The 72,089-nt window shown below is 35.4% G+C and overlaps 1 protein-coding gene across 1 annotated transcript; it reads left to right on the plus strand.

Annotated features, from left to right (window-relative positions):
• Positions 1 to 13,590: 13,590 nt before the first annotated feature.
• LOC109700567 (aldehyde dehydrogenase 1A1-like) lies at positions 13,591 to 52,741 on the plus strand. Its single transcript, XM_020185792.2, has 13 exons — positions 13,591 to 13,748; positions 17,258 to 17,362; positions 22,106 to 22,246; positions 22,967 to 23,096; positions 24,614 to 24,675; positions 26,646 to 26,774; positions 27,187 to 27,300; positions 31,911 to 32,013; positions 33,862 to 34,046; positions 44,455 to 44,619; positions 47,481 to 47,638; positions 50,348 to 50,422; positions 52,167 to 52,741. Exons 1-13 carry the CDS (start codon positions 13,683 to 13,685, stop codon positions 52,237 to 52,239), a joined length of 1,506 nt encoding a protein of 501 aa, XP_020041381.1. The 5' UTR covers positions 13,591 to 13,682; the 3' UTR covers positions 52,240 to 52,741.
• The last annotated feature ends 19,348 nt before the right edge of the window (positions 52,742 to 72,089 follow it).

A 72,089-nucleotide genomic window follows, 5' to 3' on the forward strand; every position in this document is an offset into this window, starting at 1 on the left:
GTTATGTCCATTAACAATCAGTGTTAGTATTGAAAAGTATCCTGTCATTTAGTTCTTTAAGGGTTTGAATGTGTGCAGCTAAATCAATGTTACTCTCTGATTCCTTGTCTTTTCTTCTCCTCTGGTTTGGTACTGCCTGTCTTCTCAGGTTTTGTTTACATTCATTTTCTGTGTGCAGAATTCCTTAAAGAATCTTTTGTAGTGGTGGCTTGGGGGACATATATTGTTTTAGTTTCTGCTTATCATGGAAGACTTTTATTGATCCATCTATTCTGAATGATAATTTTGCAGGGTAGAATATCTCAGTTTTGAAGTTATTTTCATTCAGTGCCCGGAATACCTCATTCCATTCCTTTAATGCTTTTAAGGCTTCCATTGAGAATTCTGCTGTGATTTTGATGGGTTTACTTTTGTATCTTACTTGTTTGTCCCTTACTGCCTTCAGTATTCTTTCTCTATTCTCTGTGCTTGTTGTTTTAGTGATCATATGTCGTAGGGTAGTTCTAGTTTGGTCACATCTGTTGTTGTCCTGGAGGTTTCCTGTATCTGAATGGGCATAACTTTCTCTAGATTTGGGAAATTTTCTGTTATTATTTTGTTGAATATATTTTGAGTCCCTTTGGCTTGCACTTCTCCTTCTTTAATGCCCATGATTCTCAGGTTTGGTCTTTTGATGGAGTTGGTGAGTTCTTGCATATTCCTTTTGCAGGTCTTGAGTTGTTTGACTAATAGCTCTTCAGTTTTTCCTTTAACTTCCATTTTATGTTCAAGTTCTGAGGTTCTGTCTTCCACTTGTTCTCGTTTGCTGGAGTGGCCTTCCGTTATGTTTTGTATTTCTATTTCATTCTTTTTTCTGAGGTTTTCCATATCATGGGTCACTTTAATATTGTCAATTTTCATCTTTAATTCATTCATATCTCCATTTACAGTGTTTCACTTTGGTGTTTATTTAAGGCTCTTATAAGTTCATTTATTTATTTCTGTATCTTCTTGTATTCTTTATTTTTGGTTTCTTGGAATTTCTTGAGTGCCTCTTGTATGTTTTTGTTGACTGTATGTAGTAACATCTCCATGAAATTCTCAGTATTTACTTGCAGGATTTCTTCTTTAAGATTCTTGTGGGCATCATTGGGTTCCTTGGCTTCATTTATCTTCTTTTTGTTGGAGTCTGGATCTGGGTGTCCATTTTCTTCATTTCTCTCTGAATCCTGTATTAAATTATTTTGGGGGAAGAATGATTTCCATCCCTTTTTCATCTTCCCATAGTTCTATATGGTACTATGTAAGTATGTTCTTGATAGGCTATTGGTGGTTTCAGTCACCTGTTTTCTTTCCCTTATTTTAATTTTGTTTTGTGGGTGTGTTGGGTTTTAGCTTTCTAAAAGAGCACTGGGTGTGCTCTTTCTCTCCCTGGTTTTGTAGTAATTTAGTATTAACTAACTCACAATAGTAAAACTAACAATACAATACAAAACAAACAAACAAACAAACATAAAAACCCAAAGAAATCAACCAGGAGAGATGAACAAACACAAACAAATAAGAAACAAAACAAACAAACAAACACACACAAAAAATTCCAGGTTTAGGAACAATAGAATTTAAGTCTTAGTAGTTCTGGTGTTATTCCTTCAACAGCCAGTCCTGGTTTTGGTATTTAAGTAGAGGCTCTGTTTTAGTCTTGCCAGGTGGTTGGGGAGACTCACTAGTTTTTCTTCTGTATTTCAGTGACAGCTGCTTAGTCAGCTCCTCCGTCAGTGAGGTGTGGCTTGTCCTCAGGTTCCAGAGATCAGCTCTGTAACTCACCAGCTGTCCTGCTTTGGAGTTGGGTTTTCATTGTGTTGGTTTACTGGGGGCTTGTTTCCTTACCTCACTCTTTTTCTCTGGGGCAAGGTTAGTGATCCATGAGCCAGCCCCCTGTTATCAGCATGTTATGATAGTTTCCTGATTGTTTTTCAATTTTACAGTGTTGTTTGACTTTGGATGTTGCTCACTAGCTCCAGAGATGAGCTTTATGGATTGCTACCTGCCCTATTTCAGGCAGCATCTTCTCATCGGCCCACTTTTGGCCCTTCTGCCTTTCTAGCCTTTGTTTACTGAAAGTTTGCCTGGATATCAGCAACTTGCCCCCTCCCCTTTTCTGGTGTGTTTGCAGCATCCTAACTCCTCTGCTGTGTGTTTGTTTTCAGTTCCTTGTTTATAGTTCAGTTTTTTTTTTTTTTTTTTTGCAGAATTAGGGGTAAGTCTGCCCTGGGAGCTATGCTGGTTTATCCCAGGAGTAGCTGGGGGAATACCATGTGATGCTTGGTGCTCACCTGTTGGTCTGTTTAGTGTCTCCCAAGAAGGTTTGGGGCTGGTGTCTGTCAGCACGGGAGCCCTCCTGTTTTGTCAGTGTAATATGTCATGAAGAAGCTTTCTACTGGCTAGGGGTTCAGGGTGTTGAAGTTTTGATTCTTTTTGCTGCTCTATTTCTGCCAAGTGTGGCTCCACCATCTCAGCAAGATTTTTGATTTATGAAGCTCATGCTGCATATTATGAGAAACAATGATGAAAACCATGTGATCATCTCAATAGACACAGCACAAGCTTTGATAAAATTCAGCATCTTTTAATGAAAAAATCTCTGATGAAAACAGGAATAGGAGGAATCCACCTCAACATAGCAAAAGATATATATGACAAGGTTATAGCCAGCAAAACACTAAATAGGGAAAAACTGTCCCTATTTAGAAGCTGTCTGCTTCTGTGCCCTAGATGCCATCTTGGATCCCTCTCCCTTCAATTTCTTTCTTCAATAGTTTACAGCATTTTTGTAGAGGTCTTTTATATCCTTTGTTAAGTTCATTCCTAGGTATTTAATTTTTTGGAGGCTGCTGTAAATGGAATTGTTTTCCTGGATTCTTTCTCAGTCAGTTCATTGTTGGTGTATACAAAGGGTACTGATTTTTGTAAATTGATTTTGTGTCCTGTTGCTTCGTTGAAGCTGTTTATGGTGTCTACAAGGTTTTTTTTTGTCTATTAGGTATAAGATCATGTCTTCTGCAAATAGGATAGTTTGACTACTTCGTTTATAATTTATATCTTTTTTATTTTTTCTTCCTGTCTTGTTGCTCTGGTTAGGAATTCCAAGACTATAATGAATTAGAGTGGAGAGAATGGACACCCTTGTCTTGTTTCTGACTTTAGAGGAAGTAGTTTCAGTTTTTCCCTATTTAGTGTTTTACTGGCTATAACCTTGTCATATATATCTTTTGTTATGTTGAGGTGGATTCCTCCCATTCCTGTTTTCATCAGGGATTTTTATCATTAAAAGATGCTGAATTTTATCAAAGCTTGTGCTGTATCTATTGAGATGATCACGTGGTTTTCATCATTGTTTCTCATAATATGCTGTATTACGTTTAATGATTTGTATATGTTGAACCATCTCTGAATCTCTAGGATGAAATCAATTGGATCATGGTTTACGATCTTTTTGATGTGTTTTGAATTAAATTTGTCAATATTTCATTTAGGATTTTTGCATCTGTGTTCATTGAGGAATTAGCCTAAAATTCTCTCTCTCTCTCTCTCTCTCTCTCTCTCTCACTTCCTCTCTCTCTTTTTTGTTGTGTCCTTGTCTGGATTTGTTATCAGTGTAATATTGGCTTCACAGAATGAGTTATGTAGTGTTTTTCCTTTTTATTTTGTGGAAGAGTTTAAGCAGTGTTGGACTTAGTTCTTCTTCAAATGTTTGGTAGAATTCAGTGAAGAATATGTCAGCCCCAGACTTTTCTTTTTTGAGAGATTCCATATTGCTTCTTCAATTTCAGGTGTGTTATAGATCTAGTTAGGTCTATAACCGGACCTACCAATCTGGCTCAATTATGGATGGTCATAGGAATCTAGAAATACGTCCATTTCTTTTAGACTTTCCAATTTATTTGAATGTAGGTTTTCAAAGTAGTCCCTAATGATTCTCTGGATTTCCTTGGTGTTTTTTGTTATCATCCCATTTTCACTTCTAATTTTATTAATTTGCATCTTTGCCCTCCTTATTTTAGTTTGATTTTTCCAGGGGTCTGTTCATTTTGTTTAATATTTCAAAAAACCAGCTTTTTTTTTCATTGATTCTTTGTATGGCTTTTTTGGTGTGAATTGAATTGATTCCTGCCCTTATTTTTATTATTTCTCTCCTTCTGCTTGACGTGGATATAGCTTGCTCACTTTTTTATAGGAGCTTGAGATGAAGTTTCAGTCATTTTTTTGTGATCTTGCTGTGTATTTAATATATACAGTCATAGCTATAAATTTTCCTCTTAAGACTGCCTTTGCTGTGTCCCATAGGTTCTGATAGATCATGTTTCATTTTAATTAAATTCCAGAAATTTTGAAAATTTTATTTTATTATTCATATGTGCATACAAGGCTTGGGTCATTTCTCCCCCCTGCCCCCACCCCCTCCATTACCACCCACTCCACCCCCTCCCTCTCCCCCCCACCCCCTCAATACCCAGCAGAAACTATTTTGTCCTTATTTCTAATTTTGTATTAGAGAGAGTATAAGCCATAATAGGAAGGAACAAGGGTTTTTGCTGGTTGAGATAAGGATAGCTATACAGGGAGTTGACTCACATTAATTTCCTGTGTGTGTGTGTTACCTTCTAGGTTAATTCTTTTTGATCTAACATTTTCTCTAGTTCCTGGTCCCCTTTTCCTATTGGCCTCAGTTGCTTTTAAGGTATCTGCTTTAGTTTCTCTGCATTAAGGGCAACAAATGCTAGCTAATTTTTTAGGTGTCTTACCTATCCTCACCCCTCCCTTGTGTGCTCTCGCTTATATCATGTGCTCAAAGTCCAATCCAATTTTTGTGTTTGCCCTTGATCTAGTGTCCACATATGAGGGAGAACATACAATTTTTGGTCTTTTGGGTCAGGTTAACATCACTCAGAATGATGTTCTCCAATACCATCCATTTACCAGTGAATGATAACATTTCGTTCTTCTTCATAGCTGCATAAAATTCCATTGTGTATAGACACCACATTTTCTTAATCCATTCGTTGGTGGTGGGGCATCTTGGCTGTTTCCATAACTTGGCTATTGTGAATAGTGCCGCAATAAACATGGGTGTGCAGATGCCTCTGGAGTAACCTGTGTCACAGTCTTTTGGGTATATCCCCAAGAGTGGTATTGCTGGATGAAATGGTAGATCAATGTTTAGTGTTTCAAGTAGCCTCCAAATTATTTTCCAGAGTGGTTGTACTAGTTTCCATTCCTACCAACAGTGTAAGAGGGTTCCTTTTTCCCCCGCATCCTCACCAACACCTGTTGTTGGTGGTGTTGCTAATGATGGCTATTCTAACAGGGGTGAGGTAGAATCTTAGTGTGGTTTTAATTTGCATTTCTTTATTGCTAGAGATGGTGAGCATTTTTTCATGTGTTTTTTGAGCATTTGAATTTCTTCTTTTGAGAAAATTCTGTTTAGTTCACTTGCCCATTTCTTTATTGGTTCATTAGTTTTGGGAGAATTTAGTTTTTTAAGTTCCCTATACATTCTGGTTATCAGTCTTTTGTCTGATGTGTAGCTGGCAAATATTTTTTCCCACTCTGTGGTGTTCTCTTCAGTTTAGAGACCATTTCTTTTGATAAACAGAAGCTTTTTAGTTTTATGAAGTCCCATTTATCTATGCTACCTCTTAGTTGCTGTGCTACTGGGATTTCGTTGAGAAAGTTCTTACCTATACCTACTAACTCCAGAGTAGTTCCTACTCTTTCCTGTATCAACTTTAGAGTTTGGGGTCTGATATTAAGATCCTTGATCCATTTTGAGTTAATCTTGGTATAGGGTGATATACATGGATCTCGTTTCAATTTTTTGCAGACTGCTAACCAGTTTTCCCAGCAGTTTTTGTTGAAGAGGCTGCTATTTCTCCATCGTATATTTTTAGGGCCTTTGTCAAAGACAAGTTGGTTATAGTTGTCTGGCTTCATATCTGGGTCCTCTATTCTGTTCCACTGGTCTTCATGTCTGTTTTTGTGCCAGTACCATGCTGTTTTTATTGTTATTGCTTTGTAATATAGTTTGAAGTCAGGTATTGTGATACCTCTAGCATTGTTCTTTTGACTGAGTATTGCCTTGGCTATTCATGGCCTCTTGTGTTTCCATATAAATTTAACAGTAGATTTTTCAATCTCTTTAATGAATGTCATTGTGATTTTGATGGGAATTGCATTAAACATGTAGATTACTTTTGGGAGTATAGACATTTTTACTATGTTGATTCTACCAATCCATGAGCATGGGAGATCTCTCCACTTTCTATAGTCTTCCTCAATCTCTTTCTTCAGAAGTTTATAGTTTTCCTTGTAGAGGTCATTCACATCTTTTGTTAGGTTTACACCTAGGTATTTGATTTTTTTTGAGGCTATTGTAAATGGAATTGTTTTCTTACATTCTTTTTCCATTTGCTCATTGTTACTGTATAAAAATGCCAATGATTTTTCTATGTTGTTTTTATATCCTGCTACCTTGCTATAGCTATTGCTGATGTCTACAAGCTTCTGAGTAGAGTTTTTTGGGTCTTTATGGTATAGGATTATGTCATCTGCAAATAGGGATATTTTGACAGTTTCTTTACCCATTTGTATTCCTTTTATTCCTTCTTCTTGCCTAATTGCTCTGGCTAGGAATTCCAGTAATATGTTGAATAAGCGTGGAGATTGTGGGCATCCTTGTCTGGTTCCTGATTTTAGAGGGAATGGTTTCAGTTTTTCTCTGTTAAGTATAATGCTTAACCTATCTGATTTTAGAGGGAATGGTTTCAGTTTTTCTCTGTTAAGTATAATGCTTAACCTATCTGTTCTTGATAAAGGAGTATTGACTCTTCCACCACCAGTATGTTGGTGTCCATCAGTGTTTTTGAGTCCAGTAGTATATTTCTAAGTAGTTTGGTGCACCAACATTGGATGCATAGAAGTTAACAACTGTTATTTCCTCTTAATGTATTGCTTCTTTTATTAGTATGATGTGATGTTCTTTTCCCTTCTGACCAATTTAGGTTTGAAGTCTATTTTACATGATTGAACCAGGAGCATGTTCAATCTTCTTACACTCTTTCCCCCTAAGGCAATGTTTGTTACTGTCAATAAGGTATGTTTCTTGTAAACAATAGATTGTAGAGGTCTCCTTTTTAATTCAGTTTGCCAATTGGTGTCTTTTGATAGGGAAGATGAGGCAATTAGCATTCAGTGTTAATATTGAGAGGTATGTGATTCCTGCCATTTAGTTGTTTTTGTTGGTTAAGGATTTGTGTGTGTATAGCTAATTCTATTCTACTCTCTGATTACTTGTCTGTTCTCTCTTGGGGGTTAATATTTCCCATTCTTTCATGGTTATGTTTGTTTTCATATTCTGTGTGTAGGTAGGATTCCTTTCAGAATCTTCTGTAGTAGTAGTTGGTGGTCATATATTGTTTTAGTCCCTGTTTATAATAGAAGACTTTTATTCTTACATAAATTTTGAATGATAGCTTTGATAGGTGGAGTATCTTAGGACTTAAAGTGGTTTTTTTTTTTTGTGCTCAAAATACCTCATTCCATGTCTTTCTTTTTTTCTGGATTCTGTTGAGAAATACGATTTTTTGATGGATTTATCTTTACCTGTCATTTGGTTTTTCTCTCTTAAAGCCTTCAATATTCTTTCCTTGTTCTCTGTGCTACTTGTTTTAATTATAATATTTCATTAAAAGGTTCATGTCTGTTTGCTGCCCTAGAGGGTTCCTATGCCTGAATGGACACCTCTTTCTCTAGATTTGGGAAGTTTTCTGCTATTATTTTGTTGAATATATTATGTGTTCCTTTGACTTGCACCTCTTCTCTTTCTCAAGACTCATAATTCACAGATTTGGTCTTTTGATGGAATTGCAGAGTTCTTTTGTATTCCTTTTGCAGCTCTTGAGTCTTTTGTCTATGAATTCTTCTGTTTTTTCTTTAATATCTAGTTTGTCCTTGAGCCCTGAAATTCTGTCTTCCACTTGTTCTAGTGTGCCAAATTGGCTTTCAACTGTATTTTTTATTTGATTTAAGGAGCCTTTTATTTCCAGGATTTCTGTTTGATCCTTTTTTTTTTTGGAGACTTTTCACACTGTTGCTAAACTCCTTTTCTTATATTGTGCTGTTTTCTTTGTTTTGTATATCTCTTTTTAAAAATAATGTTAAACATTTGAGTTCTTTGAAATCCTGTCTGAGTTCATTTAGTTGGTTTTTTGTCTTCTTGAGTTTTTTTATCTTGTTCTCTTTTCTTTTAGTTGTTTTTTATTCCTCTGTAACATCTTCTTTAAGCTCATTGAATTTTCAAATCATCATTGAGCTGAGGTCAGCAAATGGGGATGTATTTCCTTCATTTTCTATCAAATCCTATATTGAGTTATTGTTAGTCTTTTGAGGAGTCACAGTGCCTTGCCTTCTTTTTCTATCCATATTTCTATTTTGTGTTTTACTCCTCTACTTTTGATTAGCTAGTTGGGGGTCACTATCATCTGTTTTCTTAGAAGTAGCAATAGAAGATGTGGGAAAGAGAACAGAGGCCTTTAATTTTTTTTATATTAACTCTGTTCACTGTAGCAATAATAAAGTTAGAAAGTGTGTTGAATTGATTAAAAAAGAAAATATTATAAACAAACTTGTAGCTGCTGCTGAAGACATGCTTAGATGAAAACTTAGAGTTTTAAGTGAAAAGAAGGCATCTGGAAATTTAATGAAAAGGATGAGTGAAAAAACTCCAAGAAAAAAAATTGAAACAGAAATTGATGAAAACAAACTATTTTGATAAAGCCAAGATGTTCTCTAAAAATTTATTAAAATTGACATCTTCTGAAGTCATTCATTGATCAAGAGTTTGAACTTGTAACACATTCTCAAAGAGGGAAATTCAATGTAGAAGGGAGGACTGAGGGCAAATATTAAACAATAGGCACAGAAGTTTCATAACAATTAAGTATAGTAATATAGAAATCAACTGAATAAAATAATAATGATATGATTTGTGACTAATTTGGGGACATTAATCAAGATGGAACAAAATTTTATAATGGACAATTACTACATGCAGAGCAGGACTAGAATCCAGGCTGAAGAGCTAAAATGTTCTTGAATTCTTCTTAAGAAAAAAATGATAGTAACTGTGTTAAAAAATGAGAACAATAAGCAAAGACATACAATATTTCTTCCACATAACAAGAGGTGACAAAGGAGGAATAAAGATGTTGTAATCAATGCAAAAGGAGATAGGCAAGAGGAAGAAGGGACCAGGACAGAAACTGCTCGCTTCTTTCCCACCCTCCCTCATATAACAGCTACTGAATGTACATATGAGTCCAAATATTTAGAAAAGTTTTAAAATCTTTATTTTCCCTTATCAGTAAGTGCAGCTTTGTTACTGTACTCTGTTGAAGCAGTTATACTTTTCGGAGAAGAACTTCTGAAAATGTAATGGGAACTAGTTCTTTGCCATATTTCTTCCCCTTTCTCCACTCTGAATCCTGGAATTTGAGTGTGAGGGTGGAAATGTAGCATTCTTTTCTCATCAAGAGGCCAAGAGTCATTGAAGCAGTGAGCTAGAAGGAGCCTCTGTGTGACACTCTTCCTGCCCTGGATGACCTACTTAAAATCCCTGTTTATTTGAGAAAGAAATCCATTTCCAAATGGAATATTTGTTTTGGGTTTTCCATCATGGACAGCAAAACCTACTCCTATATGTCATGAGGAAAAACACAAAGCACAAAGTCACTCAGTAAACACAATAGGCATAAATAGACATAAAGGATGAAATCTGCATATATGTTAAGTACATATTAAGTATAAATACTTATTAAAAGCAGAACTTTTTAGATTGGATTCAAAAGCATTTTAGTTTTATAATCTTCAATCCCAAATCAAAAATACAAGGACAATGGAAGGTTGAAAGCAAATGCTGTTTTATTAAACAAAGTAATTAGTTTTACAGAGAAAAAAATGTCAGTGCAAGTTTGGTTGGTACTGTTTAGTCATAATCAGAAACAGGAAATTCAAGGTAAAGATTTATTTAAGGGAGATGATAATGAACTCAGATAGTCTTAAAATATAAACTAAAGGTCAGAAGAGGTAGGAAATTTGAATGAAAACAAGTAGAATAAATAACAGAGTTAGGTAGGGGTCTGTGTGGTAGTACAGTGGTCAAACAATACCACAGGTGGCTGAGCCACACACAGAGTTTCTAGTCCAGTAGATTGCATGAAAAATCACTTCAGTTTTATATTCTTTAAAACTCAGACCTAAAATATTGGGATATTGCAAGGCTGAAAGTCATTATTTCATTAAATATTAATTTATAGGAAAAGCAGCAAAAAATTGCCAGTGCCTCAAGTTTAGTTGTTGTTTTATATCATAATCAGAAGCTGTAACACTTAACGTAGCACACTAAAGCTGTAACACTGTAACAAACACTTTAAGCTTGGTGGTCTAAACTATACATAATTATTCTCATAATTTTATCTTTTTCCTCTCATAATTTTAGAGCCGGTTTCAATGGGTGTATCACCCATAATGTTTAACAAGAACATGTTAAACAAAACCACTTGTCCTATAGAGACTTAAATGTACCATTTCTTTTAGCAACCACACTTAATAGTGAGTGTATTGATTGTACTAGGTGAGAAAGACATCGACTAAATTTCAAAAACAAGAGATTATGATGACATATGTGAAGAGCAGGAGGAATCAGTAGGCCAAGAAATTTTGGTTAGTTGAAGAAAAATAGCAGATGAACTGAAATTAGCCAGCAAAACCCACACACTCAAATTACACTTCTGTTTTACAAATCAGCTTACCATAAAACACACATTACCTTGCCACAAATGAGGTGAGATATTCCAAAGGTCATACTTTGGAAACACATTTGCAAAGTATTAAAATTACATAGTTAATTTTAAAACCTGAACATGAATAAGAATGATATGGTATCTGATAAAAGCATAGTCATCAGATATGTAGAGATATGTACAATGCTGGATTAAGCAACAGGCAGATTTATCATTTACGCTTAAGGCAATAGAGGAGGTTCCTGGATGTGTCCCATGACTAAGCAAGAATTTTAGCTCAATGAATTGTCTAAGACTTGGAAATCAGAAAATAGGAGAAAAGGGCTGGAAGAAAGCACATTTAAGAGATGAATATTATGATTATTATTTCTGTCTCTTACTCTGTAAGTTTATGTGTGTGTGTATGTGTGTATTTGTTTAATTTGGCTTGCCCCTAAGTAGGAAAAGAAGATGAAATAGCCCTTGTCAAGAGTCCCAAGTTGAAGTACCAGCTCCAGCCCTCCCCTGCTGCAGAAGCCTTACATGCAATTAAAATCACACAAACCCATGTCATGAAGTGTGCTTCCTTTGTTCTCACCAGAGCCATGTATCCTACTGCAAGACAAGTGAAGGAAAAAATCTCTTACCCATGCAGCTATCCTAACAGCCTACTTTTCTACAAAATAAACTCTGGGATCAGCTGATGCCTCTGAAATATACATCTTGTGCATTGTGGTTTCTGAGCAGAAAAGATCTGTCCTTCAAGTGAATTCAAGGCTGAATAATGACTGATGTATAATGATACTTAGTAAATATTTGTTGGAATGATATGAGAAAGTATGGATACCTGCTTGAACGTTGTTTCCTTTATATTCAGTAATTCCTGGTTTAAAGAAGCCTTTCTTACATAATTATTCAACAAATCCAATCAAGCATGGGTTCATCCAAAGAATGAGACAACATGGCCAAGTATCTATGAAGCCTTGTGCTTTCACTTCCAGGATATCAACTAAACCGGTGTTTGAATCCATAAAAGCTGTGGATCTGGGAGAAGAGGAGAGCAACTAAACCACTGTTTATGCAAACATGTTAAGTAACAGCTATCATGCAATCGTGCATTTAACTTAAGCACATTTATGAAATAGAAACAACCTGATTTTCCAAACAGAAAGAAATTGAGAGAAAGAGAAATGTTCAAAGAGCACAGGACTTTGTATCTGCTCTTCAAACAAGAAGTGTGGTATAGCCAAGGACTTTGGAACGATAGTGTCTTATAATCTAGAGGACTGGCTCAGGTACCAAAACTGATCTGTCTCCTTTTATTGCAAATGAAATTTTATTGAAAACCACATCCACTCATTAATTTACCTACTGTCTAGAGTTTCTTTAATCAGAGTTTTAACAGAAACCATCTGACCCAGAAAGACGAAAAATATTTATTATCTGTCCTCTACAGAACAAATTTGCCAATCCCTTCTTAAAATGAATGAAAGGTTAAGCACAAATGTCTGCCTGGGTCACTATTGACTTGGAGAACTAGAGCGGCTGATTCTGAACCTATCTGGGAACTCTCTTATGGAGAAGAGGGCAGAGAGAAAAAAGAAGACAAGCCCTGGTTTTGGAGCAGGACTGGCCTGAAATGAGAGTTTTGGCCTTTTACTTATTAGCACTTGATGGTAAGCAAGTTGTTTACCCTCTCCCTGTCTCTAAAATGGGAATACCAGGTAAGGGTGGAAAGAGAAAGTGAGGTTCCAATACCAGACACTTCTAAGTCCTTGCCCCATCTAAGTCCCATACTTAGGGAGCTGGCGATTTCATTAGGAAGGAGTTGTTACTGTTAATGAGAGTATCCAAAGAATTTTATTGTGTTTCCTTTGCAGCTTTTGCTGTAGTTTCAATGCAATAAAGCATTGTATATTCTCATGGGAGTCCTACAGCTTAAAATTGTCCTTTATGAAATTTCCCAGTTGGAAACACTAAGAATTTAAGTTGTTTAATTCTTTCTTTGTGCATTTGTCTATAGTGATGACTGATAAATATGGCCATCTTCCAAATCTAGAAGTTACTTTCATTTTAGGTGAATTTTCCCAAATGACTGCCATACAGCTAGTTGTGGTGGCTGTGTATGACAGTGTACTCTGAGTTACCAAAAAATTTTGCTGACTTATCTGCTGTCTTATAGAAAACAAAGAGTGTTAGATCTCCTGAACTCATGCTAGGTCTACTTACACAGCACTGAATATACACTGGCTTGATTGAATTTTTACAAGCTGGCCCTCCCCGCTGCAGCACCCTGAGAGACTAATTGATTTGCTGACAGCTCTGTCCTGAGGACAACTGGCTAGGATCCTCTACTCCCTAGTTCCTACTGAAGAAAAATGCCCTTTTTGACCTTTTTCAGTTCTCAAATTCTCTGATTCCAAGTCTGTCAGAGAACTGAAAGTTACGTAATAGTATGACAAGTCAAAAACAAAACAAAACAAAACAAAAAACATAAAACAAAAACCCCTCCAAGAGCCAAACCAAAAAATCTGGCTTTAGTGGTCAGAGCAACTGCACCAAATATCCTTAACACAGGTTTCAGCTTTGTAAATTAATTCATACATAAATAGTGCACTAGCTCCAGATACAACTTCAGTGCTTGAGTGCTGGATTCTTAAGGATTTAAGTTTAAAGGCAAAAGCCTCCTGTCTTGGGTGTTACAAAGAAGATGTGTCTGTTCTGCCCTAAGTCTGTTCATCCAATCATATTCAAATATGCAAATAAACCTCAACCTCATGTAGATAAAAGGAACAAACAAACCAAGTGCTCTATCAGAATCAAATTGCTGAGCCTGTCGCTTGTGTTCCCAGAACCGAATCAGAAATGCAGTCTGGTGGAAAGTCAGACTTACCTACGCCCCTCGCCAATTTGAAGATTCAGTATACTAAGGTTAGTATAACTTTTATGTGCTGTTTTCCTCAGGTTTGTAAAGAGTACATCTATTAAAGCATAAAATGCCAATTTAACTCATCTCTGTCAGGAACCCTTTGTAAATGCAAAAACAAAATGTTTGTAAAATTCAAGTCTGGGTTTAGTGTACTGAACAAATAGTGAATTCTAAATCATATCTGGTCAAACAACTTTTCATAAATTTATTTTTTAAAATAACTCCAAGTGAAAGGAGTTCTGTTCTGTGTGAAACTTTCATGTACCAGAAGTCAGTGGACTTTAGTAAGCTGTTCTACTAACTTCAGTACATCCAGCCTGTGTGAAAAGTGAGGCAAACAATCACTGGAAGAACTTACTAGAATGAATCAAACAAGTGGAATTTCTTTAAAGGAAAAGCAGACCATACTGTAATAATATAACGTCCCTATATTTTTAATAAAATATATGTTAGTAACATACGATTTAAGTATGATAATTGGATGAAGCTATTTCATAAAACTTCAAAGACTTGTATTATTTTGCATATTTTGGGAAAGAAACCATGCATATTTATTCCTCCAGCCAAATTGTTGCTGTCAGAGCACATGTGTAATTGCTAACAGGTAAGAACTTAGAGAAACAAGAGCAAGAGCCCGATTTAGACTTCAGAATTTTTAGCTTTAGAGAAGTAGGAAATGTTGTTCTGAGAGTTTCTCTGAATTTTGGCCTATTTCACATATAAGTGCCTGTTTTCCTCACACATTCCAACTCTCCAAAGTGAAAATTGAGACAACAAAAACAGTCTAACCTGCATCTTCTCTCAATTCTGGACCAGCACTGCAGTTCATTTGAACTCTTTAACATGCACAGAATGATGGTGTTTTTGTCTGAGTAATTGTATTGGTGTGAACAGGCAAACAAGGAGGTTTGTCCTCTATCCATTTTTTTTACCAAATACCTAACATCATATTGTACTCATGTCCAGCATGTATAATCCTGATTGCTGTCATTGGAGATATTTAACTTTAAATATCAAGAAAGGAAGAATTGTCTGAATGTTAAAACAGGTTACAACAAAGGCACCTGAATGCCATATTTATTGTAGCACTATTCACAATAGCTAAGTTATAGAAACAGACAAGATGCCCCACTACTGATGAATGGATTAAGAAAATGTGATATTTATATACAATGGAATTTTACTTAGCCACAAAGAAGAATGGAATTTTGCCATTTGTAGGTAAATGGATAGAAGTGGAGAACATCATCTTAAGTGAAGTTAGCCGGGCTCAGAAGGCCATAAGCTGCATGTCCTCTCTCACATGTGGAATACAGACCTAATACAAATACAGCAATATTATAAAAAACTAATCACGTTGGGGGGAGGGCATCACATACAAGAAGGGTAGGGTAAAAGAAGGAAACAAAGAAGATGAATATGATTGATATACTCTCTACAGTAGAATGAATGTAGAATTCAGAAACTACCATAAGAAAGAAACTAAGGAAGAATGAAAAAAAAAAAACAGAGGTGAACCAGTTGTGATTATAATACATATATACATGGAAATATCACAAGGAATCTCCCTGTGTAACTAGCTTTATTTAAAACAGGCAAATTGTCTTTTTTTTTCTTTTTTCTTCTACAAAATCAGTGAACAAGAGAGTAGAATAAGTCCTGCCAGGGTGAAGGATTGGTACCAGTGGGAGGGGGAATGTGGCAGGAAAACATGGTAGAAGGATCAATAAGGTCCAAAAATGTGTCTACATGTATGTAAAAGAAAAAATGATACCTGTTGAAGCTATTCCAGGAATTGGCAGGGATAAATGACAGCAGTAGAAGGAGTGAATACAAGAATGATTTTTTTAATGCATTGTAAAAACTTTTGTAAGTGCCACAATGTACCCCAACCTAGCACAACAGTAAAAACAATCCAGAAAAAAAGCACTAAACTTCATATATTCTAATATAAAAACATATTTTAGTTATGTACAAAACACATAGGAAATTAAAAAAAAGCTCAGTCCATACGTCTTCTTTAAAAGCCTTCTTTAAAACTACATACGTTGGCCCTGTGTGGTGTCCCATACCTGTAATTCTAATTACTCAGGAGACAGAGATCAGGGGATTATAGTTTGGCTCAAGTTTGCACAAAATGTTAGTGAGACCCTCATCTAACCAATAGCTGGGCATGGTGGCATTGCTTATCATTTCTGCTAAATAGAAAGCACAAATGAGAGGAGTGTTGTCCAGGTCAGCCCAGGCAAAACCAGAAGATCCTATCCCAAAAATAACTACAGCAAACTAGGATGGGAGTGTGGCTCAAGTGGTAGATTGTCTCCCTAGCAGGCACAACGCCTTGAGTTCTCTGAATACCAAACCAAACAAAAAAATAACTAAAAAAGTATATATCAGCTACCTATGATTTGAAATTAAACAAATTACTTCCTATTATCATAAACCTAAAAAATTTATAATATAACAAATAGTAAATTAAGGGATGTAAAGAGAAAAGAAATCTTGCATTTGACCAAAACACAACATATCTTTATTCATCATACAGGAACTATTTCATTTTTTTCCTTAAAAACAAGAAATAACTTAAGATTTAAAAAGCCATTGGTTTAAAAAAAAAGTAAAAAAAGAATCAGATTTCATCCTTCCATTCAACTGATGTTCATACATATATCAATTAAAAGTCACACTTACTAATTTGTTTTTGTCAAATATTTTTCTCTGGTAAATTTCAAACCTTTTCTTAATGAAATGCAAATTCAAGACTGCAAAGGTTGAAACTCAGACTTTTTAAATGACACATCATGCTTTTCTCACATTTCTGATCCTTTATAGTGCACACAGAACAAAATTCCAAAATTTCTGGATCTCTCTGGTTTCTTTCACTAAGAAAGGTTCACTAAGAAATCTAGTACCTATTTTATCTGAACATAAACTATATAAACTATGAGATACTCTTTCCAAAAGAAGAATAAAACCCCTATAACTTTAAAATGTCAATGAAAAATATACCATGAATCACTTTTTCTTAGCAAGCTTCTTTCAAAATTCCACCCTAAAGCCGCTTTAAGCAGTAAAATAAAGCATCAGAAAATAATCAACTGTGTCACCTGATCACCACTAGCTGCAAATGAAAGTGTTCAGATTAGTGGTGGAAAATGTGAGCAATGATTTATAAAGATTATGAGGTTTCTGCTCGTGCCCCAAATTCTCAGCTATTTAAGGGAGAAAACAACTGCTTTCTTCAGTTTACATTTTCTAAGTGTCGAAATGACTTCATGCCTTCATGAAACTGAAACATACTGTTTTATTTTAGTGTGCTATGCACTTGTACTTGTGTGTACAGGTGTGAGTTTATAGATAAAATATCAAGACACAACCAAAAAATTTGAGAGGATAAGGATATGCAAAATTTAGGCAGTTGTGTAATTCTATATTATAAGTTTGTAGAAACTTCCAAAATTTGCTGCATAGTTAAATGCTTTTATTATCTACCTTCTCTACATTCCTACAGATCTTCATAAACAATGAATGGCACAATTCAGTGAGTGGCAAGAAGTTCCCTGTCCTCAATCCTGCAACTGAGGAGGAAATCTGCCAGGTAGAAGAAGGGGATAAGGTGAGTTTCTAAACACTGCTGTGTCATGCCAAGGTTTCTTGTCTCACCACTGTGAGCTCCAAAGTTCCACTGCAAGTTCAAAAAGACATGTCATGGACATATGGCTCCTTGAGAAATCCAGACAAATTTTCTAAGTTATCCTTGGTCATGGAAACCAATATCCATGGAATGACGAGACGCTGTGCTCTGGGTGTTGTGGTTATCTTTTTAATAGAACTTTTCTTCATTGTTTTCCAACTGAAATAGAATACAAAGAGAAATATTATATAAACAGACTAAGAAGGAATTGACCACAAAGTTAAAAAGGAGATGAATCCTTTACTTATATAAAATTTTTTATGTGACTAAAGTAATTAAAAGGTAATATAAGAATTTAAAACAATGTAATATAAAGTTATTTCACTAAAATCATTGAATTAACAACAATAAATGCCTTTAAAGTTGAATTTTAAAATGACTTAAATTGAATATTGAATTAAAAGATGATAAACTGTCGCTAATAATAATAACAAAAATGAAAAATTTGTATAATTCACATTTTTAAATTCTAATTGCTCTTTTAATTCAGTACTTCAGACAACTGTATGAAGATGATACTATTTTTCATTGCATTTACAAATGATAATAAACTGGAAAGATAGAAAGTTGAGTAATTTACTCCAACTTATGTTGCTAATAAGACATGAAATCAGCATTGAAATGTCATCTTCCTAACCCCAGGCAGAGCCTGAGACTGGCAGGGTTATTCCTTTACCTAGTGATTATTGTAAAAGTAAGACAGGGTGATATTTAATAGCTGAAGGGGTGAGGAGAACAAAATGCTTCAAAACTTCGATCTGAAGTATATGCAAAAATGTGTTCATGGGTTTCTCTTTTCCATTTATTCATACATGAGTGCAATATTTCTGCCATTTCTCCTTCCTTCTCCTCACCCCTCTCTCTGCCCCCTGCATGTTCATGTTTCTTATTAATTTTGAAATAATTTTTCTGCTGTTTAGTTGCACAGAATACCAAGCTTTAAATCTCTGTATTATAAAACACAAAGACATAAAAAAATTTGTCTTCATGAAAAAGACTATTGGAGTTAAGTCAACAACATTCAGAGACAATGCCATTTATGAGACAATGTTTCAGTTGATTGTAGCAATCACACGTTCCTGTCCAGGTTCCATTCCTTCATTACTTCAGCCTCAACCATGAGATCACAAATCTCAAGGTACTGACTAAACTGGACAGTTCTAATCCAAGACAGCAATAGAGCTGGGGAACTTTCTGGATTTGGGAGAGGCACTGAATTCAACTTGCAGTATTATCAGAACAAAGTGAGACTCAAAGTTGAAAGGACAGGAGTATGGAGTTTAAGTTCTGGAGTCAACAATTTGAGAAGTAGAAACAGAATCAAATAGATATGTATCACTCACTTTCAGATTTCACTTTCTGTGTATCTTGAAGAGTTCATTTATGCATAAATTCTTCATTGCCCAGACCAAGGTCTTAAAGAATTTCCCTCTTTTCTTTTAGCAGTTTCATATTTTCTAGTCAGTTTTGGGTGAATGATCCATTTGAGTTGACTTTTGTGTAAAGTGGTAGAGTTCTAGATTTATTTTTTCCTCATGTAGATGCCCAGTTTTCTCTGCATCATTTATTGAAGAGGCTCCCTTTCAATAAATTTTCCCTTTGTTGAAAATCAGTTGTCTGTAGATGTGTGAAGAGGTGCATGATTTTGATAGCTAAATAGTTTATGACTGGAAGCTGTTGTGACAATCACTTTTTACCTTCATGAATTGCAGGAAGGCCAAACTTGAGCAGAAAAATACTGATCATTCCTTGGAAAGGGCTATAGGGATCAGAAGCCTGTATCCTAGGAAGTATTCCCAGAAATAAGAGAAAAATATGCTCTTACATTTAAAAAAAGAGGAATGAATACCTTTTATTAGGGACTTCTGTAGACTCATATGTTATTATTTTACCTCAAATATCCCTCTACTTACTTGAGTGACTGTAGCAAAGCTGAGGAGTTGAAATTTAAAAAATGCTTATGCAAGCACAAGCACACACACACACACACACACACACACACACACACAGGTGTACACACATCAAAGGAGTAGCTGGGAAGCCTGGGGTAGTTAGAGGAGAAAAATTGTGAACATAAAGTCTGGGAAGGTGAGATGTGGCCCAGTACAGGGGTTTGCCCCTGGGAGTGTTGATGAAATGAAGCAGATGAAAACATTGAAAGGGAAATTGATAAGATGCAACTCGATGAGGAAGATTAGCCTGTTAGCAATTGGAGAAGAAGAGCACGAACTTGGAAACCTGTTGATACTATGAAATAATAAGAGCCTAGAATAGTAGAAGGCTGTGAAAACTGAAAGGAAATGTAAAAATACAGAATTGCTGAGAGTAAATTTAATATAGTTTTGTCTTTTAGGACAGCAAAATTGTCTCATCTAATGAGCACTTAACCTGATGTCTCTCACATTGAAATTGTGTGTCAAGGGTTATTGTATGTTGTCCTTAATACAACCCTGTGATTCAATTTACGCTGATTTTAAAGGAAACTGAACTTTAGAGAAATTGTGGCCCAGCATACATATTTCACTTTAGAATACATGGGCCCTCTCTACTCATAAACTCTTCATCTGTGGACTTCACTACAAAGATCAAAAATGTTTGGCTCTTACTGACATAGACTAAATAATTGGTATACCATGGTTGTGTTGATACTGAATATGTAGATATTTTTTCTTATTTCTCTAAACAATACAACAACTGTTTACTTAATGTTTACACAGTATTAGGTATTATAAGTAATCTAGGGATGAGTCATAGCATTTGGAAGGCTGTGCATAGGTAAATACTGCATCAATTTATAGGAAAGTCTTGGACATTCTTAAGATTAGGCTATCTACAAGGGAATCCTGAAACTAATGTCCTATTAGATAGTGAGGACTGCCTGTGATTTTAGTTATAATATAATGGAGTGATGATAGTATGATTTAGTTTATGTTGTACCTGTTTGATTGAATATTTCATTACTCTATAACTAGCAGACTGATGATAAGAGAATGCTAAGAATGGAGTGTGTATGAAATCTTAGATCAATGAATGGATGGTTGGATGCTTCAAACCTTACACAGCTAACAAAGAGGAATATGAATTCAAATCTAAAGCTATAAATTTATTATCATTGCTCTATTTCTGCTCCTGCAATATTAAACATAAGATGTAGGAAAAGAAGAGGATCAAAAACGCATAACTATAAGACCATCTTTGTTTATAGCAACATTTTCACGGGATGTATTTACATGGTAGAATTATTTATCTTGAAACCAATTTCACCACATCCCTTTGGGAGGTCAGGATGCCTATGTTAATCCATATTTGGCTAAGGCCAAAACAGAACAGTTAGCAGAAGGACCCAAATGAAAGCTATGTCATGCATATCTGTTTAAACACAGAGCTGCATTTATTCCATGAGCCATGGAATCCACAGATCATGCTGGCAATCTCAGATTCTTGTGGTTTGCCTTTTTTCTCAAAAAATGGTCTCTAAATTTAGTTTGGAAAAGGTTACAATTTGTAGCATAAAACAGTGTCCAAATATAAGCAATACGTATGATTAAGTGAACATCTAAAATATATGTATTTCTCACCAAAGCAAGAAATAGATGCATATTCTTATTGCATACACTCATCATTCTCCCAAAAGTTTGGCAGTGAGATAATCAGTGATATATTATATGAGTCTTGCTTGTAGTCAGTATAATTATTGCTAAATCAGACCAGATTATTCCTCTAAGTTACCCTTCTTGTATGAAACTAATTCATAACAGTTCGATGATAAATACAGATAATCCCAGATGTACTACTGTATTTGAAAGTGTGGTTTTCCAACTTTAATAAGAGGCAATAGTGATACACTTTCAGTAGAAGCTGTGCTTTGTCCTTTGATCTTTTCCCAAGTTTGCATAGGCCATACTATATTCTTTCAAGATGCAGGGCAAGGCTTCCTACCAGACACACAATCACAAAGCTAAAAATCAATACCCTGTACAGTGTACTGCATTCAAGAAATTAAATGGGATAGTCAAAACTTTATTACAAAATAGGTGTTCAATGTTCTGTGCACGTGAAAATAAGGCAAGGCTAAGCTATAACACTTGATGAGTCTGGAGTATTAAGTGCATTTTCAATTTATAGCATTTTATACTTATCAAGATCTGCCAGAATGTAATCCTATCACAAATCAAGGACCATCCATATTAAAAAATAGTTTATTAGCATTTTAATTTGCAAATTTGTGAGTATGAGCCTACTTAGCCTTGGACCAATCTTCTCACTTTCTTTTTTCAGTTTATTTATGTATAAAATGAGGAAACATATTTGTTCCATAAATTATTCATAACTGATTGAGCTAATAAGTGTAAAGTTGTTAGAATATTAATTGAATTAAAGTTAACATTCAAACTATCCTGTTGAAATAGGATACAGTAGCAACTATTAAAATATGGTAACAGTTATATTCTAGGAAATCAAATATTTGATAATTGTGTTGAGTTTATCTAAAGATTACTCAAGAGTCATTCCAACATGCTGTAGTGGAGTGTATAGAATGTGCTAGTCTTTGGGCTAATGGAGTCTGTTTATGAGGAGCCCTGGCCTATTTTACAGGGTTATTGCCTTTGTATTTGCCAATCCAATGGGTTAGCCCTACTGAATTGACTGCTGTGTCATTTACAGGCAGATGTTGACAAGGCAGTGAAGGCTGCAAGACAGGCTTTCCAGATTGGCTCTCCATGGCGTACTATGGATGCTTCACAGAGGGGACGCCTGCTCTTCAAGCTGGCTGACTTAATTGAAAGAGATCGTCTGCTGCTAGCAGTGAGTATTGGTAATTTGGTTTAGTGAGCACGATAAGGACGAATTTCCTTCCTCTACTCCAGGTCTCCTACAATGATGTATTGGGTTACACAAATTTACTGGGCCCTGTATTCTATTGGTGGAATCTCTCATCACTTTTATTAGAAGTTCTTAAATGATAACTATGTTAATAGTGCTCAAACCAGGAGGTTCCTAGTTGAAAATTCTAAAGGCGAAAATTTGCGGATGAAAGATCCAGGTGTTAAATTGGTGTTATGTAGATTGGTTGTACCCAGGTGGAAAATGAAAATTTAAAATGATTATTGAAGCATGATTATTGTCACTAACACTCAATTATTACAATAGATTACAAGTGAAATCTTGTTGGAACTCTGATCTGACCATAGAAAGTAGGTGCCATTTTTACCAGCTAGCTATATTTCCAATTGTCAGCAACTCCTAGAACATTGGTTAACTGGAGGATACTCAGCTATAGTGATATAAGGGACACCAGGGTTTATAAACTGGGATCTCAGCACCCGTTTCACTAGGATCTTTCCCGGTGACCATAAACAAATTATTATAACACTTATTTTTTTGGAAAACAGATTTAGATGTGATGATTCAAGATTCCATCTAGTTCTAAAATTATCTAGCACATGTTTGTTGAAAATATTAAGTATACATTTTTAAACTAAAATTATTGTGGAATTTATATATGAGAATTGATCTGTTTTTCAGACAATGGAGTCAATAAATGGTGGAAAACTATTTCCTCCAACGTACCTGATGGAGTTAGGAATGTGTATCCAAGTAGTACAGTACTGTGCAGGGTGGGCCGACAAGGTCCATGGCTACACCATACCGAGTGGTAAGTAGATTGAGGAAGCCACAATTGTGAGTTTAGGGGTGAGAAGATAACAAAGCTGAATATTTTCAAACTCTTCCTTTTAAAGATGCAAATCAAATTAGGCAGAATTATTTTCCCCTCAACTTTAAACCAACACAGTTATGATTGTGGAAATCTTGTTAAGGTTCAATAAATGCTTGTTTAAGTTGTTTCTGCATAATCATGCAGAAGGCAACATGGGATATGTTAGAAAATATTACAGTAAGAGCATTCTTACAACTACTATCACTGATTTGAAGTAATTTTCTGTCAAGTCCCAAACATTTAAAAGTTGGTCCCTGAAATTGTTTATTTGGGTTTTATTCCATAGTGACATTTATACCCTTTCCATAATGTAATTATTTAAGTATTTTGCATGTTCTAGGATGAATCTGTTATGCTCATCTGTGTGCATTCAAACTCAGTATAGGACAGACTATTTAAATTAATTCATATTGATTTGTTTCAAATCGCTTCGAAGCAAGATGAGACTATTTTTATAGCCTGGATTAAGAATCTCTGTATGTAAATGTTTATGTATGCATTATTTAGTAAGATATACACACTCCAGAACAGACATTTGAAAATGTATAATTTGGAAACTATTAAGGGTAAAATTTAACTCCCATACAGGTGTTGACTTTGGGAATATATATCCAGGACTGGCTCTGTTATCCATTTCTGATCTAATTGGAGCACCCAGTGGGTTAGAAGTAGTAGCCTGGAAGTTAATAAAAGGGGAATGAGACAATACTGGTACCAAGAAGTGCTGGGCTATTTTAGTAGCTGTGTAATTTATCTTCAGAAAACAAGGGAAAATCAAGTAAAGTCCCAATGGTTCTTGAGAAGGAGAGTGCTTGATGTGATAGCCAGGAAGCTTCTGTGAGAACTAGAACAGAGGTGAACACAGAGAACAAAGCTCTCAGGAACTCAGTCAAATCCTGATGGGAAGGAAATATCTGTAACTTCAGGCCATAGGATTAAGAGAATTTGCTTTCTTGTTTAGTAGGCAAAAGAAAAAAAATATTTTAGAACAAGTTCTTAGATAGGATTATGTCTTGTAGGGAGATATTACCATTTGTAAATCATATTCCTTTTTTAAAAAAAGATTATATTAGTGGTAGAACTTTGAGCAGTTGGAAATATAGTAGAATATGGTTCTTCTCTTAGACAGAGATGACTGTGCATTCTTTCTCACTGATTTTGCATAAAACTTTGAGGATAAGGATGGTAAACAAAATAGGCCTCCTAAGTGATGAGAAAGTTATCTTTCAGTTATTATCAAAACTTGCTTTCACTTAACTGTTTTATGGTTCCTGTCCTTCCAATATACCATTTGAGGGCTCAATATTTTATTTTGTCAAAGGGTTGAGGTATGTTCTTTCTTCCTTTTTAAAAATTACTTTTCACGTATTCCTCTCCCATCAACTTCAAAACATCCTTCACTGAATGCCAAATACATTTACCTTTATAGTACTGTGCTTTGCTTTATTTTCTAGATGGAGATGTTTTCACATATACAAGACGTGAACCTATTGGTGTTTGTGGCCAAATCATTCCTGTAAGTTGTTTTTCCATATAATTCCCAACTAGGGAGAGGGAATCTCTAATTATATTCAATTTGGTGTTAAAACTCTTTAACACAAAGGAATGCTTACATATGCACAGTCTTTTTTAAATGTATTATTGTGGTATTTGGGATACTTTGTGACATTGACAAAAGTGCTTAGAATATATCTTAGTGAGACTCACCCCTTCCATTATTCTCCTTTATCTCTCCTCCTCCTCCTCTTAGAATAGTTTCAACTGGTCTCATTGTTTTATTTTCACATATGAGTACATAACATTTCAACCATATCACCCTCCTTCAACCTTTCCTTACATTCTTCCCTGTCCACCAGGAATTGTTTTACATTCTGTCCTTCATGTTTGACAAAAGAAATTTTTGTTTGAAATTTCTATGTATGTATTATATTTGGAAGAGGTTTATCCCCTCTATTTTTCTCCTTTCTAATTTAGTTCCCTTCTTAGAGTGATTTTGGCAGGTTTAAATATGCTATATTCATTCTTGTAGAGAAAGCACTTCAGCCATATTCACCTTCAGTCTTTTTGAATGTCTTGAAGTAAGTCCTGTTGAACCTGTTCTTCCATGTTGGATATGAACTAGGGACTCCAGAAATTCTCCTACATCCTGGTATCTCTCCTGTGGGTTTTTCAATATTATGGCATCAACAATCTTAACACTTTACTCTATGGGTTGCTTTTGAAAATTTCTAATGTATACTCTTTTTAAGAAGTGACAGAGTGCTCATCACAGGTGCTTATGCTGCAGGACAAATACTACTCTCCAATATTCTTTGTTGTCTCTTTAAGACTTCTCACAATGGTCAATAGTAGCAATTAGACATTTTAAATCCTGAAACATATTTGTTAATTATAATGGAAGAAATGATCCCAGAGCCATTTGGAGCATTGTATGGAATGTATTGTACCTTTACTTAATAGGCTGATACCCAAATTCCTCTGTGAGAAAATGGTAGCTTTAAATGGAATCATAATATTTTCTTTTGCATCTTAGAAAGGGGCACTCTCTAAACATGACTAACATATTTTAAAAGGCTAAATATAAACATGGTAATGTGTCCTGAAGTTTTTACATGAGGAAATGGTAATGACTTACCTTTTGTTTCAATGAGATTGAAGTGTAACCTTATCAACCTTTTTAAAGTAATTGACTTTTATTCAAAAGCTGAAAAATGATACAGTACAGTGCTAGACATCTAGCCAAGGCCTGTGTGTGCTAGGTAGGTGTCCTAGAGACATATATCCATTCCCTGCTTCCATGATTAATCTCTGGACAGCTTTTTGAATCAGAAGGACTATTATCAGCACTTGCAAGTGATGGAATCATGCACAAAGAACAAGTCTCTTGTCTTAGTTCACACGGATGCTCAGTGATTTTGTTGAGCTCTGAACCCAAGTATTTTGCTCCAGACCCTAGACACCTATGTCTTTACCAAGATTATTTGTCCTAGGCTGAGGGTATAGCTCAGGGGTAGAGCAAATATACATACAGAAACCATGTGCAAAGTCCTCTGTTCAAACCTCAGAACTGCAAAACAACTTTCCTGGCTATAAATGCTGCTAATAATATTATTGGGTGAACATAATAAATAACCTAAAGTAAAAGGAGAATACTCGTACTTTTTGAGCATAAATAACATATATTATGCTTAATTCTATAGAAAAACATACAGTGATTTTTCCCTGGTAGAATAAGAATTCAAAATTAGAGCGTTTCATCAAATATGAGGCTCTTTCTGCTCACATGTCCTATCTAGGTTACTCAGAACTTATCATGTACTAGTTGTTTTTAGCAATGTACTTAAATGGGATACACTAGATATTACAAGAAACCACAAAATTATTATCTCACATTTCTGGGGGCGGTGTTTTATAAATGTAGAAGTTACATTACCAAATGTGGCTTGGACCAATTCAAATACTCTCCTGTTAAATATTGCTTTCTAGTGGAATGGCCCATTGATTATACTCCTTTCTAAGATAGCGCCTGCTCTTAGCTGTGGAAACACAGTGATTGTCAAACCAGCTGAGCAAACTCCCCTCACTGCTCTTCATGTGGCATCTTTAATAAAAGAGGTAAGGATCCTAAATCAAAACATGCACATGAATTCGAGTCCTAATTTAAACAGTAGGACCTCATTTAGGGTTACTGTATTGTATTGTTTACAAATGGAGTTATCCAGTGGTGGGGATACATGTAGCAGGAGAGATGGCTGGGGTTTCTGGCAGTCAACCCAAATGAGGCTCCACCAGAGTCAGTAACCTTGTGACCAACTATTTCTTTCTTCTGTCCAACTCTCGTGAACATATGTTCATGGTAAAACAAAGAAGTGATCTTTCAAATATTGAATAATAAGTTGGTTTGTAACTGCTACTTGAAGACCTGCTGGCTTTTAAAAATCTGTTTAAATTTAAAGGAATTTTAAATCTGTATGAAGGTGGAGGCCACTGAATTCTGTTTTAAGTGCTTTGCTTTCTAATCTTTTAGGCAGGGTTTCCTCCCGGTGTGGTGAACATTGTCCCTGGTTATGGACCAACTGCAGGGGCAGCCATCTCTTCTCACATGGACATTGACAAAGTGGCCTTCACAGGTTCAACAGAGGTAATGTCACTTACTCAGTTAAGAAGTCTGACATCTTTAATCATCAGAAACATGTCCTATGTAACAAAATTCTTTTTATTAATTAGTTCCTAATTTTAGCCTTTAAATATGCTCATATAGCATAAGCAGATGAAGTTTGGGTGAAATGAAATACTTCTTACAACGTCAGAAGGATTAGTGAATTTATTTCCTTCTCTCATGAGAAATACAGTCACTAATCCTGTGACATGTGATTGTTAAAGTTTGTGATGATAATCACCACAGTGATTTGTATGAATCATTGCAATTGTATCCTGCAGATTAGGAAAATTAAATAACAGAGTTTCTTCCTCAGCTCCTTATTTGAGGTTCTGTCTTCCCTACACTTCCTGAAAGGGAGCCAGAATCTCAACTTCCCTCTATGTTACTGATGTTCTCTCTGGTTCATCTTGGTCAGACAGATAGTAAAAATCAAGACTCCAACCATGCACACAGTGTGGAGAAATAGGTGAGGCAGAGAATGGGGAAATTATCCTGTATCAAGCAAAGACATTCTTGTTTCATTGTGTTATGTTCTGGCATTGCTAGATGTTTAACATTCCTCTCATTTGGTATACAGCATAGAAGATGAGGACTGTACATAATTCCACTTCATAAAGCTGCCTCTGCAAATAGGAAACAAGCCAGGATGTGATAAGATATATACAAAGACCAACAAAGGGGCTTATGGAATGGAATGCTAATTTCCAGATTGTTGCTAGAGTTAGTACTGGGTTTTAAGAAAAAACTTCCTATTTTAACTCTCTGGAGATTGACAAGCAAAAAGAACATTTTAGACAGTGAGTTCTGGGAAATTTAATTTTTTATAATCATAGTTAGCCTCTCCATTATGTATACATTTTAATCACATAGAAAATAGACATAGAAAAAGGTTGCATTCTGAAAATCCCTAATAGAGATAGGGAAGAAACAAACCCTGAATTGAGAATGTCCAAGATATTAAAATAACTATATAATGTAACTATATATATAATAAGTATAACTAAAAATAATTATAACTAAAAATAACTATAAAAATGGTGAACCCACATGTTGAAATCCAAGTTGAGAAAGTAAAAGAAGGAAGGCTCAGATTTTGCAGACTCACATTCTAAACCTTCCCCAGCAGAGACTCCACATACATTTCAGGTTCCAGTTCCTACACTTGCTTCTCCAGTTTACACTGTGGGCTGCTGTTCTGTGATTCCAGTGGCAGCATCACTGCATATTTGCCTCACTCCTCAGCCCAAAGACCGATTTGGGGAGGACATTTGCTTACCTAAAAGGCATCATTGAGATTAGACGATAGAAAACATCTAGATTCAAATTCTTCTTCTACATCTCCAATGTGTCTCTGAAAACTTAAATATCCTTCCTAATTTCAAGTATAATAGGGGCAATAATGTATACTTTACTGAGTTATACAGTATAAAGGTGAACAAGTTAATGAGTAGTAAAGCATTTATGACCCTACCTAGTGTTAGAAATAGCTTTGAGATATTGGGGTGTCACAAGAGAGAGACGACAGAACTCAGAAGCCACTGGGCAAAGCAAAATTTACTTCTACAGAAGGGTATGCAACCTACAAGAGTCTGGGAAGGCAGCTCACCATGTGGCAAGTGTGCTTGGCTTTTATCTCTAGTGTAATGATGCCCTTTGCCTGGATTGGGCCAGTTTTTGGTTCACATTCTACGCAGTTATCTAATTGGAAAGGAGACACTCGGAGAAAGTGACTTTGGAGACAAGAAGTTCAATAGTTCAAGTAAGCAATAACTATCTTAGTTTATCAGCTTCATAACCAGGGCAGCTAGCAGAAGCAGGAACTTGCCCAGCTAAGAAAAATAACACATTGTTCTTAATAGAAGCTTTTATCAGGTTAAGCAGAGTCCATGAAACATGTGGGAAATGAGTTAGTGAGACTAACATCTAACAGCCGTGGTTCCTTTGACATGAAAGACCCAACCTAAGATGATTCTTTCACTGGTACTCAGGAAATGGCCTATTGTGTGTGCGGCCAGAAACTACTCTAGTGTAAGTCCCATGTGATCCCTCTCTGGTTTGCTCCTCATATCTGCTGTTCTAAAAGCCTCCTGATTTTAAAGTCTTCCTATCTGTGTTCCCATGTCTGTGATATATGACTAGGAAAGTGTATGTTCATTGTCTTATTATCACTCCCTTACCAGAATGTTCTTAAAGGCTTCTTATTCATTCTTACTCAGAAGGCAGTATAATAAAAACCTCTGAAAATATGCTGAACAAAATGTTTTTAGAAGTCACACAGAAAATAAATTAGCATTAGTACAACTCAAATGCTTTTAGGAACCCGTTGTTAGTTTCTTTCAGCTTCAGGTTTGTTGTTTGGCTTAAATTAGGGAACGTCCCAATGCCATTTAAGGGACAAGAATTGGATTGCGTTCCTTGTGTTCATTGTAAAAATGAGACCCATTCTATCAAGCTAAGAATTTTAATGTCTCATTAATTCATTTAAAGTAGAACCCCGTCCACACTGTGTAGGTTAGAGCGTTTTCACAAGCATTTCCTCTTTCTGCTTCATACGGCAATGACTGTCATGGAACATACTGTCCACCCAAAGTCTTAACAGTTCCTATCTTTGTCTTTATCACAGACCTCTTTGAGGAAAATGATAAAACTTTACTTTTTTTCCAACTAAGGGAATGAAATCATGGGAGAAAAATCCATAGTTTCTTGTTTTGGACTTAGCTTCATTTGGGTAATACTCAAGGAAGCCTTTTATTTGCCATCTAAACTTGCACTAAGCAAAAATGTAGTCTTTCTTCCTCATTCTACTTATAATCAGCTTTTGGATTAGTTCTTTTGACATCAGAAGGGTCTAGAAAAATACTTCTGATCTTAGTTCATTCCCAAGACAAAAGTTACCTACTTTAGTAGAATTTCTCCAGTAAAAATAAGTTTTAAATATAAAAAAGCCAAAAAATTCACAGAAAGGAGCTGGGAAACTCAAAAGAGTAGAGATAAAAAATGTTATGTAGAAAACGGAAAATTTCTGATCACCACAAAAGAATATGTTCATAAGAAATGTGTTGTGGATGCTAGACGTGGTGGTAACACCTGTAATCCCAGTAGTTGGGAGACGGAAGCAGGAGAATCAACAGTTTGAGGCCAGCTCGTTCTAAAAAGCAAGACTCTGTCAGAAAGGAAGAAATGAAGAAAACAAGGAAGGTAGGAAGGAAAGAAGGAAGGAAGGAAGGAAAGATAGAAAGAAGGAAGGAAGGAAGTTGTAGAAGCAAATGGCAAATTTCACATAGTGTTGGCTCAATGCATGTCAACCTTCAGTTTATTTTCATTAATCTAATTTTAAGGTTTTGATTTAGTCTCATAAAATCTTTAAATAAAAATACTCTATTCTTTCATAGATAATTGTAGCTAGTTCATTATCCACAGCAAATTAAAACCTAATCTTTTTGTTCAGTTGGAATATAAGTATTCAATTAAAATCCAAAATGTAGAGTAGAAAAGAAATCTGGAGAATAAAGTAGAGTAGAAAAGAAATCCAAAGAATAAAAGAAAAAACAAAAATGATTACCTCAAAAATGTCAAAGACCATTTTATTGGACTAAGGTGTCAATAAATATAATAAAGAAAATAATGGTTCAGATTTTAGAGAAGTTAAAATATAAAAAGCAATACAAAGTAATCTTGATGAGAAGTGATCAAAAAAGAAAAAAAAGCAGTGTCTTCTTCTGCAAAGAAACAACTAGCATTAAAGAAGAAGCCAGAACAGTTGGATTCCAGCTCACTTCAATAAGAACACAGAGCCCAGATTCAATTCCAATTTCATTCTTCTAACTACACTGTCCAAAGATTGGGGTGAGGAGAGAGAGAGAGAGAGAGACAGAGACAGATAGAGACAGAATTGAGATTGAGAGAGTTGTCAATCACTGGGATAAAATCTACTGAGGAGAAGTATGTAATGATAGGATATAGTCACAATGTCCAAAAGGTGACAAATCTATTTAGGGAAATGATACATATACAATACTTACAATACTACAACTCAAGGCTGACTTTGAAAGAGTGCCCATCTGGTTGTCTGGGAGACCAGGAGAAGAAAGAGTCATGTCTATGTAGAGTCATCAAAGTAGAATTCAAAAAAGGCCAAGATATGAGCTGCAACCAATATAAGGACAGAACCTGGAAGCAGTTCAGGTTAGGGAGGGCATATAATAAGAAAAGAGATGAGATTTAGGATAGTATGTAGACTTGTATAGACAGAGTTTTCTGGACATCAATTGAAGGATGAAATGTAAATTAGATGAGTTGTGGTTGGGTCATGATATGTCTGATCAATTCACAGATGATTTTCTAATAACCTCCTGTCTAGCTGTGCCCAAAAGGTCAGCTGTCATGTTCTATATCTCTGCTCTCTTGCCTGTGAGCACTTTTCTGATTCACCTCATGTCTGCATACTTGGATATGGGGAAAATGTCATTTACTGTTTCCCCTCAATGAAATGTAATGATGGTACAAACATCATATAAATTTAAAATGATAAAAGAATGTGTCTTAATGAGAGCAAACTAAGTCTCCTCCTTTCCAACGTTCCATTTCAGGTTGGCAAACTGATCCAAGAAGCTGCAGGGAAAAGCAATCTGAAGAGAGTCTCCCTGGAGCTTGGGGGGAAAAGCCCCTGCATTGTGTTTGCTGATGCTGACTGTGAGTATTACCCTTTTGATAACTTTTCACCCTTCTGCCTATTTGATATCTGATAAAATCATGCAGTATACTTGTATTGTTACAAACAGGCTTGCTATGAAGTATAAGGAATTAATACTAACATTTGTACAAAGTTTAACAAAGTAGTATGTTCTTAAAAAAGCCCTCAATTATGATCACAATGGGTACACAGGCCAATTCCATTTGTGTTCAGGTCTTTCGAGAAAGTCTTTTAAATTGTCCGAAGTTATAACAAATAGACAAACTATTATGGATACAATTTTTTTGGGGTTTGGAATAGATTACTATTTCCTAATCTGAACACTAGATAACATAAATGCTTTGTGCTTAGGATCCATTATGCGCATTTAATAATTCATTATCTTTAATTATGTGCATTATGTTAGCATGACGAGATTCTTCAGGCATAGTGGACTGAAGGCATATGGACTCCCAGTGGGAGACCATAATTTCACACTTGTTATCTCCCTTCATTCTGAGTCTTATGCACACTAGATAAGATGGCTAGAGGAAATGGAAACTATTTTAAAATTTCTTTTTTTCCTATCAAGGATAGTTGAGTTTACTTATATTAAATCTACACTTATGATGTTATCCACATATATGATATTACAGGTTAATTCTTATTATATTAGATTATAGAGTCCCAAAATTACTTCCTTCATAGGAGTTCATTACAAGAAATGAATACTAAAACATTCCTCCAAATCTCCTAAACTGTTGAATTATTGATATGAGGCCATAAACACAAATAGTTCATAGAATTTATCTGCGTTACTATTGTGACCTTAGTCAAAGCTTCCTTAGAGCATATCTTGGTGAACATTCTACAAAAATGATAAGGTTTCTAATTTTCTAACCCTATCTATTAACTCTTCCCCAACAATTTATGCAGCTATGTTTACCTCACAAATTCATACACAGTTGTTTTAATGTTGAATTGAATCTTCATCATTTACAAAAATAAAATGCAAATAGAACTTATTCTTTTTCTTTGGACCTCAAGATTCTAATGAAACAAACCAGGCACACTGTGTCATTTAAATTAAACAAATAATTATAGGCATAATTAAAATAATATGACCTGTGCTTTAGATAGATTTGAAAATGTCTGTCCCAGAAAATGTTCATAAGGTTGGTGGTTGATTCTAAATAGTAGTGGAGTTTGATTAACTTTGTTAATTTTTTCAGAAATTCACTTTCTTATTGATGAGACTATTTAAGAATATTTTCAACTATTAAAGGAAATGGACAGTTCAGATTATTTTGTTGTCTAACTAAAACATGAGGACAAAAAGAAACATTCATGGCATAAAAAAAGTTATATCCATATTTAGTTTATCTCTGTGCTATAAGTATATGGATTAAACTCACAGTAGTGGAATATAGGTACCTTCATTTTCTGTCAGTGGAGATGCTTATAAAAATCTTCTGAAGTGATATTTGATCTTATGATCAAATCCATATTCTTTGTACTGTCCATATTAAAGTTCTAATATTACTCAACATTGTAGGTGATAGTAATGGTTGTTACCATTTCCTTTGCAAATATAGGATTATAAAAATTAATTTCTCATCTGGTGTTTAAGATAATGAACTATGTTTAGCCCATCTCTGATTATACAGTCATCATCTTTCTATATCACCATATCCCCTCTGAGAAGCACATATAAAAATAGAAAGTATTCCTTCTTCAGGGCTGAGGGCATGGTTTATGTGGTAGAATACCTGCCTAGAAAGCACAGGGTCCTGAGTTCAAACCCTAATACTGAAAAAAAAAGAGAAAGAAAATATTTCTTCTTTAATAAGTTCTTGTTTTCTTTACAGTGGACCATGCGGTTGAATTTGCACACCAAGGGGTATTTTTTCACCAGGGCCAAATGTGTGTAGCTGCATCCAGGCTTTTTGTGGAGGAATCAATTTATGATGAGTTTGTGAGAAGGAGTGTTGAGCGGGCTAAGCAGTATATTCTTGGAAATCCTCTGACTCCAGGAATAACTCAAGGCCCTCAGGTAAGTGAACAACAGAGAGAAAGCCATACCGGGGGGCAAGAATAAAGTTCACTTTTAGGGCTTAATTGTGATTAAGATTTACCTCTCATCTGTACATCTTTAACAATAATGTATCAATATAGAGATTAAACCCCCTGATTTCCATGTAAAGAAATCATTCTGTTCCTGGGTTGTACATTTTTCATGTCCAGGAAGAGTTTAAGAGCCATGCTGGGAATTAAAGGTGTGAAAAAAGTTAATAAGCACTATTGATTCCAAGTATCCAGTGAGAAAACCTCAAGTTTTGGGCATATGCAAGTATTGAAACCTAAAAATCCTAATACAACTGGGTAATGAAGTAAAAACTCTTTCCATATTAGTCTCATTATACTTTGGATTTGTCTTTGAGTTTAATGACTACATAGATGAATTGCCAATTTTTATCTTATTTGGTAACTTCTCAAATGAATTCCAAGAAATATATTTGATTCCAATCTAAACTGATCTCACAGAAGAAAAATAATATAATTCTAATTTTTCTGTTGTATTTTCTCTCTAATTATCTGTCTACCTGTATAAACATAGGCACACACAAAAAGTGAAGAAAGTAGATGAGAGTGTCTAAGATACTTAATATTGAACATTGGTTGTACAATATTTTTCTCTAATAAAATGCCTACAAGTCAATCACAGAGAAAAAAATTGAGCTGAAATACATCACTGTATTTAAGAGGAAGAAGTTAAAATTGATTTTTAAAATTATATATTCATAGATTTCTAAAGTAAGTAACCCAGTAATCTATCTAACTCATTAATGTAAGATGTTATCTCTGTATGTAACATACATATTTTATCACGTTGCACTGAATTACTAGGATAAGAAGGTATTTTGATATTTTGAGAAAGAAAAGACTCAGAAGATCCCAAGGACTCCTTTTTTTAAAAAAAATTATTTGTATATTCACATGTGTATACATTGTTTGGGTCATTTCTTCCCCCTGCTCCACCTTCTCCCTCCACCAACCCTTGCTTCCAAGCAAAACCTGTTCTGCCCTTATCACTAATTTTGTTGAAGAGAAGACGTAAGCATAATAAGAAAGACAAAGCATTTTTGCTAGTTGAGTTAAGGGCAGCTATACAGAGAGATTCCTAGCATTGCTTCCAGGTATAAATGTGTTACAACCCAAGTTGATTCATCTCTAACTGATCTTTACACTGGTTCCTGATCCCTTTCTCCTGCTGACCTCTGTTGCTTTAAGGTTTCTGTATTAGTTCCTCTGGAGTGGAGACATCAAATTCTTTCATGTTTTGGGTTTTCTACCTATATCCATACCTCCCTTATGTGCTCGCCTTTTGTCTTGCAACCCAAGACAACAACATTGCTGTATTTGCCCTAGATCTAAAGTCCGCATGTGAGGGAGAATATATGATTTTTGGTCTTCTGAACCTGGCTAACCTCTTCAGAATGATGTTCTCCAGTTCCATCCATTTACTTGCGAATGATAAGATTTCATTCTTCTTCATGGCTGAGTAAAATTCCATTGTGTATAAATACCACATTTTCTTGATCCATTCATCAGTAGTGGGGCATCTTTGTTGTTTCTATAACTTGAATACTGTGAATAGCGCTACAATAAACATGGATGTGCAGGTGCCTTTGGAGTAGTCTTGTTACATTCCTTTGGGTATATCCACAGGGGTGGGATTGCTGGATCAAATGGAAGATCTATGTTTAGATTTTTAAATAGCCTCCAATTTTTTTCCAGAGTGGTTGCAATAGCTTGCCTTCCCACCAGCAATATACAAGGGTTCTTTTATCCCCACATCCTTGCAAACACCTGTTGGTAGTGGTGTTTTTGATGATGGTAATTCTAACAGGGGTGAGGTGGAATCTTAGTGTTTTTTTTATTATTGTTTTATTATTCATATGTGCATATAAGGCTTGGGTCATTTCTCCCCCCTACCCCCACCCCCCCTTACCACCCACTCCGCCCCCTCCCTCTCCCCCCCCACCCCCTTGATACCCAGCAGAAATTATTTTGCCCTTATCTCTAATTTTGTTGAAGAGAGAGTATAAGCAATAGTAGGAAGGAATAAGTGTTTTTGCTGCTTGAGATAAGGATAGCTATACAGGGCATTGACTCACATTGATTTCCTGTGCATATGTGTTACCTTCTAGGTTAATTCTTTTGATCTAACCTGTTCTCTAGTTCCTGGTCCCCTTTTCCTGTTGGCCTCGGTTGCTCTTAAGGTATCTGCTTTAGTTTCTCTGCGTTAAGGGCAACAAATGCTAGCTAATTTTTTAGGTGTCTTACCTATCCTCACCCCTCCCTTGCATGCTCTCGCTTTTATCATGTGCTCAAAGTCCAGTCCCCTTGTTGTGTTTTGCCCTTGATCTAATGTCCACATATGAGGGAGAACATACGATTTTTGGTCTTTTGGGCCAGGCTAACCTCACTCAGAACGATGTTCTCCAATTCCATCCATTTACCAGTGAATGATAACATTTCGTTCCTCTTCATGGCTACATAAAATTCCATTGTGTATAGATACCACATTTTCTTAATCCATTCATCAGTGGTGGTGCATCTTGGCTGTTTCCATAACTTGGCTATTGTGAATAGTGCCACAATAAACATGGGTGTGCAGATGCCTCTGGAGTAACCTGTGTCACAGTCTTTTGGGTATATCCCCAAGAGTGGTATTGCTGGATCAAATGGTAGATCAATGTTTAGCTTTTTAAGTAGCCTTAGTGTGGTTTTGATTTGCATTTCCTTTATGGCTAGAGATGGTGAGAAATTTTTCATGAGTTTTTTGGCTATTTGAACTTCTTTTGAGAACGTTCTGTTTAGTTCAGTTGCCCATTTCTTTATTGGTTTATTGATTTTGGGAGAGTTTATTTACTTAAGTTCCCTGTATATTCTGGTTTTCAGTTCTTTGTCTGATGGATAACTGGCAAATAGTTTCTCCCACTCTGTGGGTGGTCTCTTCAGTTTAAAGACTATTTCTTTTGTCGTGCAGAAGCTTTTTAATTTTATGAAGTCCCATTTGTCCAATCTTTTTCTTAGCTGCTGAGCGGCTGAGGTTCTATTGAGGAAGTCCTTGCCTGTATCTATTACTTCCAGAGTGTTTCCTGCTCCTTCCTGTATTAACTTCAGAATTTCAGGTCTGATATTAAGGTCTTTAATCCATTTTGAGTTTATACTAGTACAGGGTGATGATAATGGATCTAATTTCAGTTTCTTGCAGACAGATAATCACTTTTCCCAGCAACATTTGTTGAAGAGACTGTCTTTTCTCCAACGTATATTTTTGGCATTTTGTCAAATATAAGGTGGGTATACTTGTGTGGATTCATATCTGAATCCTCCATTCTGTTCCACTGGTCTTCATGTCTGTTTTTGTGCCAGTACCATGCTGTTTTTATTTTATTGCTTTGTAATATAGTTTGAAGTCAGATATTGTGATACCTCCAGCATTGTTCTTTTTGCAGTCCCTTGTGTTTCCAAATGAACTTTAAGGTAGATTTTTTCAATCTCTGTGATGAAACTATTGGAATTTCGATAGGAATTGCATTAAACATGTAGATTGCTTTTGGTAGTATAGCCATTTTTACTATGTTGATTTTACCAATGCATGAGCATGGGAGATCTTTTCATCTTCTGTAGTCTTCCTCGATCTCTTTTTCAGGGCTTTGTAGTTCATCTTGTAGAGGTCATTCACATCCTTTGTTAGGTTTACACCTATGTATTTGAATTTTTTTGAGTCTACTGTAAATGGAATTATTTCCACATATTCCTTCTCAATTTGTGTACAGAAAAGCTAATGTTTTTTGTATCCTACTACTTGCAATAGCTGTTTATGGTGTCTAGGAATTTTGGGGGGAGAGTTTCTTGGGTCTTAAAGGTATAAGATCATATCATCTGCATATAGGAATATTTTGACAGTTTCTTTACCTATTTGTATTCCTTTTATTTCTATTTCTTGCCTAATTGGTCTCGCTAGGAATTCCATGACTGTGTTGAATAGGATTGGGAATAGTGGGAACCCTTGTCTTGTTCCTGATTGTAGGGGAAATGGTTTCAGTTTTTCACCATTAAGTATGATGTTGGCTATAGGTTTGTCATATATAGCCTTTACAATGTTAAGGTATTTTCCTTCTATTCCCAGTTTTCTTAGAGCTTTTATCATGAAGTGGTGTTGGCTCTTGTCAAAGGCTTTTTCTGCATCTATTTTGATGATCAAGTAGTTTTTGTCTTTGCTTCTATTAATGTGCTGTATTACATTTATTGATTTGTGCATGTTGAACTACCCCTGCATCCCTGGAATGAAGCCGACTTGGTCATGATGGATGATCTTTCTGAAGTGTTGTTGGATTCGATTTGCCATTACTTTATTGAGGATTTTTGCATCGATATTCATTAAGGAAATTGGCCTATAGTTCTCCTTTTTGGAGGTGTCTTTGTCAAGTTTTGGATAAGAGTACTATTGGCTTCAAAAAATGAGTTAGACAATGTTCCTTCCCTTTCTATTTCATGGAACAGTTTGAGGAGGGTTGGTATTAGTTCTTCTTTAAAGATCTGATAGAATTCAGCAGAGAATCCATCAGGTCCTGGACTTTTCTTTTTTGGAGACTATTGCTGCTTCAATTTCATTTTGTGTTATAAGTCTATTCAGGTGATTAATGTCGCCTTGGTTCATTTTGGATGGTCATAAGTATCTAGAAATCTGTCCCTTTCTTCAAGACTTTCAAATTTATTAGAATATAGGTTCTCAAAGTAGTCTTTGATGATTTCCTGGATTTCCGTGTTGTTTGTTGTTATCTCTTCTTTAGCTTTTCTGATTTTCCTGATTTTGGTATTTTCTCTCCTCATTTTAGTCAGATTTGCCAGGGGTCTGTCCATCTTATTTAGTTTTTCAAAGAACCAGCTTTTTGTTTCATTGATTCTTTGTATGTGTTTTTTTTCCTTTCTATTTCATTGATTTCAGCCCTTATTTGTATTATTTCTCTCCTGCGTGTTTTGGGATTGGGATTTGCTTGTTCTTGTTTTTCTAGGAGTTTGAGATGTAGCATTAGGTCATTGATTTGAGATCTTTCTGACCCTTTAATATATGCACTCATGGCTATAAACTTTCCCTTTGGACTGCCTTTGCTGTGTCATTTAGGTTCCAGTAGTTCATGTTTTCATTTTCATTAACTTTCAGGAACCTTTTAATTTCCTCTTTTATTTCATCAGTGACTCATTGATCATTGAGCAATGTGTTGTTCAGTTTCAAAATTGTTTGCATGTTTTCTACTGTTGTGTTTGTGGCTGAGTTCTTGTTTAAATGCACTATGATCAGATTGAATGCATGGCATTATTTTGATTTTTCTTATATTTGCTGAGGCTTGCTTTGTGCCTGTGATATGATCAATTTTGGAGAAGGTTTCATGACCTGCTAAGAAGAATGTATGTTGTGCAGAAATTGGATGAAATATTCTGTAGGCATCAGCTAGGTCCATTTGATCTTGGTGTGATTCAGTTCTAGGATTTCGTTATTGATATTTTGTTTGGATGCCCTATCTATTGGTGATAAGGGGGTATTAAAGGCTCCCACTACCACTGTGTTGGAGTCTATATATGTTTGTAGATCCTTCAGTGTATGTTTGATGAAATTGGGTGTATATAAGTTGATAATTGTTATTTCCTTTTGGCTTATTTTTCCTTTTACTAGTCTGGAATGTCCTTCATCTCATTTGATCAATGTAGGTTTGAAGTCTACTTTGTCCAAGATAATTATTCCTACTCCTGCATTGTCTTGGTCGATCTTCTTCTAGCCTTTCACCCTCAGCCAATGCTTGTTACTGTTAATGGGATGGGATTCCTGTAGGCAGCAGATTGTTGGATCTTCTTTTTTAATCCAGTTTGCCAAGCAGTGTCTTTTGATGGGGGAATTAAGCCCGTTAACATTCAGTGTTTGTATTTTAAGGTATGTAGTGATTCCTGTCATTTAGTGTCTTTGTTGTTACTCTCTACTTTCTTGTCTTTTCTTCTCCAGTCATTTGGTACTGCCTGCCCTTTCATGGTTTTGTTTGATTTCACTTTCAGTGTGCAGAATTCCTTGAGCAATGTTTTGTAGGTGTGGCTTGGTGGTCATATATTGTTTTATTTCTGCTTATCATGGAAGACTTTTATTGCTCCATCTATTTTGAGTTATAGTTTTGCTGAGTAGAGTATCTGAGAGTTGATGTTATTTTCCTTCAGTGCCTGGAAGACATCACTCCATGCTCTTCTTTCTTTTTAGGTTTCTGTTGAGAAATCAGCTGTGATTTTGATTGGTTTACCTTTGTATGTTATTTGTTTTTTCTCTCTTACAGACTTCAGTATTCTTTCTCATTTCTCTGTGCCTGTTGTTTTAATGATAATATGTTGTGGGGTAGTTCTATTTTGGTCAAGTCTGTCTGGTGTCCTGGAGGTTTCCTGTGCCTGAATGGGCATAGTTTTTTACAGATTTGGGAAATTTTCTGTTATTAATTTGTTGAATATGTTACAAATTTCTTTTGCTTGCACCTGTTCTCCTTCTTCAAGTCCCATGATTCTCTGGTTTGGTCTTTTGATGGAATCAGTGAGTTCTTGTACATTCCTTTCATAGGTCTTGAGTTGTCTGACTAATAGTTCTTCAGTTTTTCTGTTAATTACCATTTCATCTTTGAGTCCTGTCATTCTGTCTTCTGTTTGTTCTAGTCTGCTGGAGAGGCTTTCGATTTTGTTTTGTATTTCTGTTTCCTTCTTTTTTCTGAGGTTTTCTATATCGTGGGTCACTTCCTCTTTAATCTTGTCAATTTTCACTCTTAATTCATTTATCTCCCTATTTATGTTGTTCTCTGTTTCATTTTGGTGTTTATTTAGGGCTCCTATGATTTCATATATTTGTTTTTGGGGTTTCTCATATTCTTTTTGTTTGTTGTCTTGGAATTTCTTGAGTACCTACTGTATATTTTCATTGACCATGACTAGTATCATCACTATGAAATTCTCATTGATTATTTGCAGGAGTTCTTCTTTCAGGGTGCTTTTGTGGGGTTTGTTGGATTCCTTGGTTTAGTTTATCCTTGTTTTGTTGGAATCTGGGTCTGGGTATGTGTTTTCTTCATTTCCCTCTGAGTCCAGTAGTAATTTATTTTTGGTGGGAGAATGTTTTCTGTCCTTTTTTCATCTTCCTATGATTCCACTTGGAACTGTTTGTGTTCCTGGTCTATGTGTAATTTAGTATTAGCTAACTTACAGTAGTAAAACTAACAAAACCAAGAAAGGAGAAAAAAGAAAAAGAAAAAGAAGGAAAAGAAAAAAAAAGGAGAACCAAAGAAATTAACAGGGAGATATCTTGGACTATCAGACAGAAAATAAGAAAAACAAACACTTAAAGAACAGAAAAAAAACAAAAAAGGAAAAAAGAAAGAAAAAAAATTCCTGGTTCAGGAATAGTAGAATTTCAGCCTTAGTAGTTCTGGTGTTATTCCTTTAGCATCCAGTCCTGTTGTCTATCTATGGCAGAGGCCTGGTGGGAAGCCCAGATCCAACGGGCCAGAAGATGCTGGTTGCCAGCCTGCTCTTTCAGTCTATTGTGGAAGAAGTGTGGAAAATCCTTCCAGGGACTCTTTACCCTTACCATTTTTCATCTACTGTGATCAGAAAAATCTTATAGAGAAGAGACAGTCACTCAGTAAGGTTTAAAATAGTGTTTCCTTCATTGTTGGCCAATACAAGCCATATAAAATATACCTATAGGATCTTCTTTATTAATATTACAATAAAACAGTAATGAAGGGAAAATAATGTGGAAAAATATTTGTTTAGGAAAATATTTTTTGAAAGAAGTTTATTTTTCTTATTTTAAAGATTTTGAGTGTTAGGATAATTGCATTTCTGTGTACTATTTATATTGATTTTATATATGTGTAGCCATACATATATTTTTCTTGATTTTTATACTGATTTTCCTAATTTACTTTATAGACAAAAATATGTAGATCCTTTAAAACTTGGAAAAGTCCATATTTTCATGGAGAAAAAGTGATTATATCCACATAAATTGTACTAACATCAACAGAGTAAGATCTTGTTATGGTATGGAGCAATATATTTTGAATTATAGGCTGAATTTAAGAAAACTTCCCTCAGATTCTATTTCCTCACCTGTACAAAAAGGCACAGTAATATCATACTTACAGGGGCATAGTGCAGTGAAATAAGTGAAATGATAAGCTGCATAATGCATCCATCAGAATACTGGCTTACTGAGCATTCCCAAATGTCTATTAAGTAAGTGAAAATAACTCTAAACTGTGGTACATTTATGTATATGTATAACTTTAGAAATCTGCTCTCATGACACTTATGGGTTTATGGTTTACAACTAGATTAAGGGTTGTGCCTGTGTCTTTTTCCAATTTATCTTCATTTTCAATCCATTAGACGTATAGAATCAAAAACTCCCCACATTCAAACCCATTTAAATTGTAGTTTAAGCAAATCTCAACAATGCAGTGACCCAAAACAATTCAAAGATCAGCCCATGAACAAGTGACTCACCTGGAAGTAAGGAGAAACTTGTACCTGCAAGCATTACTGAACAGTGCATGATGTCCATGGAGAAGCCAAGTTCATCCTTAGTCTATCTGAAACTAGCTGAATAAGATTTGTACTTATGGTGAAAAAACAAGCCAGGCCACATTGAGTGCATCCCTCAGTGTAGCTGAAGTGCTCTGTCACTAGTCTTATGCTCTAGCATGGTGTTCCTCCATCTTCCCTATGAATTGGGATCACACTGGACTCAGTGGGTGTAGGGAGCAACCTCAGAAGTACATCTTGATACCAGATGATGCCAGACCTATTGCCTGCTGGAGCACATTGTCAGTAGCTAGGTATTTAATATAAAGCCTCAATTTTTAGAAGACAGTGATTATATAAGTATGCCAAGAAATAAATCTCTCAGCCTCTTTCTTTAGTGAGTATGTAAGGATTGAATTCCCACCAAGTGTACACTTTGGTCACAAACAGGGAAACAATATGACTTTGAAAACATATCATTTTTTTTTATTGTGGCTTGAACTTGTTAGACAGACCCTTAACCACATGAGCTACTCCACTAGCCCAAGGGAAAAATATATTGAAATAACCAAAAATATCCTGACTTTGAGGTCATAGTCTGATTAATATCTTGCACTAGGCAAAGATGCTTTCCATGGAGGTATACAGAACCCTGAACTGTTTACAGGAATGCTTTAATGAGGCAGAATCTAACAACACCACTTAAGCTGGATTGTATTAACTAATACGTAATAATAAACATACCTCTCCTTTTATACTAATACCACAACTTGCATAAACTGCTGGAAATGAAGAGGTTTTCTTTGTGGGATGTCCTATTCAATATTGTGCACTAAAGATTCTTGAGAAACATGGCACTGATTATTGTGTCTAATTTTATAAAATAGTTTCTGATTGCAGATAGCATTTAATCATTTAATGATGAGAGAGAGTTGAGATGTGTGAGGTCAGAAATAACTTTATGGAAGCTTTTCCTGGCCTTCAAAAGATAGGGAAGTTTTCAGAGTCTAAGAAGCAGATAAAGAATTCCACCTTTCGGAGTAGTGAGAGAGACAAGTTAAAAGTAGTAAGACCCCTGTCATCTTAGCTCCTGGTTCTCCTGTTTGTACTTAAATCCATACCAGAGACAGGATGTCTCACACTGGTGATATCTATCTAGTAGCCACTCAATCATTCAAACTCCCATTAAGGGAACTGAGATAATAGAGAGTTCTCTCATTCCATGGCATGGAGGAGAGGTATGTGCTACTGGTAACTCTTAACTTGAACTCTGACCACTAATTATTCCCCTTAAAAATATTCTTTAATACATTCAATTTTTCTAAGACTTGTCATAAACTTCAATGTGGCCCACTTAATGAAGCAGGAAGATAATAATGAGGACTGGCTATCAATTTCAATCAATCTACTGATCTGGAAAATGCCTAATCCATGTTGAGAATGTGTTGTGCAAGGGCGTGGACCAGGCCAAAGTGGATGTTTCAGGGGAAGGAAGCATAGGGTCTTTTTAAAGTCTAAGCACATCATCGTTACTGACCTTTTCTTCCTGTGTGGATAAATGACAGTGTGTGGAAGGCTGATGTGTGTTCACCATTCCACTATGCATTTCTTACACAATACTAGATTTATATTTAATAATATAAATATTGTCAAGGTATCTTTCCTGAAAATTCATGTGAAGGAAATGTCCCTAAGAATGAATCTGAACCTCTCTCAGCTGTTTTGTTCAACATTAGATTTAATAACCATATCCTGGCATTTTTAGTCCCTCATTAACAGACTCATTAACTTTATCAATTGCTAATATTTTTACCTTTCATATGCTATTTCTTAAATAGATTGACAAGGAACAACATAATAAAATACTGGACCTCATTGAGAGTGGGAAGAAAGAAGGGGCCACACTGGAATGTGGAGGAGGACCCTGGGGGAACAAAGGCTACTTTGTCCAGCCCACGGTCTTCTCCAATGTGACAGATGAGATGCGCATTGCCAAGGAGGAGGTAATGGTGTTGTTCCGTTCTGGCCTTTCGCTGCCATGCGTTGTCTGTGTGCACCAGCTGTGCCTCTGACATTCTCAGCTCTTTGAACATCTTTCTCAGAGGCTGTTCCTCTTCATTTCTGCCATGAAAAATGCTTAAATTATCTGTGATCAAGACTCAATATAGTAGGGAATCCACTGGGCCTGCCAAGAATTTCTACTTAAATACAGAACAGGATGCTTAATAATCTTTAGGGGCTTCCTTCCTTCACAGTCCAGAAGTAATGGAAAAGTGTCTTGCCACTTGTGACAACACAGGGAAGCATGAAGAACATTTGGCTACATGAAATATGCCAGGATCAGATAGGCACATGCTGAACCATCCCAATTATATGTACAACATGAAACAGATTAACTCACAGGAGCAGAGAGTGGAATGGAAGCTACCAGGGCTTTGTGGAGATGAGGACTGTGGCATTTTGGTTAAAGGACACAAACTTCAGTTAGGAAGAATGAGGTCAAGATATCTACTGTACAGCATGGTGACTATAATTAATAACACAGTATTATATACTTGAAAATTGCTGAGAGTAGCCTTTATGCTTTCTAAACACAAATAAATAAATAAGCCAATGTCTAAATCCTGTTCATTAGAACAATATTTGCTCTCTGGCCTTTTACTACACATTTTCTCTCTGTATATTTAAAAATACTATTCAGCCTCAAGTCATTCCCCAACTTCCACTGCACTATACACTATATAGTTTTTCATCAGCTAGACTTCTTCATTTTCTATTTATAAATATACAAGAACATATATATGTACATATATATATATATATATGTCTACCTATCAAATATTTAACAACATTACACAAAATCAGGAAGGGTGACAGCTGAAGCATCTGAGTCTACGACACTAACAGCACATGAAAGGTAAGCATGATATAACAGATAAATACATAAACTTAATAGATATACTTATATACTTAATATATAATATACACAAAGAATATATTTGTATTTCATATCGATCATATGACAGGTTTGTTCTTTCTTTCTTTCTTTTTTGCTTTCTTTCTTTCTTTCTTTCTTTCTTTCTTTCTTCCTTCCTTCCTTCATTCCTTCCTTCTTTCCTTCCTTTGTTTCTTCCTTCCTTCCTTTCCTTCTTCTTCTTTTTTTCTCTCTCTCTCTCACTTTTTATCTTTCTTTTTGGCAGTATTGGGTTTGGAATGAGAGCATTGAATTTGATAGCTTCCTTGGCAGCACTTGAGCCACACCCCCAGCATTTTTTGTTTTAGTTAATTTTCAGAGATATTCTTTTCTTTTTGTCCAGGGCTTGCCTTAGACCATGAACCTCTTATCTATGTCTCCCACATAGTCAAGATTATAGACATTTAACACTATGCCCAGGTTATTTGTTGAGATGGAGAGCATGCTAACTTTTTGGCTGGCCTGGACTCGAACCATGATCATCCTTACTAAGTAACTGAAATGACAGGCATGATCCACCACATCTGGCCCTGAGTTATTTTCTTTACCCCTCCTCAAATATCAAATCAAGGAGAAAGGGCACAATTAGATTTTCAAACAGAAGAAGTAAATAGGGAAAACAAATTATAGTACATGAATATCCAACATACTGAGCTTCTCCACATCAACTCATCCCTCAACAGAATTATAACATTTGCATGTATTGAAAAATTCTTGTCTGATTTGAGCTGTAGTTCTTGTGCATCTTGATCAATACCAGAGAGAAAGGGCTAGAGGAAAACAATCATAATTCAAGTAAACATCTATCATGTTTCTATAATAAGTGTAGTACTCACAGCTATGTGGGAAGCAAAGATGGGAGAATGAGAGTTCAAGGCCACCCAGGCAATAAAGTTAGTGAAGCCCTATCTCAAAAAAAGAAAAGAATAAAAACAAGCTAGGGATGGTAGTGAATGTCTGTAATCCAAGCTTAGAGGGAGGCAGAGGTAAGAGTATCACAGTCTGAGGGCAGCCTTGGGCAAAAAGCAAGACAGCCTATCTGAAAACTATTTAAAGCAGAAAGGGCTGGGTTGTGGATGATCAAGTGATATCTATCTATCATCTATCTATATAATTATATATAGCAGAATACTAGCTTTTGCTTCAAAGTAGGAGCCTGGAGCCTTGTATTATGCTCAAGTAAAATTATGTAAAATATTAACACATTTACTGTAGCAACAGCTTCTCTACTTGTAGTTCCTGGGTTACAATGTCATGACTACACTTACAACCTTAGGATTTGCACTCAGTCTATGCTGAATGTCAGCCCCCACCCCTCCCCACACCACTTACATCAATGCGGAACACTAGAAAATCATTTGTCGTTTCTGATTTTTGCCTACCTCATTCACTTTTCCCATAATACTCTGTCAGCACTCAGAGAGTTACCTCTTCTATTAGTTTTTATAAATGTTTTATTGACATACAGAAGTTTGCATTTTAAGAGAAAATCTGCCTATCTGGGGTGAGACGCAGAATGAGTTTGGGCCGTGATAACTAGAGACTACCGGAATAATCCAATTGTGAATTTTGTTTCTTGTTCTATGATTACAGCCATTGCCGGTGAACTCATGCTTAGTATAAGTTTTATAAAACTTAATTCCAACACATGGAAAATAAATGTCTTCTTATTTATTTGTATCCTTTCTTATTTCAAAGGGAATTTAACATATAATCATTGCCTATTTTCACCTTCCTTTTCTACAGCTACCTGTTTTGGATCTTACATATGGGTCTGTACTCAGAAACAAAACTTTAACCAATTTAGAATATGGGCAAATCTATAATATCATTTAAAATATTTATTTATAACCTATTTTTATTTTTTTTCATTCATTTCTTGCGGTATAGATATTTGGACCAGTGCAGCAAATCATGAAGTTCAGATCTGTAGATGAAGTGATCAAGAGAGCAAACAATACTACCTATGGCTTAGCAGCAGGAGTCTTTACCAAAGACCTTGACAAAGCCATAACAATCTCCTCTGCTCTGCAGGCGGGTGTAGTGTGGTAAGTGAAACCAAAGTTATATAGGCCTTTTGGTGTTACACACGTCAGAAGGTTCACTTCACTTGAACTTTTCACTTGAATTTTTCATTTGAAATTATGTGGCCAGATAATAAAATAGGTGCCCATTTAAAAGTAAAAACATCACAAAAACAATAACAAAATCCTAATTAAATGACTACTATACTGGACAATCTTTCTTTGACTCTGTCAAGACTTTTGCAATTCCTTCACCAAAATACAATATAGGTATTGAAGGCAAGTCTAAGCATTTTGCATAATGCTATGTATAAAGAAGATAAAAGAAAAATAACTTTAATAAAGTTTAATAGGAAAAGACAATGTTTACTGAGAACCTATGGATGCAAATATTTAATTCTTCCATGAGAGTCTTACTTTTCTGGGATTATTAGATAGCTGAAAGTTGTAATTTGGAAGAACATAATTGAGTTTTGAACAGCATGTTTACCTCATTTGGACCTCGTTAATGTGTTTGATTTTTATATTTACTTTAGGAGATTGAAATTCCAAGTCTGTGCCTCTCAAAATGTTGTATCACTTCCCAGTTCCCTGTTCCTGGACTATTTTCTCAATATTTTTATCCTGTCAAACCTCCCATTTTTCCTTCAGTCCTGGCATAAGCTCAAGCTTATTCTCTGTATCACACATATTCAAGCTAAATAAAGAAAAAGAAAACAGCACTAGACATTAAGAAGTGTCCTTGAGGGACACAACCAAGCAATTCCTCTCCTTTTAGGTGCTCTTGAGTCTTTTTTTCATAGCCAGGTGAGAGTCATGTTTCACTGATTATTTGCTCCATGTGGCAATGTATTTCTACATTCATCGTTTTGTTTTACCTTACAATGACTATTTGTTATCTCACATTTATTGGTGAAAAGCTTAGTGGGCTTAAGTAACTTTTTTAGATCTCAGAATAAATAACAGAGCTATTGCGTCCAACTCTAAAACAATGGCTCTCAACCTTGGCAGTACGTAGTGGAAGCACAGTATCGCTGATCCTAAAATCCAAAATCTAAAATGTTCTGACATAATGCTCAAAATATTTTGGGTTTTGGAACTTTTTGAATTTTAGGATTAGCAATATTTAGCCAGTAATAGGGGAATAATTGAATTCCAGAGTTGCTGGGATTTTACCCATAATTTTAAAGTAGAGATCTTAATTTTAATTGAAAGAGCATTTTTCCTAAGTTTACAAAAACCTCCTTCTAAAAGTGTAAATTTACCCAAGGAACTATCTCTCCAGTATGGGAGGCATGGATAAGGACTCTGAGGCCTCGTGAGAATGTACAACTATGGAAATTGGAATGGCAAGTGTTTTTCATGAGAAAACATCTGAACATACCTCAAAATCAAAGTAATGACCAAAGTCTTCCAAGGACAACACAGTTTATCTGGGGTCACCTGGCTGTTCACCTATTGTAATAGCATTTAGGGAAGAACAATATAAAAATACAGTATTGTTTTCTCCTTTAATTTTTTTCCTTTTGTGTGTAATGAGAATCATGTAGGTAATTAGATTCTGCATTGGACTATGGTCACTACAAAATTTAGAGCTAAACAAATATGAGCAAGTGGATTCTAAGCCCCTCTCATGTTTTGATTTTTTATTGAAATCTTGTCTATAATTTTATTCACATTTTGTAATTATATTTCTTCATATAATTATCTTTAAAAATGTTATGACATCTGATAAGCATATTGGTAATTAAGACCAATACTTTCTTTCAGTGGTACTGAAGTTTGAATTCAGGGCTTCATGCTTGCTAGGCAGACACTCTACTACTTGATCAATATCTCAAGCCTGAAATCCAATTTTTACCAAACAGTGTTTAAGCAATTTATTGAGCCAATTCATGAAAAACTGAACTGAATATTATGAGACATATTATAATTGCAAAGAAATGATTGTGATTCTAGCCTGATAAGTAAATAAACTTCAAGAGAATTGCAATGCCTATTAAATATACCCATACAGCAAATTGTAATCTGTAGGAAACATATCTTTCCTCCCATGGCAGCTATGCTCTTTTTTATAATTCAATACTACTTCTTAAACGCACAGAAACTAAAGCAGATACCTTAAAGCAACTGAGGCCAATAGGAAAAGGGGAACAGATACTAGAGAAAAGGTGAGATCAAAAAGAATTAACCTAGAAGGTAACACACACGTGCAGGAAATCAATGTGAGTCAATGCCCTGTATAGCTATCCTTATCTCAATCAGCAAAAACCCTTGTTCCTTCCTATTATTGCTTATACTCTCTCTACAACAAAATTAGAAATAAGGGCAAAATAGTTTCTGCTGGGTATTGAGGGGGTGAGAGGGAGGGGGCGGAGTGGGTGGTAAGGGAGCGGGTGGGGGCAGGGGGGAGAAATGAACCAAGCCTTGTATGCACATATGAATAATAAAAGAAAACTGAAAAAAAAAAGACATCATATAATACCCAAAAGATTACCCACATGCATAGTTGTACCATTCTATGCTATACTCACACACACACACACACACACACACACACACACACCTTTATGCACTTTGCATTCTGCTTTACGGTGCTATTCTTCATCTCAATGACTATATTGTACTGAACTGAATGGAGTTCTTAAAAAGTTCTCTTAGTTTCTAGCATTCTCAATTAAGGAGGTATTTCAAAAGTTATATATTATCTATAACATACCTCTTTTTTTTCAGGGTAAATTGTTACCTGATGTCATCTGTCCAGGATCCCTTTGGTGGATTCAAGATGTCTGGAAATGGAAGAGAAATGTAAGAATAAACTTTTATTAAGATAAATGCTTGTTTTGATGAAAATACTTGTTACTCAAAAGTAACAAGAAATTCATACTACCACATAGCTTATTAAATATTGTATATACTCCATAAGTACAGAAATGCAATAGCAGGAGAGAAATAAAATTTACTAAGCTGCTGCTATTCATAAGGAACCATATTTAACACTATAGATTGGTGTTTGAATTATTTCCTACTTTTAAGGTTCCTTGTTGGATGTATGAATGTAATCATTCTTCAAAGAGAGAAAAGTCTAACAGTAAAGGTCAGGGTTTTATTTGGTTTTTAATTACATTAAAACTAATATATTTGGCTATGCAGATAATTGGAGCAATGATAAAATGGTTTATCCACTTTCTCAACTTATAGTAACTATGTACTTGCTATGAATGAGGTTCAAGAAGTCCCAGGGTCCTAACACTATGTTTCAACCACCATATTACTGTGGTGGCAGAAAGAATATGTAAACAGATACATAGTACAAAGTAGTAACACACAGTATGAAATAAGTAGAAATAGATCAGGAGCTCAACTCCATGAAGTTAGGGAAGCAGTTAAACTAAAGAGCAAATTGTTGAAGTACAGAAAATCTGCATGCCAAGAGTGTACAATATTGAATACATCACTAAACTCCTACATATTTTATTTGTTAAACAAGGTTGTCTGGTTCCAGTTGTCTAACTTATGAGCCTCGATTTCCTCATTTTTAAAATGGATGTATTAGGGCCCTTCTTAAAGAAAGGGTAGAAAAGGATCAATATTTTATTTTTCTGTATGCCTCCATGTGCATAGGTGATATGATTTTAAGTATATTTTTAAATACATGCAATTTGATCTTCTCATCAAAATAATACAGAGGATATCTGAAACCATGCCTTCAAGTTATGTCTTCAGCAAAAAAATAACCCATATTTTTCAAAAGTGGTCAGAGGTATTACACTATAACAAAATCTAGGGTGTAAACAGATTGTCTTGTATTAAGTTCTGGTCATTTGGGTGAACTTAAAAGTTATGTAAGCAAGTGGTGGAATAAGCAAAAAGAATATCAGCAAAAAGATGTAGGCCAATCTTTTCCCTCTATCCTTCTTAAAAAGAAGAAAACAAAAATATAGTCCAAAAAGAAAGAAAACTATAACAGTAAAGGTCAGGATTTCATTTGGTTTTGTCAAGAATCAAATGATATTGTTAAAATTACAGCTCTGAAAGTTTAGGACCCCTTAGAAGGAAATTGAAGCATGATAACTTTCTATCCTCTTATGATCTGTGCCAAAGAAGATGGCAAGTGTACGGCTAACTTCACTTTATGATTTTAGTTGAGTGGTTACATATTGCCTCTTCTCTTTAATTATATTTACCTTATTTATTTGAATCTAATCCAGTGTTGATAAAATGTTGTCGAGTGAATTTTCTTTTAAGAAGTTCAAACTTTAATGGTGAAGCAGACTAATGTTAAAAATGCACAATGTCTTGGAAATCAACTGAGTATACATCATTATTTTAAATGAAAGACATTTTTCTGAATTGCTTTCCATAGGGGGATTTATGTTCAACCACATAACTTACTCTCAGCTAGCTACTGTATGAATCCTCTGAACACAGAAAATATTGTACATTGTTCCTAGCCGATAAACAATGGAAGGCATGCATCAAATCAAGGACTGCAGTATACTTGCACTGCTGTGAACAGTGGTGCTTATAAGTATCTTTTTTCTGTCTCTAGGGGAGAAGAGGGTGTCCTTGAATACACAGAGATCAAGACAGTCACAATGAAGATCTCTCAGAAGAACTCCTAAACATTCCCTGCAAAATGGAGAGAAGATTCTTCTTCAAGAGTTAAACATCTTCTACAATCATTAATATAGTGCTATTTAAATATAAAAATTTTCTTTTCTAAGTTTTAAAACATAAACTAATCCTTTGTATTAATATCACACCTAGAAAACATGTATCTGACTCTGCATGAATCATTTAACTCTTGATATAAGTCCAAATCCTATCCTAAATAAAAAGGATGTATTTGGAAACAAGATCTGTGTAGCCCTATCATAGTTATATGGTTTTCTTTATTACTCCTTCTTGAGACTAATCATGTTATAGAAGAGGGTCATTAACCATCTAGCCTTTTTCTTAAAGCTAATATCCATGTTAGTTGCAAAGTAAGAAGTTATGTCCCCAGTAAATATAATGTGCTTGAAGTATTTTGAAATGTTTCCTAGAATGTCATGTTTGTTTGTCACATGAAATACTTAGCTGTAATCTTCATATAAAGCTTAATAAACACAACCTTGCATGATTCTTGTAGAGTTTGAATTCTTTTAGTTGAAAGTTTGGGTTATGGTGATTTACTATGTATTCCTATCACTCAAAAGCACTGGTAAATAAAAATAGAAATAAATTTAAAAATAATATTAACTGCCCCTATTTCCAAATGGATCAAGACCAATTCTTGAAATAAGAGATGGCGACTAGAGGGAGGAAGCAGAAAGCATGAGCTCCGTGGATCAAAAACTTCCTGAGAATCTGGAGCCACGCTTGGCAGAAGAAAAAGAAAAAAACCACCAGGAATAAGCAAGATTCTGAACCCCAAGCCTGTACAAAGCTTCTCCACACTACTTTGCACTGAGAAAACAGGAGGGCTCCCATGCTGCCAGATTCCAGCTCCAAACCTACTTGGGAGATGCAGACTAACAGGTGAGCAAATAAGTGGCATGCAGCATTCCCACAGCCATCCCTGGGATAGACCAGCATAGTCCCCTAGATGACTTACCCCTGCCTTGCAAAAACCAACCAACCAAAAAAAAAACCCAAGGAAGTAAGAAGGGCATGCAGCAGAGAGAGGGTCCTTTGAGAGCACCAGAGCATGGTGAGGGGCAGCTCCCTGCATGAACTTTCAAATAACAGAGCCTGCAGGAGCAGCAGCCTGGCAAGTCCTGGCCCAGAGAAGGGGGGAAGGGCAGCTCTCTGCTCAAAAATTCAAATAACAGAGCCTGCAGGAGTGCCTGGCTGACAGCAGGTGGCAGATGAGCTGCTGCCTGAAATAGGACAGATAGCGGTTCACAAATCTCATCTCCTAACCCAACCACTTGGCGAGACTATGACAGGACTACTCCTTACATACCAACACCAGGACTGGATGCTGAAGGAGCAACACCAAGACTACTAAGACTGAAATTCCATTGTTCCTGAACCTGAATTTTTTTTCTTTGTTTTATTTTATCTCTCTCTAAGTACTTGTCTTATTCTTTGTTTGCTAGTCCATCATTCCTGTCTGTTTATTTCCTTGGTTCTCTATTTTTTTCTCTTTTTTTCTTTTCTTTCTTTTTCTTTTCTCTTTTCCCATCTTTGTTTCATTAGTTTTAATATTGTAAGTTACCTAATACTAAATTACATACAGAACAGGGACAGAAACAGCACCAAGTAGAATGATGGGAAGAAGAAAAAGGGACAGAAAAAATTTACCTTCCAAAATAAATTAGTACAAGATTCAGAGGGAAATGAATAAAAAGGATACCCAGTTACAGACCCCCCAAAAAACAAAGACAGACTATCCCAAGGAAACCAACAAAACCCACAAGAACACCACTGAGAAGAAATCACTGAGAATTTCATGGACACGGTACTAGACAAGATCAACCAAAATGTACAGGATGCACACAAGAAATTCCAAGACCACAAAATTAAAGAATATGAGAAAATACAAAAAACAACAAGTGAACTCATAGGAGCCCTAAATAATTACCAAAGTGAAACAGAGAACACCATATATAGAGAGATAAATGAATTAAGGACAAAAATTAACAATATTAAAGAAAGAGTGACCCATGATATGGAAAACCTCAGAAAAAAAAAAAGAAACAGAAATACAAAACACAATGGAAGGCCATCCAGCAGAATAGAACAATCAGAAGAAAGAATCTCAGCACTTGAAGATGAAATCGAAATTAAAGGAAAAATTCAAGAACTATTACTTAAACAACTCAAAGCCAGTGAAAGGAATATTCAAGAACTCACCAACTCCATCAAAAGACACAAAACCTGAGAATCATGGGTATTGAAGAAGGATAAGAGGTGAAAGGAAAAGGAATTCATAATGTATTCAACAAAATAATAACAGAAAATTTCCTAAATTTAGAGAAAACTATGCCCATTCAGGCACAGGAAACCTCCAGGACACCAAACAGACTTGACAAAAATAGAACTATCCCATGACATATTATCATTAAAACAACAAGCAAAGAGAATAGAGAAAGAATACTGAAGTCTGTAAGAGAGAAAAAACAAATAATGTACAAAGGTAAACCCATCAAAATCACAGCAGATTTCTCAACAGAAAGCTTAAAAGAAAGAAGAGCATGGAGTGATGTCATCCAGGCACTGAATGAAAATAACTTCAATAACACATCAAAAAGACCATACATCATGACCAAGTTGGTTTCAATCCAGGGTTTCAAGGATGGTTCAGCATACATACATCTATAAATGTAATACAGCATATCAACAACAGCAAGGACAAAAACCACACGATCCTCTCAATAGATGCAGAAAAAGCCTTTGAAAAATTTAACACCTTAATAGTGCTTGATTTTGCCTAGGGAAGGTCTTAGACAATGATCTTCCTCCTACCTTACCTTTCTGTGTAGTGGGATTGAAGACATGTGCCACCAAATCCAGCCACCACATGCATTTATTTTTGAGTAGTATGATTTTTAATTTTTTATGTTTATAATTGTGTGTTATGGGCCCCAGGTGCATGTTTAGTGAAGACATAATGTTTGTTTAAAGTATTCTTTTTTTTGTTGTTTAAAAGTGGGTGTGAGATCAGAATTCAGGGCTCTGTGCTTGCTATAAGTCACCTTCAAGTGGGAAGGGATCCAGTTCCAACATTCCTTCCTTCACCTCAACATCTAAACCTCCAGAATGTGCTTCTAAGAGAAATAAAAAATGAACCAATTTCCAAAGCCAGAACTTCCATATTCTAAGGGCTTGTGAGTTGAGAAGAAAGATGGTGTTCCAGCAGGTGGTGTCCTTTGAAGACATGGGTGTGGACTTTGTCTGGGAGGAGTGACAGGATCTGGATGATGCTCAGAGGACCCTGTATAGGGAGTTGATGCTGGAGACCTACAGCAGCCTGCTGTCCTTGGTTCTCCTAGATCTGTAACAGGAATGCCCCTTACTCAGTAGAAGGCAAACTTCACCATGAGTCAAGATACCCTGCTTCATAGGAAAACCTTGTTTGTCATTCCCACCACTGATTCGGACCACATAACCCTTCCATTTTTTACCCATAGCATAAGCAGCAACTTCGGTGGCTATCTGCATCTCACAGAAAGTACGACATTTGCACTCATCATTCACTTCAATGAGTTTTTGACAGCCAGTGGCTGGGAAGGAGATATTGAGCTTCATATTGGTGCAGTGCTTGCCAAGGAAGCACCACAAAAAGGAGAGCAAAATCAAATAAAATATTAAATGTATCTCCTCACACACAAAAAATGAAAAAAGAAGAGAAAAATTCAACACCCTTTTATTAGAAAAGCTCTGAAGAAACTAAGAATAGAAGGAATGTTCCTCAATGTAATAAAATATATACATGACAAACCTACAGCCAACATTATGCTAAATGGAAAGCAACTGAAACCCTGCCCACAAAAGACAGGGATGTCCACTTTCTCCACTCTTATTCAATGTAGTTTTGGAATTCTTAGCCAGAGCAATAAGACAAAGCAGGAAATAAAAGAGATTGAAATAGAGAAGGAAAAGTCAAACTATTGCTATTTGCAGATGACATGATTCTATACATAAAAGACTGTAAAGACTCTTCCAAAAAAATTAGAAATCATAAACTCTTTTAGCAAAGTAGCAGGATACACAAATAACATAAAGAAATCTGTAGCCTTTCTATATACCAACAACAAACAGATTGAGAAAGAAATCAGGTAAAACCTCCCATTTATGATAGATTCAAAAATAATAAAGTACCTTAAAATAAACTTAACAAAGGAAACCAAAGACTTTTTCAATGAATACCATAAACCACTGAAGAGAGAAATCAAAGAAAATGTAAAGATCTCCCATGTTCATGGATTGGTAGACTCAACATTGTGAAAATGGCCATACTACCAAAAGCAATCTACATGTTCAATGCAATCCCTATCATAATTCCAATGACATTCTGCAAAAAAATAGAAAAATCATTCCTAAAATAGGTGTGGAAACACAAAAGACTTTCAATAGCCAAAGAAATTCTAAGCAGAAAGTTCAATGCTGGCGGTATCACAATACCAGGCATCAAACTCTTCTACAGGACCATAAGAATGAAGCATATGGTATTGACACAAAAACAGACAATAAGACCAGTGAATTAGAATAGAAGACCTATATATAATCCCACACAGCTATAAACAACTGATCTTCAACAAAGGAGCCCAAAACAAACAATGGAGAAAAGACATCCTCTTCAACAAATGTGGCTAGGAAAACTGGATGTCCAAATGGAGAAGACTGAAACTAGATTCCTGTCTTTCATTCTGTACCAAAATCAACTCAAAGTGAATGACAGACCTTAATATAAGGCCTGAAACTTTGAAACAACTCCAGGAAGAAGTACGAAATACACTGGAACATATGGGTATACGGAATGACTTCCTTAGTAGAACTCAAAAGGCCTAGAATCTTAGAGAAAAAAATGAGCAAATGGGACTACATCAAGCTAAAATGTTTCTTCACTGCAAAAAAAAAAAAAAAGTCACTAGAATCAAGAGACTGCATACAGAATGGCAGAAAACCTTTGCCAGGTATTCATTTGAGAATGTACTAAAATCCAGAATCTACAGGAAACAGAAAATTCAACTCCCAAAGACTTAACACACCAATGAAGAAAAGGACATGTGAATTAAACAGGAATTCTCAAAATAAGATGTACAAATGGCCAGTAAATACATGAAGAATTGTTCAACTTCCCTCGCTATAAAAAAGATGCAAATCAAAAGTACATTTAGATTTCATCTCACCCCAGATAAAATGACCATAATCAAGGGCAATAAAAACAATAAATGTAGGTGAGGATGTGGCAAAGCAGGAACCCTTCCTTATACACTGTTGTTGGGAATGCAAATTAGTACAACCATTATGGAAAGCATACGTAGACTCCTCAAAAAGCTAGAGATAGAGCTGCTATATGACCCAGTGATACCATTTCTGGGCATATATCCAAAGGAACTTAAATCAGAGCTCAATAGAGACACCTGTAGACTGATGTTCATGGTAACACTATTCGCTTTAGTCAAGGGAGAGAAACAACCCAGATGTGGAATATACACACTGGAGTTTTATTCAGCTATCAGGAATAATGGCATGTAGTTGGAAAGTAAATCGATGCAATTGGAGGACATAATGTCAAGTAAAGTAAGCAGGCTTAGAAAGATGAACAGTGCATGTTTTCTCATATGTGGAAGGTAGATCAAAAAGATAAACATACACACAAAAACAAGCATGACCATCTACAAACTCATATATAGACCATGTTTTTAATAGTGGAACTACTCTATTGAACTCGGGGAAAGAGGGAAAGGAAAAGAGTGGTAGAGCATCAACAATATCATAAAACATGTCTGTGAAGGTAGAGGATATAAGGATATGTATTGAAAGCTGTTGAAAATTGGTAGTGAGAGGTTAAGTGGTAAGGTAGAGTAATGGAAGGGGTCAAACAGACCAAAATAAAGTATACACTTTACTACACTGCGAATCTCCCCTTAGAATATCATACTTCCAACAGAATAAAACAGATCAAGGTTACGGTCCATAGTGTTCTTTTTCCCCCTAAGGCAGAGGCTACATTTTTGAATGCTTGCATTTTCGTTAGACATGGTTGACATAAGAACCCTGAAAAACTGATTTTTCTTTCTTTCTGTTTCAGAGAAGATAATTATTTATTTTTTACCTTTTCAAAAAAATTGTTGTGCTGGGTAGGGGAACATTGTGACATTTACAAAAGTTCTGATAATATATAAAGCATATCAAACTTGAATTCATCCCCTTCACCATTCTCCCTCATTCCCCCTCATCCTCCACTCCCCCCATTCTTGGAATAGTTTCAACAGGTATCATTATTACATTTACATACACATGTACACAGTATTTGCACCATATATACCCTCCTAAACTCTTTCCTCACCATCTTCCCCCTCTCATGGGTAACAACCATCCCCCCTGGGCAAGATCCATTCACCTTCCTGTTCTCTGATTTTGTAAAGAAAAAAAATTGACATTTTTCCTTAGCTATGATAGCTACATATGGAATTTTTTGTGGCACTTAAATGTATGTGTATATATATATATATGTACATATATATATAATCAACTTATTTGGTTCATTTCTTCTACTTCTCTTCTTTCTGCATTAGTCCCTTTGTCATGGTTTCTATTGGTTTTAAAAATCTGTATTCATTCTTGTACAGAAGGTATATCAAGCATATTCACCTTCTTAATGTTGTTCTTTTACCCTACATATCTCAAATATGATCTTCCCTACGTGTGACCTGTTTTTCATAATATTGCTGAATTTGTATTAGGTGTACATTCCACATATGAGAGAAAACATGTGGCTTTTGGCCTTCTGAACTTGACTAAATTCACTTAAGATTATGTTCTCCAGTTCCATCCATTTACCTGCAAAGGACAAAATTTCATTCTTCTTTACGCCAGAATAAAATTCCATTGAATATAAAAACCACATTTTCTTAATCCATTCACCAGTAGTGGGGCATGTTGGCTGTTTCCATAGTTTAGCTATTGTGAATAATGCTGCAATAAACATGCATGTGCAGGTGCCTCTATTGTAATCTGATTTACATTCCTTGTGGACATATCCCTAGGAGTTTATTTTTTTGAATAGCCTCCTTTTTATTTTCACAGTGGTTGTAATAATTTACATTCCCACAGCAGTGTATGAGGGATCCTCTTTCCCCACATCCTTGCCAAAATTTTTGTTGTTTTTCTTCTTGATGATAGCCATTCTAATAGGAGTGAGGTAAAATCTTACCATGATTTGCATTTCCTTTATGGACAGGAATGGTGGGCATTTTTTTCATGTGATTTTTAGTCATTTCGACCTCTTTCTTTGAAAAAACTCCATTCATTTTCCTATGTCTTCATTGGGCCATTTTTTTTGAAGTTTCTTTTTGAGCTCTGTGTATATTCTGGTTACGAATCCCTTGTCAGATATATAGCTGGTAAAGATTTCTCCTATTCTGTGGGCAGCTTCTTCAATTTAGAAAACATTACTTTTGTTTTGCAAAAGTTTTTTAATTTCATGTAGTCCCATTTGTCCATGATTTCTCTTAGTTGCCAAGCCACTTGAGTTCTTTTGAGGAGGTCATTGCCAAGGCGTGTTGCTTCCAGTGTATTCTCTGCTCTTTCCTGTACTAGATTTAAAGTTTCAGGTCTTAATCTACTTTGAGTTGATAGGTGAAAGACATTGATCTAATTTCAGTTTTCTGCATGCAGAGATCTAGTTTCCCCAGAAAAAAATTGTTGAAGAGGCTGTCTTTTCTCTGTTGTATCTTTTTGACACCTTTGTCAAAAATCAAGTGGGCGTAGCTGCATGGATTCATTCCTGGGTCTTCTGTTCCACTGTTCTTCATATCTGTTTTTGTGTGAATACCACACTGTTTTTATTGCTCTGTAGTATATAGTTTGAGGTTGGGTATTTTGACATTCCCAGCCTTGTTCTTCTTGATCAGTATTGTGTTGGTTATTTGCAGTCTTTCTTTTTCCAAAAAACTTTAGGGTTAGTTTTCCAATCTCTGTTGTGAATGTCATTGGAATTTTGGTGGAAATTGTGTTGAACATGTAAATTGCTTTGTAATATTGCCATTTTCACTACATTGATCTACCAATCCATGAGTGTCAGAGATCTTTCCTTCTTTCTTTCTTTCTTCAATGGTTTATAGTTTTCCTTGTAGAGGTCTTTCACATCCTTTGTTAAGTTTATTCCTAGGTATGTAATTTTTTGAAGGCTGCTATAAATGGAATTCTTTCCCTGTATTGTTTCTCAGTTAGTTCATTGTTGGTGTATAGAAAGGTACTTATTTTTATAAATTGATTTTGTGTACTGCAAACTTGCTGAAGGTGTTTATAATGTCTAGGAGTTTTTGTTTCTGTTAGGTATAAGATCATGTCTTCTGCAAATAGGGACAGTTTGACCACTTCCTTTCCAATTTATATTCCTTTGTTTCTTCTTCCTATCATATTGTTCTTGCTAAGAATTCCACCAATATACTAAATAAGAGTGGAGAGCATTGACACCTTTGCTTTATTCCTGATTTCAGAGGAAATAGTTTCAGTTTTTCCCCCATTTAGTATGATGCTGGTTATATATATCTTTTATTATGTTGAGGTGTATTTCTCCTATTCCTGTTTTCATCAGAGATTTTATCACTTAAGGATGCTGAATTTTAACAACAGCTTGTGTTGTATCTATTGAGATGATCAAGTTGTTTTTGTCATTGTTTCTGTTAATGTGCTATATTACATTTAAGGATTTGCATACGTTGAATCATCTGTGCATCCTTAGGATGTAACAAACTAGATCATGATATTTTTGATGTGTTCTTGAATTCAATTTGTCAATATTTCATTGAGGATTTTGTACCTATGTTCATTAGAGAGATTGGCCTGTAATTCTCTTTTTTTGTTGTGTCCTTGTCTAGATTTGGTATGAGTGTAATATTGGGTTCATAGAATGAGTTTGGTAGCGTACCTTTCCTTTGTTTTTTTGTGGAAGAATATAAGCACTGTTGGAATTAATTCTTCTTTAAAGTTCTGGTAGAATTCAGTGAAAAATATTTCAGGCCCAGACTTTTCTTTTTTGGGAGATCCAATATTGGTTCTTCAATTTTACGTGTTAAGTTATAGATCTGTTTAGGTGATTAACATCCTCTTGGTTCAACTATGGATGGTCATATGAATCTAAAAATATGTCCATTTCTTCTAGATTTTCCAATTTGTTTGAATATAGGTTTTCCAATAGTTCCTGATGATTCCCTGGATTTCCTTGGTGTTTGTTGTGATCTTCCCATTTCCGCTTCCAGTTTTATTAATTTGTGTATTTTCCTCCTCATTTTAATTAGATTTGCCAGGGGTTTGTCAATCTTGTTTATTATTTCAAACAACCAACTTTTTATTTCATTGATTCTTTGTATGTTTTTTGTTGTTGTTCTTCTGAATTTCATTGATTCTTGCCCATATATTAATTATTTCTCTCCTTCTGCTTGATTTGGGTTTAGCTTGCTCATTTTTTTTCTAGGAGTTTGAGATGCAGCATTAGGTCATGTATTTCAGATCTTTCCGTGTCTTTAATATATGCAATCATAGCTATAAATTTTCCTCTTAAGACTGGCTTTGCTGTGTCCCAATGGTTCTGATAGATCATGCTTTTATTTTCATTAAACTCCAGGAACTTTTTGATGTCCTCCCTCATTTCTTCAATGACTAATCATGGAGCAACATGTTGTTCAGTCTCCAGTTGTCTGAATATTTTCTGCTGCTTCTTTTGTTATTGAGAGTATTATTGCACTGTGGTCAGACAACATGCAGGGAATAATTTCAATTTCTTATATTTGTTGAGACTTGCTTTGTGACCTAGATATGGTCTGTTTTGAGGAAAGTCCTTTGGGCTGCTGAGCAGAATGTATATCGTTCTGTTGCAGGATGGAATACTCTTTGGAAGTGTGTCAGGTTCCTTAGATCTGTGGTTTCATTCAATTCTAGGGTTTCTTTGATTTTTTTCTTTTTGGTCTGGATAGCCTACGATTGATAGAGGAATAGTAAAGTCTCCCACCACCACTATGTTGGTGTCCTTCTGAGTTTTTAAGTCCTGTAGTGTATGTTTAGGAAGTTCAGTGCACCAATACTTAGTGTATATAAGTTAACAACTATTATTTCCTCTTAATGTACTTCTTCTTTTAATCATATGGAGTGACCTTCTTTGTCTCACAAACATACAAAGACCAATTTAGGTTTGAATTCTACTTTGTGTGATAAAAGTATTGCTACTCCTGCTTGATTTTGGGAGACATTAGCCTGGTCAATCTTACACTCTTTCACCCTAAGGCAATGTTTGTTTCTGTCATCAAGTAGATTTCTTGTAAAAAATGGTCTGTTGGGTTTTCCTTTTTAATCCAGTGTTTCAATTGGTGTCTTTCAATAGAGAAGATGAAGCCATTATCATTTAGTGTTAATACTGAGAGGTATTTAGTGATTCCTTCCATTTAGTTGTTTTTGTTGTTTAAGGATTTGTGTCTGTGCAGCTAATTCTATGCTACTCTCTGATTAGTTGTCTGTTCTCTTGATGGTTAATATTTCTTGTTCTTTCATGGTTAGGTTCATTTTCTTCTTTTTTGTGTAAGATTCCTTTTAGAATCTTCTGTAGTAATAGTTTGGTGGTCAAAAATTGTTTTAGTTTTTGTTTATTATGGAAGACTTTTATTCCTACATCAACTTCAGATGATAGCTTTGATAGATGGAGTATTGTAGGACTGAAATTATTTTCTTTCCATGCTCAAAATACCTCATTCCATGTCTTTCTTGTTTTCAGGATTCTGTTGAGAAAGCCGCTGGTTTTTTTGATGTGTCTCCCTTTATATGTTATTTGATTTTTCTCTGTTATAGCCTTCAATATTCTTTCCTTGTTCTCTGTTCTATTTGTTTTAATTATAGTATGCCATTGAAAAGTCTGTTTGGTATCCTAAAGGTTTCCTGTGCTTGAATGGGCACCCCTTTGTCTAGATTTGGGAAGCTTCCTGCTATTATTTTTTTGAATATATTATGTGTACCTTTGACTTGCACCTCTTCTCCTTCTTCAAGGCCCATGATTCGCAGATTGGTTGTTTGATGGAATCGCAGAGTTATTGTGTATTCCTTTCAGAGCTCTTGAGTCTTTTGTCTATGAATTCTTCTATTTTTTCCTCAATATCTATTTTGTTTTGAGCCCTGAAATTCTGTTTCCCACTTGTTCTTTTGTGGTGAAGTGGCTTTCAACTGTATTTTTTATTTGACTTAAGGAACTTTTTATTTGGAGACTTTCTACATGTTTGCTAATCTCCTTTTCATATCTTGTGTTGTCTTCTTAATTTCATACATATCTTTTTTTGGAATCTCCTTAGTTTCATTTTTAAGTTAGTTGAAATCCTCTGTGAATTCATTTATTTGGTTATGTGTCTTCCTATGTTTTTTTTCTGTTTTCTCTTGATATACCTTTAGTTGTTTTTGTGTGTCCTATATAATTTCTTCTTTAAGTTCATTGAACTTTCTAATCTGCATTGTACTGGGGTCAGAAAACGGGGATTCATTTTCTTCACTTTCCACTAAATCCTATATTGAGTTATTGTTAGTATTTTAAGGAGTTGTGTTCCCTTTCCTTCTTCCTCTTCCCATGTTTCTATTTTGTGCTTTACTCCTCTATTGTTGATTAGCTAGTTGGGGGTTGCTATCACCTGTTATCATTCCCTCAGTAGTATCTGGGTTGTTGTACCATTTCTGTTCCCTGATTAGAGGTATAATTTAGCAATAAAAAATTCACAAATTCCATGGTAACCAGTTATTTACATAATACTTAGAAAACCTCTTGTTGATATTATTTATAAACAGTGAGTATTGGGGGCATAACAGCTTGGATAGAGATTGATACTTAAGTAATTAAAAAGATTGTGCTAAACAAGAGGGTAGAAGGGGAGATGGGGTGAGTGGGGGAAGGAGTGTCAAGTGTGGGGGCTATAGTGAAATAAAGCCCTAATGTGTGCAGAGGTGTTGTTCAGTTTTTGTGTGTGACTATGCTATTGTCAGGAGTTGTAGAGGGATAGGAAGGATGGGGGTAACATGTAATGTTGATATAAATGATTATTTAGTGGGTGGTGAGTGTTGATGAGATTGAGGCAGTGGGGGTAGAAAGAGGGAGAGGAGAGGCAGGTAAGAAAAGAAAGGAAGGGAGAGAAGAAGAAAAGAAAATAGAAAAAAAATTCTGGGAGAGAAAAAATGTGAACCAAAAGAGAGATAAGTGAATTGGTGTTTGGACAGAACGGAATATGGAGATAGGTAACAATAAAATGGAAGAAAAAAATGAAAAAAAGTTAAGAATTAATGTTTTATATATATATATATATATATATATATATACATATATATATATAATCAGCTCAATTAATGTTCTGAACTCTTATCTCTGATTAAGAATCCAGATGCTGACACTTTTTACTGGGTCTTTGACTGTGTCACTGTCCCTTCTTAACACTGCTGTGCTGTACTGCATGGCAATGCATGTTGACTCCCCTTATCAGACAGCTTTGGGGAAGTCTGGCATTTGAGCCCAGACTTTCCTTGGTGTCATGGGTCCTCTGGTGAAGGTATGTCTTCAGAAGTGGTCCTGTGGCGAGCTAGTATATGAGCAGTGACCAATGCCTTTCCCCAAAAGGGAAAGGAGCTATAATTGTCTTTTTCTGTAGAAACTCTGTCAGTGTAAGCTTCCTCCAGGTTTCTGGAAGGTGGTGCAACATGTAGTTTTCAGCAGAGTGCTGCTGGGTTGTTCTACCCCCACACAGTCTTGTTCAGTTGTGTGTTCTGCCCCTACAGACAGGAAGAGGAAATGTTCTCTCTGTGTTTTTGGTCACCAGTTTTGTCTACCTGGGAGAGAGTTTGCAATGTGCCTCCCAGCTGTACTACACTTGCCAGGTCTAAGTGGTCCCGGATGATTGCATATCTCTCTGCAGTTCTGTGTTGCATTTTTTAACCAGCCAGTTGGGAAGGAAAAACAGAGAAAAAGAAAAAAAAGCAGCTTCTTAGCCAGCAAACCAGTAGACCAGCAGCTGCCTGTCTCAGTGCCTGACTGTTATTCCCTATAAAAAGCCAATTTAAGGGTTGCTCATTGAATATTATGTGCACTCTATATTGGTGGTATCTTAGTTGATGGAAAAAGGAGGGTTACCTGATTCTGCTACAAGAATCTGGAGTATTTCTCTGAAATGGTGCAGGTCAAGGTCCCAGGGCCTGTCAGCTATCTGTGATCTAGGTCTCTACTGGTTTTTTTTAAAAGTAGCAACAGAAGAGGTGGGGGAGAAAAGAGAATGGAAGCCTTTATTTTTTTTTTTACATTAACTTTGTTCACCCTAACAATAATAAAGTTAGAAAGTATGTTGAATTGACTAAAAAAGAAAGTGTTTTGATAAAAGCGAGAGCACACAAGGGAGGGGTGAGGATAGGTAAGACACCTAAAAAATTAGCTAGCGTTTGTTGCCCTTAATGCAGAGAAACTAAAGCAGATACCTTAAAAGCAACTGAGGCCAATAGGAGAATGGGACCAGGAACTAGAGAAAAGGTTAGATCAAAAAGAATTAACCTAGAAGGTAACACCCATGCACAGGAAATCAATGTGAGTCAATGCCCTGTATAGCTATCCTTATCTCAACCAGCAAAAACCCTTGTTCCTTCCTATTATTGCTTATACTCTCTCTATAACAAAATTAGAAATAAGGGCAAAATAGTTTCTGCTGGGTATTGAGGGGGTGGGGAGAGGGAGAGGGCAGAGTGGGTGGCAAGGGAGGGGGTGGGGGCAGGGGAGAGAAATGACCTAAGCCTTGTATGCACATATGAATAATAAAATAATAATAATAATAAAAAAACTTGTAGCTGCTGGTGAAGATATGCTTAGATGTAAGCTAAGAGGTTTAAATGAAAAGAAGACAGTCTGAAAATTTATTGACCTAAGTATACAGCAGTTAGAGAAGGAACAGTAAAAAAACTTAAAGAAAATAAAATAAGAAAATTAAAACAGATGTTGGTGAAAGCAAAACTATTTTGAAAAAGTCAAGATGTTCTCTAAAAATATAATAAAATTGACATCTTCCTGAAGTCATTCATTGATCAAGAGTTTGAACTTGTAACACATTCTCAAAGAAGGAAATTTAATCCAGAAGGGAGGACTAAAGGGCAAATATTAAATAATAAGCCAGGAAATTTCTTATTAAATTGGTATAGTAAAATTGAAATTGAGTTAATAATATAATACTGATACAATTTATGACTCATTTGGTGACATTAATCAAGATGGAACAAAATTTTTAATGGACAATTACAACATGAAGAACAGGACTAGAGAATCCAAGAAATAAGGAAAAACACAAAGCACAAAGTCACTCAGTAAGTACAATGGACATAAATAGACATAAAGGAAGAAATGTGCATATATGTTAAGTACATATTGCATATAAGTACTTATTAAAGGCAGAAATACATAGATTGGATTCAAAAGCACTTTAGTTTTAGGTTCTTTAAGCCCATACCTAAATATCAGGACACTGGAAGGTTGAAAGTAACTGTTGTTTTATTAAATAAAGTAATTAGTTGTAAAGCAAAAATTAAAAAACTGTGACTGAAGTTTGGTGCTGTTTAGTCATAATCAAAAACAGGAAACCAAAGAAAAGATTAATTTTTGGGGAAATGATAATCAGCTCATATAGACAGTCTTAAAATGTAAACTAAAGGTCAGAAGAGGTAGGAAATTTGAGTGAAAACAAGTAAAATAAAAACAGAATTAGGTAGGTGTCTGTGTGGTAGTCAGTGATTCTTAAACAACACCACAGGTGGCTGAGCCCCACACAGAGTTTCACATCCTGTAGACTGCATAAAAAAGCACTTCAGTTTTATATTCTTTAAAACCCAGACCTAAAATATGAGGACACTGCAAGGCTGAAGGTAACTGTCATTTCATTAAATATTAAATTGTAGGAAAAGCAGCAAAAAGTTGCAAGTGCCTAAGGTTTGATTGTTGTTTTATCATAATCAGAAGCTGCAACATTTAATGTAACATTCTAAAGCTGAAACACTGTAACAATAACTTTAAGTGTGGTGGTCTAAAATATACAGAATTATTCTCATAATTTTATTTTTTCTCTCATAATCTTAGAGCCAGTTTCAATGGGTGATATCACCCATAAGGTTTAATAAGAAAATGTTAAAAAAAAACCACTACTTGTCCTTATAGAAGCTTAAATATACCATTTCTTTTTGAGACAACACTAAACAGTGAGTATACTGACTATGTTAGGTGTAAAAGACATCTACCATATCTCAAAAAAATAAAAAAGATGATGATAGCATCTGTGAAGAGCAGAAGGAATCAGTAGGTCAAGAAATTTTGCTAAGTTTAAGAAAAATGGCAGATGAACTGAAATTAGCCCTCAAACACACATACTCAAATTGCACTTGTTTTTAAAATTGGTTTACCAATCAAACACAGATTATCTTTCTACAAACGAGGTGAGATATTTCCAAAGTATTAAAATTAAATAATTAATTTTAAAACTTGAATGAGAATGATATGGTATCTGATAAAATTGTAGTCATCAGAAATATGGAGACATTTACACCACTGGATTAAGCAACAGGCAGACTTATCAGTGACAATTAAGGCAATAGAGGAGGTTCCTGGATGTTTCCCATGAATTTCAGCTTCAATGAATTGTCTAGGATTTGGAAGTCAGAAAATGTGAGAAAAGGGCAAGAAGAAATCACATTTAGGAGATGAATATTATGTTTATTATTTCTCTTTCTGTGTGTGTGTGTGTGTGTGTGTGTGTGTGTGTGTGCATGTGTGTGTGTATTTGTGTAACTTAGCTTGCCCCTAAGAAGGAAAAGAAGATTAAATGCCCCTTTGTCAAGGTCCCAAGTTGAAGTACAGCAGCCCCAACCCTGGCCTGCTGCATAAGCCTGACATGCAACATGTCTTAATGTTGATTGTTTTTAATTCTCACAGATGAATAAATTGTTTTTCCCTTATCCCTTATTTCTCAACTGATTTTTCTTGAGATTCTGAAGAAACATCAACTTCCCTAGAAACATTGGGTAAGGATTTCTACTTCACAATAAAGTGTAGGAGACTCACAGTGAGGTTTCCAACTTTTCTGCTGGAACTTTCTAATGCTTACCTTGTGTGTGAGTTTCCTCATAAATCCAGTTTGCTTCTCAAAATTTCTCATCTAATTCCTTCCTTTCATGTTTTAGCATAGCTGAACAGCCCTTAAACTTCTGTAAGTGCTAGGGTTTTGGTATGAGAGGGAAAGAATGGCCATGCACATTCTACTATCTTGAAAGTTTAGCATTTCCATCTTTAAACTTCATTTCAGAGGAACATAGAAAAGCAATTTTCCCAATGTAGGTCTGGAAACGCTGGGAATGAAGGAGTAGCTTTACAGAGAAATGTTGCCATATTGAGCTCTTGTGTTAGCCTGTGCCTGGGAGATAAGTAACTAATCAGCATTGATTTGGATTGTAGTTTTTTGTCTGAATGAAAATGAAACATTCATAGTGTATTAACTGCTTTAGTATATGAAGCAATGCTTTCTGATTAAAGGCTATATTCCATTACACTGTGTAACTGCGTGATTGACATGTTAGGCTCAATGATTGTAGACAATGTCCCTATAATGAGCAAATCTTGCTTCAAATTGCTACATACACCTGACTACTTTATAAACTAGACGCTTCCATTTACCACATGCTCTTTAGAATATTCAAGTTAGGCTTTAATTGCTAATGTTCTTTATGACTTCCTCTTCGCTGTTATGCTGTTTTTATTTGTAAAATGAAGGCTTCACAGTAAGGAAACAAAATTAGACAGAAGAATCTTCCTCCATGCCCCTACACTGTCACCCCCAAAAGCAGTTATATCAGCCTTGGTTTATACACAGGAAGTCTGAAGAATTGATTCACATTAGGAAAGGCATGGGGCATCAGAAGCCTTTGACTTTAGTATGTTCATAGTTGAATTCCATACTGTTGACAAATGAACATTACAAGCTATCAATTTTATAAAACTGCCTGCAATTCAACCTTTTGAGTTTACACTGACATTATTTGCACAAGGATCAAACAATTAAAATGATGACAGTTAAAACCTCATTTATTTATTTATTTTTGCGGTACTGGAGCTTGAACTCATGGCTTACACCTTCAGCCACTCCACCAGCTCTGTTTTTGTATGGGTTTTCTCGAGATAGGGTCTTGCGAACTATTTGCCTAGGCTGGTTTCAAACTGCGATTCTCCTGATCTCTTCCTCCTGAGTTACTAGGATTACAGGCATGAGATTCCAGAGCCTGGCTAAAATTTCATTTTATTAAAACATATATAGGCTGGTGATTGAATCAAGTAGTAGAGTGCCTACAGAGCAAGTATGAGGCCCTGAATTCAAACCTCATACTGCCAACAAAACAAAACAACAACAAAAAAGATGTATAAACTACAAAACTGACAACAATACAATTGATAAAAATGGAATTCTGTGGTGGTACTTACTAGATAGGGAGACTACTCTACTTAGAGCACTTCAATCAACTATATAATTGTGATGGAAAAGAATAAGCCAGGGACATGGCTCAAGGGTAGTGCACCTGCCTAGCAAACCTGAGGACCTGAGTTCAAGCCCTAGTACCACCTCCTCTCCAAAAATTCTTGAAGATGATGGAGCAAATTATTGTAATGGACACTTGGTGATTTCTCAAAGTCTGGCATTCAGTTTTCTTGCCTGATAGTGTCACGGAGGGAATTGACTGCTCTTCGTGATTTTCCCCTGTCTTCACCGTGATGCAGTGAAGGTACGTGCCCACGGCTCAACCAATCAGGAACTCTCTACAGAAAGTTTGAATCAAGTGTGTGATCTGTAAAGACCTGCTAGCCATTGGGGATCCTTTGCAGAGCTTCATTCCTATGGCCCAGAATGATTTTCTTTCTGGTTAATCTTGCAGTTGATTTCCTTTACAGAGGTCTTTAGAGCTCTTGATTCACAGATTCCTTAGGCCTGATCCACAAGCTTCTGGTCAATTTTGTGAGCTATGATATTCTTTACCTACAATTGAGAACTTTGATTATGTTGACAAGTCGAAGTCTGGTGATACAGAATACTGAGAAAAGATTGTTAGTGCACTGAGTTTCAGTGTGGAGGGAAGTTACACAATATGAAACTAAATGCCAAGAGAGGAACTCCCATGATACCTAAGTAGAGAAAAGTTCACAAGTACAATGACAGGAAACAGCTGACAATACATTCCAGGAGAAGGAAGAGACCAATGTTTCACATTCCTGAGTCACTTTATTAGAAACCTTAGAGACCCCATCAAAATTGGTGTAAAATCTGCCTATTTCTTAAAAAAAAACCTTCCATTGTTCTTTTATAAAAATAAGTTTATAATTATATGCTATTTAAATTTATTATATTATAATAATTTTATGTAACACACAAATATCACCATTAATTTTTTGACTAGTATAATTTGAAATGCAAAGTATTCAAATTCCAATTATAAGTACAAATAATGTGGGATATATTTATAATAGATATAGTTATGTAGTAAGATCTTTATACTTTTTAATCATTTTTATTAATATAGAAGGGTATATGCATGATTTCATCATGGTATTTCCATATATACCTATGCTATACCCTGGTTTGGTTCATTATTTCCAATATTATCCCTCTTTCTTCACTTGCCTTCTTAAAATAACTTCAACAGGTTTCAATGTTCTGTATTCATAAATGTATAGAAAGTGTCAACCATATTCACCCTCCTTTACCTTCCTAATTTATCCTTCCTCCTTAGCTATTACTCTATCCTTAACATGACTTGTTTCACATTCCTGTTCTTCATTGTTTAAGTGTCTGCTCATTGTCCAGTGGGAATTTGGCCTTGGTATTTTACATGTAAATATGTTGTGCTTTAATCAGTCTAACCTCGTCTGTTATTCTTCCTCACCCTTCCCCCATGCCCAGTATTTTCAATTTTTCAATTCACTTCAATGTTTCTTATTCCTCCCTTAGTCTCCTCTAACAGTTCTACTTTTGGAAATATGTCCTGTATATATTTGTATGTATATATGATAATTCTTGTATCTATATTTGGAACTATCTTCCACATATGAGAGAAAACATGCAATCTTTGTCTTTCTGAAGCATTGTATTCCCTACCATTTCCTGCACTAGTTTCAAATTTTAGGTCATATATTATGGTCTTTGATCACGTAGACTTGATTCTTATAATAGTGCGAAAGACATAATTCAAATTTCTATATTCCACATGCAGTTATACAGTTTTCCCAGTAACTTTTTGTTGAAGAAACTTCCTTTTCTCCTTCATATGTTTTGGGTGACTTTGTCAAAAACCATGTGGCTGTAGCTATGTGGATTTATGTCTGGATCTTCTATTTTGTTCCATTGTGCCAGTACTATACTTTTTTTTTTTATTGCTATGACCCTGATGTATAGTTTGCAGTCAGGTATTGTGATACCTCCAGTGTTGCTCTTTTTGCTCAGAATTGCCTTGATCATTCATGGTGTTTTGTAGTTCTATATGAATTTTAGGGTAGATTTTTTTAAATCTCTGTAATGAATGTTATTGTAACTTTGATAGGGATTGCCTTGAATAATCCTTTGTCATTGCAAAGGATTTTAACTCCTCTTCATGGAGTTATCAGATAGTCTAACAGTTTTGTTTGGCCATATGTTTCTAGATATTTGTGCCTATCTTCCAGATTCTCCAATTCATTTGAGTATTGCTTTCAAAGAATTCCATAATGGTTCTGGATTTCATTGGTATTTGTTGT

Source organism: Castor canadensis, chromosome 13 (assembly GCF_047511655.1).
Source record: "Castor canadensis chromosome 13, mCasCan1.hap1v2, whole genome shotgun sequence".
NCBI lineage: Eukaryota > Metazoa > Chordata > Mammalia > Rodentia > Castoridae > Castor > Castor canadensis.

Bases quoted from the DNA above. Each gene is read 5' to 3' on its own strand.
- LOC109700567 (XM_020185792.2), top strand. From the start codon at position 13,683: ATGCAGTCTGGTGGAAAGTCAGACTTACCTACGCCCCTCGCCAATTTG. The intron at 27,301-31,910 runs GTAATGTCACTT...GTTCCATTTCAG, and splicing joins CCTTCACAGGTTCAACAGAG to GTTGGCAAACTGATCCAAGA. The intron at 50,423-52,166 runs GTAAGAATAAAC...TTCTGTCTCTAG, and splicing joins TCTGGAAATGGAAGAGAAAT to GGGAGAAGAGGGTGTCCTTG.